This window comes from Nansenia antarctica, assembly GCF_963989245.1.
Source record: "Nansenia antarctica genome assembly, chromosome: 10".
Taxonomy (NCBI): domain Eukaryota; kingdom Metazoa; phylum Chordata; class Actinopteri; order Argentiniformes; family Microstomatidae; genus Nansenia; species Nansenia antarctica.
This window is the reverse complement of record NC_137680.1, coordinates 22109388-22167275: the sequence shown is the minus strand read 5'-3', so window position 1 is coordinate 22167275 and position 57888 is coordinate 22109388. Positions and strand designations below refer to the sequence as shown.

Below are 57888 nucleotides of genomic sequence, written 5' to 3'. Positions count from 1 at the left end.
CGGTAGATTGAAGCGAGATACTGCCAGATGTGGCACTCTCCCAATCAGCCACTCCTGATCAAAGGCTTTCCTCACACTTCCATCACGTTCGCTACTTGTGGTCTTGCCTCCCTCATAAATACACTTCAACATTCACACTCTGATGTGCACAATCACAAACACACAAACTGTACTAACACACACAGGTGCTCTCTCTTACATACACACATACACACACACACACACACACACACAGTCAAAAAGGGGTGTAATTTATTTATAGCATCCGCACGCTCTCACCAAAGTGTTACCATCAGTTCAATGGTGCAATCTGTAACTGCCCTGTGGCCATGGGGCAAAATGCACCAACAATTAATGCTCAAACCCAAAAACCTGGAAAAGAGGTTTTTGCAGTATACTTGCTGACATCCCCCTGCCCAGCCCCCTCCGTTCAATACATTTTGTTGTTCTTATTGGTGTTGTTTATTTTCGTACCAAAAGTTGAGACTACGGATTGAACCTTTTCAAATTCCTGTTTCGAGTCCAAACAGACAGACAGGTGTATGGGTAGTGTATCTAGAAACTATCAGTTACCTCTGGGCTCCACTGGCCTCACCACTCAATACCCTGACATCAGAGACCAGCACCGTACCACGCACGCAACCGTTGTTATGGAATGTGGATCGACACAATAGAACGGAAGAGAGTGGAATGGAATATAATGCTTTACTCTGTTGAGGGTTTTTTGATTGCGTCCAACAGGATTGTCTGGTTTATGTAAAATAGACTTAGAAGAACGACTACTTTCCATTTGATGAGCAAAGGGATTTCTTCATGAGTTATTGGGAAAGTGAAGACTTGCCCCGATGGTCTTCACTTACGTATAACTGTTCATAGCAGAATCTAAGTGATCAAAATGAATATTTTACTAATTTAAATGTTCTTGTCTTCTATGCTTCCCATGTCTCCTCCTACAGAATATTTTAAAGAAATGGATGTGATTTGCTGGAAATTAAAGGATGGATGGATGGATGGATGGATGGACTAACCGTAGGACAAACCATAGCATCAATTACATATCAGCCCACTCCCAATAATTGAAAGAAAGTACATCTTTGGGTTGTGTTGCTAGTGCAGGAATGTTGGCCGCCAGTGTGGCTAGAAGTTAGCTTTGTGTTCATCAGGGCCCAGAGGGTTGGTATTCGTTGGTGCCAATTTTCCACAATTAGTCACATAGACATTGGAGATAATCAATGACCAGGTCGTTAATGGGATCAATAAACTGCACAGAGCCCCTCAGGATAGTGACAATGTCAACCCTGTCACTGACTTTGTTGTGTGTCTCCCCCCCCCCAGGTCACGGTCGAGGATGAGAACCTTCTGTCCCACCTCACACGCGACCGCGCGAAGATCCCTCACACCCGCCGACTCCCGACGCGGGGCCACCTCATGGCTGTGGTAGGTAACTGCTGTCATTACTCCCTAGAAGATGATGGGTACATTGTGGCCATGAAGGGATGCATGTGGGTCAGCAACAATCCTCAAATAGGCTGCGGCATTCAAGCGTTGATTGATTGGTATTAACGGGCCCCAAAGTGTGCCAAGAAAATATCCCCCCACACCATCTGAATGAATGAGAAGGTGTACAGGTGTTTGGTGAGTGTATCTGGAAACCAAGGTCTGATTACCACCACAGTGTGGATCAGTTCCAACTCAGTAGATCAAGGAATGAAATGGAATTAAATTCATGATTCGGGTAGGGTCCATTAGTTTCTCAAGGGCTGAATTTCAATGCATGTCTTGCTTGTAAATAAAACATGAACCCCCCCATCCTTATCGTTACTGCTATCAGTTGTCGTCACGATCGATCGATCTTCGCCGTGGCTATCAACGAGTAGATTTTTCTTTCTCTCTGTGGCTATTACTTTAGCGCGTGTCTCTATCTCGGCGTATGCACTGTCTAACACACTTTCGGGGTTTCTCTCCGTCCAGGCGTCCACATCGACCTCGGACGGCATGCTGACCCTCGACCTCATCCAAGAGGAGGACGCCTCCGCCCCCGACGGCCAGGACAAGAGCTTCCGCTTCGACCTGGACAGACCGGCGCGTCTCCCGACCCCCGACTGCCCCAGATCCAAAACGGACGGCGCCCTCTCCGCTACCGCCGCCACTACCGGCAAGGCTTCCGTGAAGTCCCAGAGCCTGCCTCGCGAGACGGCCGTGGTCTGGGACGAGAAGCAGCACCAACAGCAGCAGCAGCAGCAGGGACACGCCCACAACACCCCGCAGGCCGGAAAGCGCCTCACGCCGGCTGAGAAGAGCCGCTGCGCCTCCATGGACGAGATCCTCTCGCACCCCCCGGAGACGACAGGGATGACCCCCCCCGGACGACTCCCTCGCTCCCCGGCCTCAGCCCCCCCGCCCGGCCACCACCTGGCTCATCAGCCCATCAGCCGGCTGCAGGACCTCATCTCCCAGAAGCTGGAGAGGACTCAGGAGCTGTTGACGGAAGTGCGGGTGGCGGCTCCGGCGGCAGCGGTCCCGAGCGGCCCGGAGGACTCCTCCGGAGAGAAGGGAAAGGCGGGGAAGGCGAAGGACTCCTCGCCGAACGGCTCCAAGGGGTCGGAAGCGGCGGGGGCGCGGGCCGAGGCAGAGAGGCTGCTCCGGGAGGCGGCGTGGGCGTGGGGGCAGGCCAAGGAGGTCCTGGAGGAGGTGAAGGAGCTGCGGGCGCTGTACCGCCAGCTGGACTCGCCGTCGCCCGTGGACGACGCGGCCTCTTCCCTCTCGCCCTCCCTCACGCCCGGCCCCCGCGGCGGCCAGCAGACTCAGCACAGGAAGAGCATGATGTGACGAACCGGCGTGAAGAAAGAAAAAACACGCAAAGCCACAATATTGTAAAATATGTTTTTTTTTCTCCCCCTTCTATGAATCTGACCGATTTAATAACATTTTGTTGCCCCCCCCCCCCCCAACGTTCCCTGAAGGTTGGGTCACTGCGTGCGAGGGTAACGGGGAAGAACCGGCCAAATGTCCCTATACGGTTGGTCACTATGGTTGACCGCTGTGACCAGTATGCTTTCTTGTAGGTTCGGGGGGACAATGGTAAAGGGTTATCCAGCTAGCTTCTCTGCAACTTAATCGACTGCTATCTTAGCAGCCTTTGGGTGCTTGCAGTGTTGGTGTTTTGTGGGCACAATCTGGACGTTTCGCATCTGGTTTTCACAGTGATGCCGTAGGTAAGGCAGGAAGGGTTCAGATGGCTCGTAAGGGAGAGAGGGAAAGGTGTCCTGGTCACGGATAGACGATGGGGATGGTGAATGCCAATACGAACCGTGCTAGTGTAACGTGACATAACAAGTTGGCTGCCTTTAGGAGCTGACGCCCCTCTACATCGTCCTTGGTGGGTCGAGGATTACTCCGTCCAGAGATGAGGCTGGAAATGGAACTGGGTTGCCACCACCACCCTTCCTGTCCCCGCCCCCCCCCCCCCCCCCCCCCCCAAACCGACCTCTCTCATGGTTGTAATGTGAATTGTTTTCTAACACTGGGAACACTAGAAAGTGTTCCCACTAGCTACTTCATACTTACAGCAGTACCAACAGTACTCCACAGCTCCTCTAGTAGAGAAAGAGGAAGTAGTACACGTCTGTTCTCGTCTCTAAAACAGAAAAACAGACTCTGGGTCGTAGTTATAGTGTAGAAGTAGGACCAGGAGTTTGGTCAGGAAAAAACTGCTGTTTTCAGTCGAATACAGAATACACAAGGGTGGTGGTTGGACCAGTTATGGTCACGTGTGTAAGCCATTTACTATATGGTTGTTTGTTCTTGTTGTTTTACTTTGTGCCAGGTTGAGAGGAGGAACAAAAACACAGAGAGAGAGGAAACCATTTAGCACCCAGCCAACGGCCGCTCCAGCCAAGTCTATTTATGACACTCTGACTCTCTCAGAAGCAAGATGGCTTCCGTTGATGAGTGAGAAAACATGTAACGAAGATCAGACGCAGATGCTGAGAGGAACTTCTTGGAAGTGATTTGCTTAAATGAGTGACAATAACAGAATTGCACTATAACAGAACGCTGTAAAAATGAGAAGGTGAAACTGGCAAGTGAAAAGTGCAGATGCCTGTTTGGCTTTTAACTGGAGACATGTTTGTTTAGACAATCTACTGTGTCCTGGTTCATATAAGGGCTCTTCAGTTCCTTCCATTTTCAAATCTAAGGTTATGGTGGGGGCAATTTGTGTCAATTGTGCTATTGTGAATGCATCCCTCATGTGGCTGTAAGTTAACCTGATAATGGTAACACTGAGTGTTGCCCTCTGGATGAACTCTCCCATTATCCTAACCGTGATGTGGAAAAACGCTAAGCTTTATCCTACTCCCCTATTTTATCATACAGGGTTCTTGAGAGAAAGCGGAGCTATGCAACATGTATACTGTAACCTTAACGACAGGGAAATACTTGAGGAGCAAGCAATAGCCAATGGATGGTCTCGCCAGTTGTCGTCTCCCCCCCAAGCCCCCCCCCCCCCACACACACACACACACACACCTTTTTTACAGTCAGCTACGTGAAGTAACGTACTGTGATAATGGTTCACTCTGGACCGTCAGACTTTACAAAAAACAGTGTTATAATTTTGTTGTGATTTATTGTCTTTTTTATTGATATGAAATGCTTTTGTAGAAGGATTAAAGGTATACTTTGAAAAACTAAATATGCAGGGGTTTCTTCCAACTTTCCCAATCAAATGTTTTTGGAACATTGCACCTGTATTTCACCCTAACGGACGTACAAACAATGAGGTAAGTTAAAAGGAGAGAGAGAGACAACAGAGAAGCAAAGGCCTTCCCTAGGAAAAAGTAAAGCTTAGTCAGCCATTAATGACATTGTTTACTTTAGTAGAATTGCCCTGTAACCTTTTAGTTTTTACCATGGCTGAAGTACGATCTCCTAAGGTTGAAACTAAAAACAAATTGATTGGGATCTTTTGTTTCTCTTTTCTTTTCTTTTTCCGAAGCTGTAAATACTTTGAGCATCTCTACTCATCTCAAATGGTCATGTCCCTGGTATTTTTGTTTTCCGATGGCTCTGCTTTTCTGTTGAAGCAACTGAGTCTTTCAATGGTGTTCTTTGTTAACATAGCGTATTGTGGTTCAAGGAGACGTAACAGTATGTCATACATTGCTGTGTGGTGAGATATTGCACTTCTTGGGGACAATAGTTTCCTTATAGGCGCTACAGGATGAAAAACTGCTGATATTTTTACATCACAGCATTGGAGATGACTCTGCATCCTGACGCCCCCATCTTGTTTCAGTAGCAGTGATTAAGCTTTACTGCTGAGTTCCCAAATTCCTGAAAAGTTTGGTTTATGACATGACAGAGAATCTGAAATGGCTTTACATTGAAGTTCATCACCTCCAAGCTCTCTCACTACTTGAGACACAACCGCTTGTGCATTATAACAATCAGCCTCATTCAACAACTGTTGTTTTGCGTTGAATATGCAATGTTTGCTTTTTTGAGAAAAGAACGTTAACAATCATAACCGAAAATTGTAATGAACATGAATTTGTACGTCATGACTGAATGCTGTCGCCTTTGGTGTACAGTATTTTTCAATGGCAGCAATAATAGCATCCTGAAGCTATGCCAAAGATAACATTGCAGTACAAGCAACAAAACAATACATGTTAAAATACATTGATTATCATGTAAAATTGACACCCATTCTTCATAATTTAATCCAAAAACAATAACCCTAATCAATGTAGCCATTGGATTAGGCATTGTAATACCTTCTAGGATGTAGCCATACTGTGGAAGGTCTAATATCGATGGCCACAACACAATCTGATCAGTCATTGTGAAATTGTAATCTAGACTGAATATTTTGCTTAAATTAAATGTGAAATGTTTTTGTGTATTGTATTTTTTCCTTGTCATATTTTCTGTTCTCCCTTCCGATTTTTAAACAGTAGCTACCGTAGCCTTACATTTAAAAAAATAAAAAAAAAGATTCATGGAAAGTTACTCAGCAACTCTGAGGATTGTTCCTAGCTGATTACAACAATCTACATGTGTGTAAATGATGGATGAGAAGAAGATTGTACCATAGAATACAGTAGGAGATTACGGATGGTAGGTGGATTACTGGATGTGAATGGAGAACAAGTTCTTGTACTCTGACTCAGAGGTTGAGATCCTGACTGCTCAGGGTTTCATTTGAATAAATGTGCTTAACAAAATAAACCTCGTGGTCTCTTCATGTGAAGCGTGAAACCAATATGTAAACAAATGTGCCATTACTTGCACAGGGCAGTTATATATAATAATAATTTTTTAAAAGGCTAATCATTGTCTATGCATATAATAATAAAAACGTTTATTTGTATAGCGTGTTTCCTGCAAACGTTGCAGCTATACTGTATATACTGTATACATAATCATCTTTCCAAGAATCCTCCTAGAGAACCACCAGAGTCTCCCTGTCTGTAATCTGGAGGCCCTCAGAGATGGTGACACTGGAGAAGACAGAGTCTCAGAGTGAGTCTGGACTCTCAGACCTCCAGCAGGGCAGAGGCCCCTCCCTGCCGCCTGCCTGCCAGGCCTCAGCTCATTAAACACATGAGAGAGATCCCCTCCCCTCTGTTCTGATCAGGCCTGTCTGTCAGAGTCCTGCTCCAGATGTTCACATTTTGTCCCGACAGCACAGAAGAAGAAGAGGAGATTGCTTGCTCATGCACGTGTGTGTGCATGCGTGCGTGTGTGTGTGTGTGCATGCATGTGTGTGTGTGTTTGTTTGTTTGTGAGTACATTCTACATGACTGCAACCATACAAGCTAAACCTCCATATTACACATTGTCTGCATTGGTGAGTGTGTGTAACTTACATTGTAACACCTGGAAACATGAGGAGGAGAGGAACTGAGTGTCCTCAATGTGTTTGTTACAGACCCATTTGATAACACTGAGGCTCTGCCAACACACACGCACGCGCACACACACACACACACACGCAAACACACGCACGCACACACACACACACACACACACACACACACACACACGTCTTGTGAAGAAAATGGACAGGGAGAGTTAATAGCTCTGGTGTAGTTCCTGACTACTCTCTGGTTAGTCACAGACTGTGTTTAGAAATCTCAGCGCCTGAGGCCATCACACACATATATAACTGACACAGACAAGCGCCAACGTGGAACATTCACCTCAATCGACTCATGCAGGAATAAGGATTATGTGTAAACCTAGGCCGGAAAGCTGACAATTGGTTTAAGAGCCCATGGCATAAACCTATCCTATGCTTTTAAGCCTGTGTAGGGTAAGTGTACACTTGAGGGGAAAGTATGGAGTATTGGGATACATGACAAATCTCGAACCCCGACACATCTGATAGATCTGAAGGATTGGATAGGAGTTAACTTGATGACGATGACCCTGCCTATCAAAGGCAAGGTGGAGCTACTAGCATCTTGATTATGCCTATCCAGTCTTTTAATATCTACACAGGTCTATCACAGTGCATGATGGAGTTGGCACTGATATTGTGCCAGGCATAGACAGAGCTGTTGCCATGGAAACCATGCAAAGCTAGTCTGTTTTGCATGCCTGGGATGTGTTTGCATTTTAACTAGGGAGAGTTCACAAGGTGTTTTGCCTTAGAAATGGATGCCAATGTCATCTTAGCCAACACTGCACACAACAAAGGACGGCTTCTAATAAGACAATGTATCTGTTTTCCACTAACCATTCTTTAACCAGGCAAGTCAATAGAGTCTGGCCAAGAGGCAAGCAGAGTGGAACAACAGACATAGAAAACATGGACAACACCTGAGCTGGCATACAGGAGTATAGCGACATGATCACTTACACAGTTAAACATGACAAGCTCAAGAGTCTGTAACCATGTCTATGGTTAAGTCCAGGAAGTAGAGACAGGAAACAGACAGAGACACATGGACCTGTCTGGACCACCACACCTGAGAGGGTTGGTGTGAGTGACAACACTCTGGAATTTGTCCACCAGACTAAAACATCCCTACGATATGTGTTCGTAGCACAGCATGTGCTTTTTTTCAAACATATTGCAATGGTCCTATTTCTGTGCTAGTAGATCTTTTAATATTAGATTTTAGTTTTGATCTTTTTACAGGAATTTCCTCATGGACAGTATAGTAAAGAAGACAGCATTGTTCCCTACATTATGCCATTTATTTAAATTGTATTTTATGCATCTGAAATAATCCAAGAATGACCAAATACACATATCTGTTGTGAGACTTTTACTGAAAATTATGAATTGTTAAATAGAGTGGTCCCTAACCCTAACCCCATGTGATCATTTACATGGGACTTAACTAAGGAACTCAGGGGGACTTAACTCCTGTTTAAAACATGGATTAAAAGCTTAATTTTAATGTTACACCATCATTAGTTTATAGACAACACTTGTGTGAACAGTATGCACTTCCATTTCTTCCAGTCTTAAACACTGTATGTCAATTGTCCACATTTGTCCCCAGGCTCACCTATCTACTTTGCATGTTGTTTTGCCTAGCAGCTAGCCCCTAGCTATATTCAAATTAATTACATTTCACATTGGTTTGTTAAGCTCCATTTGAGTACAACTTAACTCATATACAAAACAATAGTAATTTACATTTACTTTACAAGACCATATAAAGCCTTTAGAAGTCAAGCATTGTATGTGACTATAGTTTGCTAACAACTCCATAAGGTAAAGAAAATGATTATGAAAATTAAAGGCGTAGTAGGACTGAGTACGACTTATGCTACTCAGTCAAAATGCAAGCAATGTTTTTTAATCTATAGACTTTTACACATGAGAAATTCTACTCATAATACAGAAATTAGGATTAAGTGTTTTCTAGTTGATAAATTGCAACACAAAAGGGATACATTCTTCGCAGGTCGAAGTTCATAGTTAATCATGTTGTGGCCAATTGTTACAGTGTTAACAAGCAACTCACATCTTCATCACTGTAGAGAGGCAGTGTTCATTGGGGGTGTTTGGGTGACGGGGGATGGAGAGAGATGGAGAGAGATGGAGAGAGATGGAGCCAGCAGTAGTTAGGGGTTGGTGTCCAGGGGGAGGGGCCTCAGGGCTGTTGGTGTCCAGGGGGAGGGGCCTCAGTGTTGGTGTCCAGGGGGAGGAGTCTCAGGGCTGTTGATGTCCAGGGGGAGGGGGAGGAGCCTCAGAGCTGTTGGTATCCAGGGGGGAGGAGCCTCAGAGCTGTTGGTGTCCAGGGGGAGGAGTCTCAGGGCTGTTGGTGTCCAGGGGGAGGAGTCTCAGGGCTGTTGGTGTCCAGGGGGAGGGGGAGGAGTCTCAGGGCTGTTGGTGTCCAGGGGGAGGGGCCTCAGGGCTGTTGGTGTCCAGGGGGAGGAGCCTCAGAGCTGTTGGTATCCAGAGGGAGGGGCCTCAGGGCTGTTGGTGTCCAGGGGGAGGGGCCTCAGGGCTGTTGGTGTCCAGGGGGAGGGGGAGGAGCCTCAGAGCTGTTGGCGTCCAGGGGGAGGAGCCTCAGAGCTGTTGGCGTCCAGGGGGAGGGGCCTCAGGGCTTTTGGTGTCCAGGGGGAGGGGCCTCAGGGCTGTCAGGCTGCTGTCCCACCTGACTGTGTTCCTTACGGGGGAGTGGACGCATTCAGGGCTCAGGGACATGGAGCAGCGGGAGGGGGGGGTGACAGACAGCAGTCTGTAAGAGACCCGCTTTTGGGTCCACCCCCCACCACATCCACAAACACACACACACACACACGCATGTGTGTGCGCACAGACACACACCTCCTGCGATGAATCACCCCCATCTCCCTCCTCTCTGTGTTTCTGAGCCAGCAGATGACAGCAGTCGGGCTGCTCCATGCCTTATATGGAGGACCTGGGGCTTCTTAAAGGAAGGGTTTCCACATGCAGCCCTCAACCAAGGCTTCTGTTGTGGAACATCTGCCTCTCTACCCCCCCCACACCCCTCTCCACACTGTTGATACAACTTTCTTTATATATCGTCTTCCTATTTTAGGGCCATAAAGGTAACGGGCAGATTAATCTAATTTCCAAATTAAGATTAAAATTAATGTTTGGTATTGGTCAAAAATCCTACATGCAATAACTGCCTGAAGTCTGCGACTCATCGACCTTACCAGATGCTGGGTGTATTCTCTGCACACATCTTAAATTGTTGATGGTTTTGAGGTCTTTTTGAGTAAAATCTTATTGTCAGGAAGTTAAATGTTGGATTTAATGGAATGGAACTTTAAACTTGTTAGCCCTGAAAGCCTCTGCAGTTGCTATGGCAGTATGTTTAGGGTCATTGTCTTACTGTGTGATGTGGCGCCATCCAATGAATTTGGAGGCATTTGCTCGAACTCCAGCAGACAAGATGTTTCTGTACTCCAGCAGACAAGATGTTTCTGTACTCCAGCAGACAAGATGTTTCTGTACTCCAGCAGACAAGATGTTTCTGTACTCCAGCAGACAAGATGTTTCTGTACTTCACAGTACATTCTGCAGCTGACGGTCAGCAGTTACGTCATCCATTAAGACAAGTTAGCCAGCTATACACGCCAAAGCTGTTTCAACTGGAACAAAATGTGTCTTCTGGCTGCCTCATAAGTCCACTTAGGATAGTAAGTAAGGTTAACTTCATCTAAAGTCTATTCAACTTCATAATGTAATTGTGCTGGCTCAGATAACACATTGAATCAAAACAACAGTAAATAGTTCTACCAAGTATCCTCTGCTATATTCTATAGTAATATGTATTTATGTTAAACCATTTTCATTTTTTCTAAGAGTATATAATACTATATATAGAATATATACATTATTCTATAAGGCTGGACCTAAAATTATTAAATGGGGAAGAACCATGGAAGTAGAGGGCTGGATCCAGAGACTTACACACTTCATACGGGTGCCGGTTCAACCACCCTAACAAAACAACATAAGCGTAGGCGTAATACAGTTAGAATCAAACCAGAACCAACTTCACAGGTACATTAGAAAGCACAGAAATTCACAATTACCCATGTTGTGGATATAATTGATTCTTAATAGATTTAGTAGAACTTACAAAGCACAAAGAGCTTAGATCAATAGTCTCCAAAGAGGCCTTTTATTAAGCCAAGTTACATGAGCGCAGAGAGAAATGAGCAGACCAATAAGCAAGAAGCAATAGCCCAAAAGCAAGAAGCAAGCCCCCAACGATGGGTGCGACTCATATTTATAGAACTGTCCTTGGTCATGAGGTCACCATTCTTGGGAACCAATCATATACAAATGTGTGATTACACAAGTTATGGGCCCTGTCCATAGTCAGAATTATTCACTGCGCCACAGATCTTGGCCCATCCCTTACAGGAAGGAAAAGGGCCTTCCTTGAGCTTCGCCACTACTGTAGAGACTTACATTTCTCAGTATAACATGATATAAAACCACAACACCCACAATGCCCTTGCAACAGACGGGCACTTATTTGCTAGGGAATTGTGGGGAATTGTGAATTTCTGTTATTTGTGGTGCCTTATCTCACTAACCAATATCCTTGTGATGTTAGTTCTTATTTAATTCTCCTGGGATGATGGAGACGTACAAATTGCGGGAATAACTTGAATTATTATATTATTATTGACATGAATCATATTCTTGTTATCAATATAAATGTATAAATTAATTGGGCAAAATCAGTCATTCAGTTCACTTGTCAACATTTACTGAGCAATTGACTCAACGAAAACTCTAACATGCATTATTGTTGAGTTAATTAGAACATGATTTAAGATAACTAAACAGCAAAAAATATGTTTTACAGTCTACAACTACAACAACAACTAAGCCAAAGTTATTCACTATCAGGAGTTGAGTTGACAAGTAACCTCATTTCCAGCCTTTGGGCAGAGCGAGACTTGAAGGGCTGGTAAAGACAGACTCGTCTCTGTGAATTCTCTGTCACTTGTCTACTCAACTCCTGATAGTAAATTACTTTGGCTGTGTTAACAACTCCAACCCTGTTTACATTTCATCAATTCATTTCATTCAGCCTTGCTATAGCCTCAGAAAATGCCAATGACTACACACAGAGCAGAACCAATTCTTTATCTTGCAGAGTAGAACCCTGTACTGCCTTGTTGTATCAGAATATGTTGCATCACCAGTTTTGAACAGGGGTGTTTATGGATAGAGCCTGTGAAAAATCATGACTCTAACAATGCTGCCACACAGGGAGCCATTCGCTCTGTTTTATGCTCTTGTCGCTGAAGGCTGACAATGGTTAGCGTAGGACTGTCTGGGTGCTTTTCAATTATGCAAACATACACTATATCATAGACATCGGATCTGTCAATGTTGTCAGGTGCAACAGGAAGCTCCACTTGACTGTGGCCCTTTCTCAATTGTTAGAAACTTGATTCCTTTCGTCCCCTCCTCTGTCCTCCACTTGCTTCTTCTCTAAAGGTATTGGAGGAGATTATGTAAGAGGAGGAACCTATATCTTCTCCTCCAATGATTATATTAGAGGAGGAACCTAGATCTTCTCCTCCAATGCAAGTGGAGGATGGGAGCGAAGACGAAGGAATCAAGTTTCTAACAAGTGAGAAAGGGCCATTGTCTGGAGGAATACAGAAGTGAAGGGAGGAAGAGAAGGAGAGAGAGAAAGAAAGAGAGAATACTGTAGGAAAATAAGAGGGAGAGAGGGGTTAGAGAGAGAGAAGCAACAGGCATCAGGTTGTTTTCATTGGCAGACTCTGTCAGGTGGAATAGAGCAGAATAAACTATTGTTTGTCTTGCACATAAACAAAAATTACATCTGTGTACAGCACATACAAAGAAACAAGGCACCGTACACACATTTTAAGGCACACGTTTAGGCTACATAGCACACTCACTCACCTACAGAACGTGTGAGAGAGTGATTGAGAGATGTTAATGCTGTAAACAAGGCTGGGAGTGAGATAGAATGGTTTATCTTTAATCAGAGTCAGCGTCGATGGCCAGATCAATAATACACTGTCCACTGCATTTACATACAGTGCCCGGCGTAAGTAATGGGACGGTGAGGCATTTGTTCTTCTTTTGGCTCTATACTCCATACGTTTGGATTTCTGACAATTACTATGAGGTTGATGTATAGATTCTCAGCTTTTATTTGATGGTATTTGTAGACATGTTAGTTTCACCATTTTGAAAAGACAACTCTTCTTATACATACAGTACCAGTCAAAAGTTTGGACACACCTTCTCATTCAATGGTTTTTCTTTATTTATATATTATGTTCTACATTGTAGATTAATACTGAAGACATCAAAACTATGAAAGAAGACATAAGGAATGATGTTACTTAAAAAAGTGTTAAACTAACCAGAATATGTTTTATATTCAAAGTAGCCACCTTTTGCTTTTCTAGTGGTTTTCTCTCACGTATTCTAGAGAAGAAAATGCTGGGCGGTGTTCACAGTTTCCTTTTCCACTGACACATACACACACACACACACACACACACACACACACACACACACACACACACACACACACACACACACACACACACACACACTAAGCTGATTGAGTGAATGCCAAGAGTGTGCAAAGCTGAAGGTGGCTAAAATATAAAACATACTCTGGTTTGTTTACTACAAAATTCCATATGTGTTCTGATGTCTTCAGTATTCATCTATAATGTAGAAAATAATACAAAAATAAATAAAACCATTGAATGAGAAGTTGTGTAGAAACGTTTGACTGGTTCTGTTAGTTCCCCTATTTCAGGGACAGGTGTGTTCTGTCACATCATCTGTAACAGTCATAAGAGAGCTGTTCATGTCTATTATACAACAGTTAGTTCCGACCAAGTAATTTGATTGGACAAGAGGCATCCCAGAGCTGTTAATGTCTAGTATTGATTCTAGACTTTGGATTTGCCTTTGAAGTTTGCTATTGATGACTCTCAACATGAGGACCAAAGAGACATCAATGGAATGCCATTATGAGGCTGAAATATCCCCAAATATCAAGCAGAAACATATAACAGGTAAAACCTTAGACTTACCAAAAACAACTTGGAGCATCATTGAAAAGAAAGAAAGCACTGGTGAACCGAGGAAGACTTCCACAGTGGGTGACCATAACTCCTCACCATAATTAAGAAAAACTCCAAAACAACTGTCCTACAGATGTGTCAGAGACTACCATCCACAGTATCCATCATCAGCCGAACTACAGACGCTTCACTGCATTACGGTAGTGTCTATGGTCACATAAAGTTTTGTAAAAGGTAAGGTTTTAGACCAATGCTACATTATTCACATAGCTAGTGCTGTAAATGTTTTGTCACAAAGTCTGAGGACTTCTTCAATGGTAATAGGGTTAAGTGGAAGCCCTGCCACACCCTTACATTGCATACAGGAAGTTCATGTTTTGTTTATAAATATGAATAATTGGATTTATTGTACTATTACAACTATTCAGTATTTTATGTTATTCACTATTTTGCTATCCCAATTTGACAGATGCTTTCAATGAAAATGAGTTTTGCTCATCAGTGCTATCAGTTTTGAGTTTTTGTTAAGTGAAAATTGAGCAAATAACTGAAATTAGCATAAAACGAAACAAAAACATTTATTGACCATAACCAAAGTGTCTGTTTATTATACTTTAAATTCAATGTATATCATAAATATCTGAATGTGCCCAACCTGCATGCAGCCAGTACACATGATCCCCTTCATCACTTCAAACAATCTGCAATCATTCAGTGTCATCCATCCTTTCATCCTTTCATTCCATGTCATCCATCCTTTCATCCTTTCATTCCATGTCATCCATCCTTTCATCCTTTCATTCAGTCATTCAGGGTCATCCATCCTTTCATTCAGTGTCATCCATCCGTTCATTCAGTCATTCAGTGTCATCCATCCTTTCATTCAGTCATTCAGTGTCATCCATCCTTTCATCCAGTCATTCAGTGTCATCCATCCTTTCATTCAGGGTCATCCATCCTTTCCATGAGTAATAACGCCCTTCCTAGCCTCCCTCCTCCAGCGTAGCCCTAAATGGGGTGCTTTGTGTCCCTTCACTGCGGCAGGCCTGTGTGGCCTCAAAGCAGGGGGCATGACGTCCACACAGACGGGTAGGAGGGTGCTGTGGGACCACCCTGATTATAGGGGGGCATTGAAGTCATCTTGGTGGTCACGCGGGTCATGTGGTTCTCTGGCCTGTGGGGCTGTCTGTTACAGTGGAACCACTATTCAGATCACTGATGTCTCAGTGTGGATGGGGCTACATGGCTGGGGTGGGGGCCGGGGTGGGGGGCGGAAGGCAGCAGATGTTACAGACAAACTTGACAGCCGTTTTTTGTGTGTGTGTGACTCTGGAAAGCATTCAAAGGCGGGGTGAGTTCCCTGATGATGATTCCCTCAGCTGGAGTGTGTGTGTGTGTGTGTGTGTGTGTGTGTGTGTGTGTGTGTGCGTATGTGCTGGTGATTTGGGGGAGGGGGGTCTCTCATCTTTTTTACGAGGGGAGTCTTTAAGCTGAGCAGCGCTGTGTGTCACTCTGCCAGCCTCACTTCTACACTCTCGGGTGCTGGCTCAGGTGGGGGGTTGTTCCCATTGACCTGCCTTTGTTGTGCTGAGGTGGATGGACAGGATGTGAAGTGGCATTGAGACGGATCAGAGCCACGCTATTAAAGAGGTCCATGGGATGATAGCAGCAGTGATAGTTGTGCAGTGATAGTATTACACAATCAAGTTGTTCATGCTTTTACCCTTTGAAACCCCTTTGGACGACTGCAACCAGACTACATCTGGATTTATGCTGTCAGGACTGTAGAGTCACTCCCTATTTACCACCGTAGACTGAAGACCTCCATCTCTTCAGACTACACCTTAACTGTCCCTCCTGAAGAACCATCTCTTCAGGCTACACCTTAACTGTCCCTCCTGAAACCTCTCCGTCCCCTCTACCCCCCATGTATAGTTTCTCTCCTATCCCTAACCCTATATATATATATATATATACAGTATATAAAGAATAATACAAATAAAACGTAATTCCTTCCTCTAGCATTTTTAACTGCCAATGGCCTCTGGCCCGAACAGATTACTTTTTCTTGCGATGACTGTGTGATAGATGATTCACTTACTTAGACATGTATGTATTTGTTGTAAGTTGCTTTGGATAAAGGTGTCTGCTGAATGCCAAACCTGTACATTTATCAAAACACAAACATGTTTTGGGGAATGCCACGTCCTGTCTATGCTCTAAACCCGAGACATGTTATTATGTGTATGCTTCAGTCCTCTGGAGTTAGTGATGTAATTCAAATTCATCACATCATTGGAATATCAAACCAGTAAATCGAGACCCATTACCAAAACAAAACAGCAAATTTCCTAAACAATTGTTACAAGACTCAAAAGTCTTAGAAAAAAATGAGACCTTCTTTTGTCATATTGCCTGTCATATTACATAATTGTCTGTCTGTTGTCATGAAATGAGACCAATAATGTCAAAGGGAGATAAGACTGCTGAGCTTGCATTACATATTATACAGTCTTCAGCACCGCCAAGTGGTTAAAATAGGAACTACTGAACGTATCAAATGCCTTGGCTCCGAGTCCCCACCGGTTGCAGCTCAAACAATGAGTTGGGATAGCGGCTGTTCTGTTGTTAGAACACAATTCCTTACACTTATCACTTTATTATTTCTTACTATATTACGTATTACTACTGTAGTTTATTATTGTGATCTGTATCTTGATCTTGCAATGTTAATGTTGAGGAACCAAAGCCAAATAATTTTACTCTTGTATACTACTCGTACATTAGGATGTAATAAGAGATTCTGATTCTCTGATTCTGACCCTAACCCAATATCTAACGAGAACCTCGATCTTCTGCTCCAGAAAGTGAAAGGCAGAAGCCTCAAGGAATCAGGCTTCTAACAATTGAGAAACAGCCTCTGTCTCAGTTTTAGGTAGGTTTCTCTTCTAATCTTCATCTGCAATAATCTCAAAACACAGGATAGGTGAAGGGAATATGGAGGTTGTTCAATGAGAAACTGCTCTTTCACCTTTCCATTTCTTTCTGATAAATGAAGATGAACAGGATGAGAGCGACTTAAGGCTATTGAGATACACCCATAGGTGATGTCGTAGGATTGAGGAGTTGAAGCATATGTGACATGGTTTGGTGAAAACGTCTGCATGTCTGGCAATGTAATTTCTCCAGATTATGAAAGGGTAGATTGTAAGCTTTCAAATGATGTGTCATACATTGAAATCTGAAACAAGTTGAAGTCATGCATAATGAATGTTGATGTTGAGAAATCCGCCCTCAAAGTATTCACAGCCTTTTTTCACAGGTATGAATGAATGAATGAATGGTCTTTATTGTCATTGCTATAGTACAGGTACCAAACAACGACATTTGGGAGGGGTGGCTCCCCTGGTGCTAGGAAAGAAAAAAACAAGAAAAAAAACAAGAAGGGAAAGGAGCTGGTTTACATAAATAAAGGCTATGTACACTATCCACTATACTATACTATACTGTACATATAAAACACTGTGCTGTACTCTATGCTATGCTATACCTATTCTAACATTTCCTATTTCTCTGCAACCTTATGTACCCTAGGGTTGTCATATTGCACATAGTGTTATTGCACATTCATTTAAAGTGTCGCAGTTTGCAGGCTTGAAATGTACACATTTGTGCCTCAGCACTACACCTGATTTTTCAATCCAGCAGCTGCCATCAATCCGTCCAGACTGTCCAGGGCCCAGAACCTAGGTCTTTGCTGTGTTCAGGGCCTGGATGGCCCTGGGGTAGAAGCTGAGCTTCAGTCTGTTTGTCCTTGCGGCCATGGTCCTGTACCGCCTGTTCGAGGGCAGCCGGGCAAAGTGTTCGTACCCAGGGTGGGATGGGTCTCTGGAGATCTTGGAGGCCTTCCTGAGGCAGCGTGTGTTGTACAGCTCTTCCAGAGAGGGGAGGGGGGCGCCGGTGATCTTCTGGGCTGTTCTCACGACTCTCTGTAGCGCATTTCTCTCTGCGGCTGTGCAGCTGGAGAACCAGTTGCAGATGCAGTAGGTGAGGATGCTCTCCACTGCGCAGCGGTAGAAGGCCACCAGTATCTCCTGCTTGTTGTGGTCCTTCCTGAGGACTCTCAGGAAGAAGAGCCGCTGTTGTGCCTTCTTGATGATGGCTTCTGTGTTGTTCTTCCAGGACAGGTCATCCTGTATGTGCACCCCCAGGAATCGGAGGGTTGAGACTCTCTCCACGCTCTCTCCGTCGATGAGCAGGGGCTGGATCTCAGATTTTTTCCTCCTGAAGTCCACGATGATTTCCTGGGTCTTTGACTGGTTCAGCAGCAGGTTGTTAACCTTGCACAGCTTGCTCAGCTGCTCTACCTCATCCCTGTACGCCGCCTCGTCCCCCCCCGAGATGCAGCCCACCACGGTGGTGTCGTCTGCAAACTTTACGATGGAGTTGCTGGGGTGGACGGGGGTGAAGTCGTAGGTGTAGAGGTTGTAGAGGATGGGGCTTAGCACGCAGCCCTGGGGGGACCCAGTGCTGAGTCTGAGGGCTGTGGAGGTGTGGGAGCCCACCCGCACCCTCTGGGGGCGGTCGGACAGGAAGTCCTTGATCCATGCACATATAGAGTGTGATAGTCCCAGGTCTAGTAGTTTGGTCACTAGCCTGTCTGGAAGGATGATGTTGAAGGCAGAGCTGAAGTCCACAAAGAGCAGTCTCGCGTAGCTGTTTCCCCTCTCCAGGTGGGATAGAGTGGAGTGGAGAGTCGTCGCGATGGCGTCCTCTGTGGACCTGTGGGCTCTGTAGGCGAACTGGTATGGATCCAGGTTGGGCGGGAGGCGTGTGACTATGTGGGCCCGGACTAGTTTCTCGAAGCACTTCATGATGATTGGTGTGAGTGCCACCGGGCGGTAGTCGTTTAGGCAGCTCACCGTGCTTTTCTTCGGGACTGGGATGATAGTTGAGGTTTTCAGGCAGGGTGGGATGGTGGCCTGGGACAGGGACTGGTTGAAGATGTTGGTGAAAACCCCGGCCAGCTGGTCGGCGCAGTCCCTCAGCACCCGTCCCAGGACGCCATCCGGCCCTGAGGCTTTCCTGGGGTCCACCGCCTTCAGCACGCGTCTCACTTCATGCTCTGTGAGGGTGAGGCTGCTGAGAGCTGGAGAGAGTGGTGTTTGTGTTGTGGTTACCTCCGTTCACCCCTCGTCGAACCGGGCGTAGAAGGAGTTCAGCTTTTCCGCCAGCAGGGGGTCGTCCTCTGCGGCTGTGAGCCTGTTGGCTCTGAAGTTTGTCATGTGCTGAACCCCCTGCCACACCCGCCTGGAGTCGTTGCTCAGGAAGCATTCCTCAATCTTCTCTCTGTGGTCTGCCTTGGCCTCCCGGATGCCGCGCTTTAGATTAGCCCTGGTGGTGCTGTACAGCAGTGTGCCCTTCCCTGCGAAGGCGATGTCCCTCTCATTGATCAGTTTTTGGACCTTCCCAGTCATCCATGGCTTCGTGTTGGGGTAGACCCGGACCCGTTTGTCCACGGTGACTGAGTTGGTGCAGTTCACTATGTGGTTCAGAACCGACGACGTGAACTGTTCCAGGTCCTCATGCTCATATTCCTGCCATGAGGTGTCATTCAGGCAGATCTGCAGTGGAGCGGACCCTGCTGGCCAGGTTCTGACAGTCTTAGTGGTGATGGGAGCACTTTTCCTCATGGTAGTGTAGGCTGGGATCAGGAGGATTGACACATGGTCAGACATGCCTAGATGAGCTAGCGGTCTAGCCTTGTAAGCAAGCTTGATGTTGGTGTATACCTTATCCAGTGTTTTTTCTCCTCTTGTTGCACATTTAACATGCTGATAGAACTTGGGTAGTACTACCTTCAGGTCAGCATGATTAAAGTCTCCGGCGATTATATGGACGGCCTGTGGGTCCGCGCTTTGTTCACCACTGATGACGTCATATAGCCGCGCCAATGCTAAGCTACCATCCGCGTAGGTAGGTAGGTAGGTAGGTAGGTAATGGGTGGGATTAGCTGGTTAACTCCACCCCAACCACTCCCTCAAGACAATCACTCCCCCATTACACTACCTGTCATTATCTACCTGTCATCTGTCAGTGGGGTTGTCAGCCCAGGAAACAAACTTGCAGGGCTGACATGTTTAAATTGCTAAATTATAATAATAATAATTCAAGATTCATGATTTGTTATTGCCATGTGTGCATACAATTGAGCATAATAGAATGGTAAGAAAAGAATAACGTTGTCTTTATTTTACCAGGCGAGACAATTAAGAACAACATTCTTATGTACAATGCCGGCCTGCCTCATAAGGGGAAAAGGGAGAAGGGCTGAAAGATAAAACATGTTAAAAACAAACAAGCACTTAAAACCACAATTAAATCGACAATTAAATGAGATGCCACAAAACAACAATAAGCATTAAACACATGCATGTAACACAAACAATACAACAAAAGCACTAACAGACATCAAGAATAGAACACAACAGTAAGCACAAAATGCAGACAGGCAACACAAGACAATACAATACAACAAAACGCACTGGGACACAGCCAAGCAAACACAACAATACAGCAATAAGCACTGATACACAGTCAGGAAAAAGACAATAATACAACAATAAGCGCTGGGACACGACCAATCAACACAGCGATACAACATGGACACTAAGACAGCCAGTAAACAAACCAATACAACAATACACACTGAGACACAGTCAAGCAAACATAAATACGATACAACAGTAACCACTGAGACACAGCCACCAAATACAACAACAACAATAAGCACTTACGAAACAGGCCAACAAACATTAGAAAACAGCATTAACATTAACACAGAAAAGCTTAAAAGCAGAGAATGAGCAGACATGAGCGTATGGGGGCATAAAAACAAGTGCAGGTGCACAGAGGGGGTGTGTAATGGGAGTGATACAAGTGCTGCCCTACAGAGAAGAGAAGCATGTGCAGGAATCAGTGAGGGTGTCTGAAATAGTGAGTCTGAAGGCAGAGAGGGAGATGAGTTTGTCCAGTTTGAGGGTTTTTTGCAGAGCATTCCAGTCATAGGGGGCAGCAAACTGGAATGATGCACGGCCAAGGGAAGTGGTGGATTTTGACATTTTTAGTTGGATGTGGAGTGAGGATCGGGTGTTGCGAGTGACAGGCAGAGGGTGAAGCAGGAGACACAGATAGGGGGGTGATAGGTGGAGGAGGGTTTTGTAGATGAGGGTGAGCCAGTGCAAGTGACGGCGGGTGTGAAGGGAGGGCCAGTTGACCAGGGAGTAAAGAGTGCAGTGGTGGGTACTGTAGGGGGCGTTAGTGGCGAACCGGATGGCGGAGTGATAGTGTGTCGAGCGTGGAGAGTGTACCTTTGCATGCAGACCTGTAGATTGTGTCGCCGTAGTCGAGCATGGGGAGAATGGTCATTTGAATGAGGGTGAGTTTAGCAGAAGAAGTGAAGGAGTGACGGTTTCTATAGAGAAAGCTAAGTTTGGCCTTAATCTTGGTCTGTAGTTTTGAGATGTGGTGTGAGAAAGATAGTGAGCTGTCTAACCAAATTCCCAGGTATTTATACACCGTGACCTGCTCCAGGATAGCTCCCTCACAGGTGGTAATGATGGGGGCTGGGGGGGGTGTGGTGCCTTTACGGTTGAACCACATGACCTTGGTCTTGGAAGTGTTAAGGGACAGTTTGAGGTGGGTGAAGGCCTGTTGGATCTGGAGGAAGCTATCCTGGAGACTTGTTAGTACAGTGTCAGGGGAGGGACCAGTGGCATAGAGAATAGTGTCGTCAGCATATGTGAATAAGTGAATGAGTGAATTTCCAGCAGCCAGGGGGATATTGTTGATGTATATAGAGAACAGAGTGGGACCAAGTATGGAACCTTGAGGGACACCCTTGGTGACTGGGAGGGGGTGAGAGAGAAGGTTTTCAAACCTCACACGTTGCACCCGGTGAGAGAGGAAGTGGGAAAACCAGGTTAGTGAGTGGTTAGTAACCCTGATGCTGCTCAGTCTGTTCAGTAGAGTGGGATGGTCAACGGTGTCAAAAGTCTTTGCCAAATCAATAAATATTGCCACACAGTGCTGCTTAGCATCCAACGCAGAAGTGATGTCGTTGAGTACCTTTAGGGTTGCTGGAACACAACCGTACCCTGCGCGAAAGCCAGACTGCACCCCAGAAAGTAAGTTATATACCGGTACATGCAGATGAGTAGTGAGTTGTTTGTTGATACGTTTCTCAAATAACTTGGCAGTTATTGACAGGACAGGATGGAAATGGGCCTATAACAATTTGGGTCAGCCTTCTCACCACCTTTAAACAGTGGGAGCACAATCGCTTCTTTCCACTCGGCAGGTAAACTGGCTGAATGAAGGAGAGGTTCAACAGGTCTGTTAGGGGGGCTGCGATGATGGGGGCGGCGGTTTTAATAAAGAACGCCGCCAGCTCGTCTGACCCGGCAGCTTTTTTGGGGTCCAGAGAGGTCAGTTCCTTAAGGACCTCACCTACTGAGACAGGCCTGAGGGAAAAACTGTGAGCGTGGGGGTGGGGGCTAGGAGGGCAAACAGGGCTGGAGGGTGAGTGTAGCAGGGGAGTGGGGCTTGGAGGCAAAGGGCTCGTTGGAATAGGAGAGGGGTTAGGAGGACCTAAAACAAGACCAGACTTTGTAAAGTGACGGTTAAAAATGTCAGCCATCAGACTTTTATCTGTGACTACAAGGTTGTCTACTTTAAGTGACACAGGCAGGGACGAAGGTTTGTTCTCCAGTTCTCACACACACACCATAACTTGTGTACGCAGAACTGCCAAGTCTCACGCTTTGGCCGTGAGACTCACGCATTTCAACCAGTTCTCACGCTCTCACGCCGCACCTCTATTTCTCACGGCGAGAAATAACAATTGTTTTACGGGACTTTTATTTTTGAAATTCCTTGAAAGAAAGCTACCGGACATGAGTTTCGTGGCATCTTTCTGCACGCGCGTTAACTTGAGTCTGCAATCGAAGCGGCAGGCGAGCGCTGATGGAAGAACCTGTGTTCACGCGAGCTGCAGGAACAAGCAGTGTTGCCAGATTGGGGTACTTTTGGTCACACTAGACGGGTGGATTTGGCAGCTTTTAGACTGGTTGGGCTGGACATTGTCAATTCCGTCTGGCAACCGTGGTAGCAAAATATGTGCATATGTTATGGTACATGTGGGAATACTGTACATGTGGGAAAACTAGGGTTGGTGCTACGTTGACTTGGTACATGCTGGCATGTCTAACCCTAATCCTATCCCTAACCCTAACCCTAACCTTAACCCTAACACCCTAGCACCTAACCCTAACCCTAGTTTTCCCACATGTACCGTAACACATACATTACAACATCGTATCTGGTAGTCTAACGTTCGTGGAATAGCCTCCAGGGCTGCCAAGTTTCACCAAAAGTTTGGAGTGAGATTTTTTGGGCGGTGGAGCGACCCAAAACTGTGCACATTTTGGCAGTGGCGTCCCCTCTCTCCCACCCAATTATTTGTGCTAGTTTCCTGCAATTTTACATGTTGTTCATAATAAACCAGCACAAGAAATGAAAATAATTAACATTTTATAAAACAAGACAAAAATTCTGGAAAAAAAAACAAGACAAAAATTCTGACAATATATCATATTTATGAAATCTTAATAAACAAATACAGTAGCCTACAGAGTAAAAGAAAATTGGGCCCATCAACAGGACTCAGCCCCTTGGTCAGCAGCAGAAAGACCCTTGGTCATCATCTTATATACACTGAGTTCCAAATTATTATGCAAATGATATTTTTCTCAGATTTTCCTAAATAGTCGATGCAAATTACAATCAGTATAATTTTCAAGTCATCAACCGTTAGAGTATAATTCAAATTTTATTGAACAAACCTCCCAATGATAACAGTATTTTTTTTTTAAATAAAAAACTCAAAATGCACTGTTCCAAATTATTATGCACAACAGAGTTTCAAAACATTTTATAGGTTGTAAAGAACTAAAAATTGTAATTTGATGAATTTAGGGTTAGGAGGTCATATTAGGAGGTCATATTTACTGAAATCAAAAGCTATTTCAAACAAAAACATCTTAACAGGTCAAGTTACATGTTAACATAGGACCCCTTCTTTGATATCACCTTCACAATTCTTGCATCCATTGAACTTGTGAGTTTTTGGACAGTTTCTGCTTGAATTTCTTTGCAGGATGCCAGAATAGCCTCCCAGAGCTGCTGTTTTGATGTGAACTGCCTCCCACCCTCATATATATTTTGCTTGAGGATGCTCCAAAGGTTCTCAATAGGGTTGAGGTCAGGGGAAGATGGGGGCCACACCATGAGTTTCTCTCCTTTTATGCCTATAGCAGCCAATGACACAGAGGTATTCTTTGCAGCATGACAGTGGGCTCAGAAATACATGAAGACTACTGCATTTACTAATGACTTACGCCAAATTGGTGCAACCCAGTCCAGTAGGCTACCAGATACGATGTTGTAATGTATGCACATATTTTGCTACCACGGTTGCCAGACGGAATTGACAATGTCCAGCCCAACCGGTCTAAAAGCTGCCGAATCCACCCGTCCAGTGTGACCAAAAGTAGCCTAATCTGGCAACACTGCTTGCTACGTTCTTGCAGCTCGCGTGAACACAGGTTCTTCCATCAGCGCTCGCCTGCCGCTTCGATTGCAGACTCAAGTTAAGGCTCGTGCAGAAAGATGCCACGAAACTCATGTTCGGTAGCTTTCTTTCAAGGAATTTAAAAAATAAAAGTCCCGTAAAACAATTGTTATTTCTCGCCGTGAGAAATACAGGTGCGGCGTGAGAGCGTGAGAACTGGTTGAAATGCGTGAGTCTCACAGCGATTGCGTGAGACTTGGCAGCTCTGGTTATGATCGAGTGGGATCGCTTCAATTTTCGTCCAAGGACTTGTTTGGTTCGATTGCAAGGTTTCACAATTCCCGACATGAGGACCTTTTCATGAAACGGTGTCACATATAGTTCCATTGAGGAAAGTTGTTCCCCCCAATCTGCCTTCATTCACAGTAGCTGGGTAGGTTTAACATGGTCCTAACTGTGCAACTTACACCCATCCAGTCCTCTCAGATCTGAGAAGAAGAGAGAACCAGAGTAGATTGGAGGGAACGACGTTCTGGAATGGAACCCGGCCCAGGTGGACTACATCGCAGTCGCCGACCTATCCCACACCGGCTGGATGTAGTAGTAATCTGACTTCCTGTCTGCACAGACGACAACGATGTGACATGCAACCATTGGCTGTTGCCCACTCAGAAGGTCTACCTGGAATGCACCCCAAGACTCGGCTGTGACCATCATCATTGTTTTTATCGCTTGTTTTAAAAGAAAAAACATTAAGGTGGCGGGAAAAATACTACCGGTACATGTATTCCATATATTTCAGTACAGTATCTGAAGAACATCCCCAGACAGCTGTTCTTTTTGTTTTCTTCCAAAACAAAGATCTAGTCTAGACAGCAGCATTACCTCACTCGTAATTCAATAATATCACAGATGTTGGTTCACAGAATTCAATTATCTTTTTTTTATTATTATTTAAAAACACTTTTCAGAAATGACAGCACAAACGCAAACACTACTTTCTCAACAGCAGAGGACAAAAAAAGTAAAACCATATTGAGTCTGAATCTTTACATCCTGACCGGTGCTATGTATTTAAAAAAACAAAACAAAAACAGCAATATTGCAAGTTTAAAAAGACAAAAAAGCCAATACTACATCGAAAAGAAAGATGAAACAAGATCTATTTACATATTGTCATACAAAACAAGTTTAAAATTCTTGCTTAGTAAAACCATAACACAAACCCAAATGAAAAAACCCTGCAAAACAACATTGGATTTGACAGAAGGTGTAGTTAGAACTGAGTTGGATTCAGGAGAGATTTGATGATGACCAACTGTTTTTCCAGATATGGTCAGAACCTTCTGAGAGATCAGGACCACCTGAGCATGTCCACAAACTGGTCCAAAATAAACTCAGCGTAGCCTTCAAATTAATGTCTTCAAACCCCCTGGGGGTTTAACTTGAGGAGTAAAAGATACCTGAAAACTACAAAACTCATCTGAGCCACAGGACAATACTTATAGAAAATAATCTGCTGGATTTGATGGCGTAATAAAAAGTGAATCAATGACAACATGATTGGGAAAAACGGTATTGCAACCTATGTCCTAAAACACAAGTACTGGGATAGAAAACTGCAACCCCTAACAAGACGACACAGATACATGGTTGCAGATTTGAAAGACATCGGAAAAGAGGGCAACCAGAAATTATGCCATCTGCCCTGATCACTGTTAACTGTTGGCCACTCGTCTACAAATAAACCTTACTACAAGCCAACCACACATGAACGGGGATTTTCTCTCGACAGCTAAGGTCAAAGGGCATCACAAGGGTGGAGTCTAGGGTCTACACTTTCACCTAGCTTGACGGGTGCTTTTACAATAGGTATTTTTAAAGGGTGGACATGGTATAGGAAACATCACCATGTCCGGCACACTTGTAAAAGGGTCAAACTTGCCACTACATGCAACCAGAACATTGAGCCAAGTGTTAATAATCACCGAAATGGACATAAAGAGACACTCACATCCACACTTCCGTCGTACATTTTGGAACGACCTGAAGACAAAAACCTCGCTATCCTTTTGTGCATGTAACATGTACAAACAATTTTTATTCTACAGTGATATCTATCATATACAATGAAGAAAATAAAAAATAGACTTTCCAAAATAATTTCCCGTTTCTGTTGTTCTATAGCTTAGTTCTGGATCCCCTACTCTGTGGTAGGGTGGTGGAGAAGGAGGAGGAGGAGGAGGGCTAGTCATCATCTTCACACTGTGGTAGGGTGATGGCGGAGGAGGAGGAGGGCTAGTCATCATCTTCGTCGTCATCATCATCTCCCTCGTCCTCTGGGTCCCTCTTTCTCTTCTCTCCCTGGACTGCTGCTCCATCCTCATCTGTGGCAGACACATTCATGTACATTTAAGACAATCAAATGAAAGACAGACAGTATAATCAGCATTGTGAACATTTTCGTTGTTGATCCTTGGTTCTGGTTGGCTCTGTTAAGGCTCATGTGACACACAGGTTTGTTTGGAAACTGAGCGGTGGTGGGTCATGGCAGGTAAAACTACCACTGAGCAGGCCCAAATTAACACAGTGTGGTGCCCTAGGGCCAGGCTCCCCACAAATATTTTTTTCTGTAGTGTGTGATTACAGGCAATAATAATATGAAGGCTATAATACCAGAGAAGAGTAGCAAGAAAACACTTGAGTGTCTCAATACATCAAAAGTGGAAAATATTTACCTCCATCCTCCTCTTCCTCTTCAACATAGTCATCATCGTCTTCCTCATCCTGGGTCAAAAGAGTGGATGTCAATCAAGAGTACACACTGGAAACAGTGCGAGAGATGCACAACAAACATGCATTGACAGGTAAACTATGGCTGTATTTGAAATAGCCTCCTCTAGTGAAGACTCATGCGTTCATTATCACAAGTTAACACGTCCAATAAGACAATGGAACTCCATTTTGGGTTAAAAAAATAAATACAAATATAAACAGTAGCAGTCAAACGTTTGGACACACCTTCTCATTCATGGTTTTCTTAATTTGTTTTATTATTTTCTACATTGTAGATTAATACTGAAGACTTCAAAACTATGGAAGAACACATATGGAATTTATAGTAATTAAGTGTTAAACAAACTAGGGCTGCCACGATTAGTCGACTAGTCGCGACGACGTCGATTACCAAAATCGTCGCCGACATATTTGGTAATCGACGTCGTCGCATGTTTTTTTGGAGCTGAAATAAGCGTTTTTTTTTATTTTATTTTTTTCTAGCACCAGGGGAGCCCCCCCTCCCAAATGTCGTTGTTTGGTACCTGTACTATATCAATGACAATAAAGACCATTCATTTCATTCGATAAGCATTCGTTTTTCTTCCCTGAAGCTGCCACTGGCTAGCGTCTCCCAGTGTCTTTGATGTACGCGCAGTGTCGGTCATCCGTGGCACACGTGACTTCCCCGGAAAAACAAACAGAGAAATGTCTTCCTGTCCTCGTACCTCTAAAGTGTGGGAGCATTTCAACCACAACGTTGAAAAAAAGAATGTAAAATGTAAAATTTGCAAAGCTGAACTCGCTTATCATGGCAGCACGTCTATGATGCGCGAGCATCTAAAAAGGAAGCACGTTGTGGCAGATGACGAGGAAGACGATGGCTCGTCTCGGTAAGCTAGTTAGCTTGTTATTGGCTAACGATATCGTTACGTTAAAAGCCTTCTTACATTATTTTACGTTATGTGCTGTAACGTTGTCATCAAAGCGATACTTATCAAATAGCTAAAAATGTTGTCTTAACGTTACAGTGCTAAGAAGGCGCGTTCTACTATGAGATGAGTGAAGCAAAGCAAAACTTTTGTACTCTGTACAAGTATTTATTTTTGTTTTTGTATTCTTTTGGTTGCCTAGTGCCTAGCCTACCTCATTTTACTCAGCAGTTTGCACCCTCTACTACTCTTTACATTACATTACATGCAAGTGATGCCAGAAATAAATCTGCAAAGTTCATTAAAATATCTATTTTTGAGTGAACAATCATTTTAATTGTCTTTATTTTTAGTTAGCACATGCCTACAACAACAACTAACAACTTCAAGCTAAATTTAGAAGCTGATTTAGAAGATGATAGCTAAATAAGAGCGATTGAGTAATTGTGCGATAAGCTGTAATTTATGATCCGATTAGTCGACTAATCGTTAAAATAATCGGTGACTAGTCGACTATGAAAATAATCGTTTGTGGCAGCCCTAAAACAAACCAGAATATGTTTTATATTTTAGATTCTGCAAAGTAGCCACCTTTAGCTTTGATGACAGCTTAGCACACTCTTGGCATTCTCTCAATCAGCTTGGTGTGTGTGTGTCAATGAAAAAGAAAACTGAACACTGCCCAGCATTCTCTTCTCTAGAATATGTGGGAGAAAACCAATAAAAAGCAAAAGGTGGCTACTTTGAAGAATCTAAAATCTAAAACCTATTCTGGTTAGTTTAACACTTTTTTGTTTACTACATAGTTCCAAATGTGTTATTTCATAGTTTTGATGTCTTGAGTATTAATCTGCAATGTAGAAAAGAATGAAAAATAAAAAAACATTGAATGTGAAGGTGTCCAAACTTTTGACTGGTACAATTTTGAGGTTCCACAGAAACATTAAAAGATTAAGCGTCCAATGGAAGAAATCTGCATTACATGCTTTTCATCTGAGAGTTGAAGAGTCTCCTAATCTGCACTCCTAATACTTCTAGAGAATCTACACTCCTAATGATACTTCTAGAGAAACTACACTCCTAATATTTCTGGAGAAACCGCACTCCTAATACTTCTAGAGCAGCGGTTCCAAACCTATGGGCCGCGGCCCTCTGGTGGTCCGCAAGAGTACTGCAAGTGGGCCGCCAAATCATGGGCAACATTTTTTTTTATTGACATTTTTTGTTACAAAAACGTTTTAATTTTAAAAAGATAAAAAATCTTGGATTGAACAGTCTTGATCGTATTGTGTGTGGTGTGTGCCGATATTTCCATCCGAAAAGAAGAAGTCAGCTCGCTTCTTGATACTACATTCCATCCCCGTTACAATCGGACTCGCGAACAGGGTTGCCAGATGGGATCGACATTTTCCACCCTAACCACAGTCTAAAACCGCTAATTCCACCAAAAAAACCAGAGCCCATCTGGCAACCCTAGTCGGGAGTTGCCCACACACATAAGGATGTTTGGTTGTAAATATTGAACACGTACAACATTTACGATCTTGGTATTTGATCACCTGCTATATAAAACACCGCCGCTTGGCTTTAATGGTTTAACTGCTATTTATTTTTTAGCCACGCTCCCTCTAGTTTTGGTGAAATGACGTTGTTGTTTTGAGCGCTCGTGCACGCAAAAACATTTTTTTACGCATCTGTAAAATGCCTGAGTGGGCCGCGAATACTGTAGATTTGTAAAGTGGGCCGTGAGTCCAAAAAGGTTGGGAACCGCTGTTCTAGAGAAACTGCACTCCTAATACTTCTAGAGAAACTGCACTCTTAATATTTCTAGAGAATCTACGCTCCTATTGATACTACTAGAGAAACTACACTCCTAATGATACTACTAGAGAAACTACGCTCCTAATGATACTACTAGAGAAACTACACTCCTAATGATACTACTAGAGAAACTACACTCTTAATGATACTTCTAGAAGCTGGGCAAAGTGATGGAGGGCTCATTACCTGGATCCCTTCCTTCATCAGATAGGACAGACCGACCTCTTCACCCTCAGAACCCTCCTCATCATCGTCGTCATCATCATCATCCTCGTCGTCGTCATCCCCATCTCCTGTGGGGCCGGCTGCGTTTTCGTCATCATCTGTGGACAAGAATCACAGGACAGTTGTTTTACCACAATACTTGTGTAGAGGGGATGACTTTTGATTTATTTGTACACGGTCGCAAAAAGGTCTCCAAGGCAATACGTTTGATTATGCGGGCAAAAAACCTTGATTATGCAATGAAATATGCAGGGAGTTTATATTTAATATAAATATAAACTGGACACATTGGTAATATATATGGTTACTTTCTCGCCTGAAAACATTAAAACTTCATAATGTTAACACTTGTAGAGCCAAAATTACAGCTTTTAGCCAATGGAGGTTTAAAATGGAGGATTTAAAATCCCCCTGCCGGCCGGTGCAAAATGCAGAAGTTTATTTTATTGCAGTGAATATGCCCCATTTCTTGCATTATATGACCTTGCATAATCATGCGCCATTTAGCTAATTATGTATTGAATTATGCGATCACGTTCTTCTGGAATTATTGTTTATTGTGGTGAATATGCACCATTTGTTCCATTATGTGACCTTGCATAATCATGCACCATTTAGTTGATCATGCATTGAATTATGCAATCGCAGAATCAAGTTTTTCTGGAGGGACTGAATGATGCAAACATTTGTAATTAAAAGCGAATCTTCGGTAATAAATAGTAGAGTTAACTAATCACTGCAACTTTCTCACCAGTGTACTTGTTTTTGCCTTGCCCAAAAACAACCCAAAGGCCTTTAGAGTACGTGGCCCGAATAGGTGGAAGCAAAACATGGCAGCTGGTAAAAGCGGGAACAAGTCGGCAACCAATCAAAATGTTCAGACCTTTATTCTGAAAATAAATACATTTCACTGTAAATACATTTCAACGTTATTGGAGATCAATGACACACTCGCTGGTCAAGCCAAAACATTGCAATGTAATGGATTGTAAGTAGTAATCCCTACTACTAACCTAGTTAGTGTAGAGTAGTGGGGATTACTCACCGAAACCATTGCATTGCAATGTTTTGGCTTGACTCGCGAGTGTGTCATTGATTTTCAAATTTAAAATGTATTCAAATTTTTATGAATAAAAGTCTGAACATTTGGTTGGTTGCCGACTTGTTCCCGCTTTCACCAACTGCTGTCACATATGGTTTGGGTTTACCGTGCCTTATAAAGGTCATTATTTATTTGATTGGTTCAAATAACCCACGTCCTTGTATTAAATAAAAATGTGAAGGTTGTGTTTGGATTCTCTATTGATTAAAAAAAAAATCATTTCTGCATTTGGTGAAATGGAAGTGTGACTGCAGGCATAAGGAGCTCTCTCTACCTACCACCTTACAATGAGGACACACACGCACCTTTTGCAGAAGTATTTTGGGTAGTTTCGCCCCACAATGTAAATGTAAAAATGCATTGCTCCAATAAATAAATGACACTTGTTGCTATTAGTGGCTTGGTTGAATGAATCATGTGTTTACTAACCCCTAAAATGTAAATGAGCACTCTGGACAGCAGTGTTGGGCCAGTGGAGGGGATTACGTAGTATACAGAGCCAACGTTTTGTTCTGAAATGGCGTGCGTGTGCCGCGTGCTCAGAGACACTGTGGAAGATTACAGCAGCCAGAGAAAGGAAGGCTCTAAAGCAGAGGAAACAAACGCACTCACTGGCACCGCTTCTCCAGATAGGATGGCGGGATCACATTACTCATGTGGGAGAGGAGAAGAGTTGTTTTTGTGTGGAGCAAACTGCTCCAGTTAGGGCAGGGGTCGGCAACCTGCGGCTCTTTTGCCTATCTTCAGTGGCTCCCTGTAGCTTTGACCACAAATGATATGGAAATTAACAACAGTTATTTATTTTTTACATTTTCACTTATCATTGTTGTAAGTGATTCTTACATTCTCCAATTGTAAAAATGTGTAGCATATACACCGAATTAAACAAATGTGTTCATATTTTGTCAACTAAAGCCGGGTACACACATAAAGATAATCTGGCCGATTTTGGGCCGATTTCCCCCCTTCCGACCAAAGACAGAAAATGCCCGATTATCGGATGGCTCTAAAGATTATCCTATAAGATTATCCTGTGGTGTGAGGTGTGTTAAGAGTCAATCTCTCCCGACAATCTGCTCTGAAAATTGTCGGGGCCGACAATCGTTAATGTCAAACGTGTTCAATACTAACGACCAAAAATCCTTGTGTGGGGGCAACTCCCGACAACTTCCGAGCAGGGTTGCCAGATGGGCTCGTTTTTTTGGGTGGAATTAGCGGTTTTAGGCTGTGGTTAGGATGGAAAATGTCAATCCCATCTGGCAACCCTGCTCGCGAGTCCGACTGTGACGTGGATGGAATGTAGCCAATCAAGAAGCGAGCTGACTTCTTCTTTTCGTTCTTCGGCACTTTATTTGCCCTGTCGCACATGGTTGTCTCGTACAGGTCAGTCAGGGTACTATGTTAGATAATAATAATAATAATAATAATAATAATAATAACTTTATTTGTATAGCGCTTTTCCTGCAAACGTTGCAGCTCAAAGTGCTTTAATCATTATATCATCTTAATTTAATTATTTTGTCATTTAAAGGCAATATTAAAAGGATGGGTTCACGCGAGATTTCTGGCGTGGGGAACGAGACTCTAGAGAGTCTGGAGTCTACTCGTAACGATAATCTTTATGTCTGTGGGGTGCTGAAATGGGAAAATCGGTGCACACCACACACACAATACGATCATGGCTGTTCAATCCAATATTTTTTATCTTCATGTGTGGGGTCTGTCTCAGATAAAAAATCTGTTAAGATTTTGAAAATCCTCATGTGTGTACCTTAGCTTAAAATAGGCGTCAAGGCATAATTATGTTAATTAACTACCCGGCGCCTTTTCTTCCTATTTTTGTAGAACGTCAATAGTGCTAATAGCCAGCGATGCTTATTAATAGCTAATAATCTTGAGTCTCTCTAGTTATGGATTCCAAATCCCAAAAAAGAAAGGGATGAAAAAAGAGAATTTAATAGTGCTTGGCCAGAGATATACTTGATCTGCGGCGAGAAATTAGCTAACAACAAAACCGTTGTACCGTATTTTCCAGACTATAAGTCACACTTTTTTTCATAGTTTGGCTGGTCCTGCGACTTACAGTCAGGTGCAACTTGTATATCAAAATATATATAATTTCATACTGACTGACATGAACCAAGGAGTAAACATTGCCTTCTACAGCCGCGAGAGGGCGCTCTGGGCTTGTGACAACTATATGCTGCTCCTGTACCACTGAAGAAATTATGCGGGTGTTCTCACTAGAACATTTGCTTCACTTGAAACAGAGTTTAGGGTAGGGATGGACGGTTTTTCGGTTAAACCGAAAACCGCGGTTTATAAAAATAGAAACGGTTTTTTATCAAAACCGTCTGAAACCGTTTTTTTTTTTTTTTTTTTTTTTTTTTTTTTTTAGAAGAATAAAATAGAATAAGAATAAAACTGGAACATGTCACATGTTTGTCGTGTGTGAAAATAACAATGATACAGTCTGAATCTGCCGCGCAATGAGTGAGAGGTTTGGTCAGTTGTGAAGAATAACTGAGGATTAATATCTAATTGGGATTATATTTAAGGGTAACGAATCACTCTATGGGAAAGATAGTTGCCTTCAGTTATTGGTAGATAGGAAAGGTTTTTTACAATTACTCGCTTACATTTAATAAGATCATTTTCGCTGCTCTCTGTAAAGCGCATTGGGTCACTTTTGTGAGAAATGCGCTATAGAAATAAAATGTGATTTGATTTGATATCAATCAATCAATCAAACTTTATTTATGTTCTATAGCACAAATCATGCACTGAATGTAACTCCAAGTGCAGTATTTACTAAACCACAATATAATAAAACAAGAGCTATACGGATCAAGAGTGTTTGTGCACAGCGCCACTGTGTGTGAAGGCGCTACTGAAAGTGATGACAGAACGCATGTCTCAGAAGATACGCGGTCACTTAGTGACGCAAAGGTAGTTCTGTATTTATCTCTATCTGTATTAGTACATTTATTTTGAAAGCTCTATTTTGACAGCTCTACCATGGGCACTTTTATTTTGATGGGGCATTCTTTGTTGATTGACTTACGACAGTTCAGGACGAGTCAGTCTCGCGGCATGTGGTTTTTATGAAAAGCTTTAAGTATGTTCACTGCATAATTCTAAGTCTAATATTTCAGTGATTATTGAGCAGTATTCAAATATTTTAATACATTGAGCAGCAGCTGAAACTTTGTCTAAGAACCAAGATATTGAGAAAGCAGTTCATTCAATGAAGACGTTGTTCCAAGAGATGATCTTCCGTGCAGGCGTGCACCCTGGATCAGCGGAGCTGGTGTGTTAAGTGTTCATGTGTTTTCATGTATGGTGTAGCTTACAAAAGTCTGCCTTTCCACTTATATTTGTGAAACTAAGTAGCCTAAATGTGTTGCGACTGTGCTTACGGTGTTTTAATGGTGTTCGACATGAGTGTATTGTAACAGTAGGGCTCAATTATTTGAAATTGGCGCTCTTTTCAAATTTTTTTTTTTTTTTTTTTTTTTTACTGTATTTTTCGGTTAACCGGAAAACCGCGGTTTTACTCTCTGACGGTTTTTCGGTTTCAATAATTGGAAACCGTCCATCCCTAGTTTAGGATAAAAAAATCTTTGCTCTGCGTCGCTTGGAGCGGTGAGAACGCGCATTCGAAGTCGCTCCCGCAGCAAAGAACCAACGGATGCTCCGCTTGAAAAGGGTGGTTTCGCTCCGGTTACAAACACGTCTGTTGCTTCGATTGCGTATGTTACTTCGTTTACATGAAGGGCTGTGAGAACGCAAATCAGAGAAATAATTTATGCAACAATGTTGAACTCATCCACTTGCTCCGGGTCTCGATTCGGACTTTCATGTGAGAACATGACCTAACTGAAACATTAACGGGAGCTTGGTGAACTTGCTTACCGGTAACTTGCTTGTTGGTTGGACTCGCTGGCTTGTTATGTTCATTTAGCCTATTCAGCCTCCCAGGTATGTTCTTTATGCTATTGTGTAGCTGAATAACTGTTCATGTGTTATGTTAACATACACCTATTCAGCCTGTTGGTCTGTGTTCTATTGTGTAGTTGAATAACTTGCCTTTCCAGATTAAATGTCTGTTCTTGGTCTTGGATTTTGTGAAATACATTTCTAAATAAATGCGACTTATAGTCCAGTGCGATTTATATATGTTTTTTTCCTCTTTGTGACACATTTTTTGACTGATGCGACTTATACTCCGGAGCGACCTATAGTCCGGAAAATACGGTACTAATAATTAGGGATGTCCTGATCCGATATTGATATCGCTGCGATATTGGTCCTGAATGCTGGATCGCAGATCGCACCAGAAAGAAAATAGGCAGCGATCTGGGGCTCGCGATCTGGCGTGTCACTCACATGATGACAGTAGTGGTCAGTGGTCACATGCATGAGAGTTGGCTAGTAGCTACCTGTGTGTAATGAGTCTGACAATGTCATGATGCCAGCTGGTGAAATCATAAACCATTTGCTCAAGTAATTTTTCGGTTATTTACATAGTCTGAAACTACAGATGGTAAGCTTTCAAATGATGCGTCATACATTGAAATCGAAAGAAAATTCAAGACGACACAAGTATTTGAATGTTGGTGCACCGAATGGGAATGCGACAGGAGAAAAGTGACTGACCAAACCACAACAACAAACGCTGCTAACAGCTAGCGGCTAACAGTGGTACATCGCTAGGAACGTCTAACTGTGTTTTTATAACATCACAGCATGCTGAGAGAACATGGACATGCTAAAAACACATAACTACGCATAATTAGATGAACACACAGTTCTTGCTTTTGAACACAAGCTAAAACGAAAGTATGTTTACATGTCATTATCACTTACTGGTAGCCTGCGGCAAACGAGAACAGTTAATCCAATCAACAGATTATAAGTATTTAGTGATCGTTAAACTGTTTTTTATTATATGGACTGGGTACTTTATAACTTCAAGTTGCCTGTTATGAAAAAAACCGAAAACTAGATATTGTTGACACCCCTTCGATTCTGCGACTGGTTTCTGGTCTCACCAGCGGGCGTCACTAGGCTACACTTTTAAAAGGGTCCTATAATTGATTTGCCATTTGTAAGAGAAGATAAATAGAATAAAAACGCACTACAACTACAAATCAGACAGTAAAGGTCTTTGCACACCAATGCGTGCGTTTTCGTATGCGTATTTTTTAATCCGTCACCCGAAAAAAAACGTTACGCACCGAGACCTTGCACACCGATCCGATGCGTTTTTTTAGAGTCCATTGCGTTTTTTTACGTTGCGAACTTTCAGGGTCTGTTGACACTCCTACTCTCCTCTCCTCTCCTAACCCTTTCGCAATACGCAACATGGAGTCTTCAAGCAGTGAGGATGATTTTGTGCTCCTCTCACTTCTTGAAAATAGGAAAAGGAAATATTGGATCCACCCCATCCTCAGAACTCGTCGGCAGCAAGGGGAGTTTCACCTGCTAATAAAAGATCTGAGGAATTATCCAGATCGTTTCCAGGTTTACCTCAGGATGTCGGTGGTCCAGTTTGATTCACTGCTAGCAATACTGGAACCACACATCATAAAGAAGGCCACCAATTACCGCGAACCAATTGATCCAGAACAGCGGCTGGCAGTATGTCTAAGGTATGCCCACGCACACACACACACACACACACACACACACACACACACACACACACACACACACACGCACACACCATACCTGTCAACATTGGGATTTGAAAATAAGGGATTTTTTCCGAAAATAAGGGATATCCCCCGCACGCCCCTGGGCCGGTAATTGGTGGCCTTCTTTATGATGTGTGGTTCCAGTATTGCTAGCAGCGAATCAAAATGGACCACCCTGGACATCCTGAGGTAAACCTGGAAACGATCTGGATAATTCCTCAGATCTTTTATTAGCAGGTGAAGATCTCGCTATACACTCACACACACACACACACACACACACACATACGTAAAAGAGTTGAATCCAAATTGTACGCACTATAAATATGCACATCAAAATATGAGAGAGCCTACATTGTACATACTGTATAATAGGCTACATATAATATAGCCTACCTGGACTTATCCACTGTATCATCTAATTTAACTCTTTGACTGCCAGCCATGTTCAGAGCGGAGAGCTCCACACTGCCAGACTTTTGGGGCATTTTCGCTGAACTTTGAAGACCCACCAAATATTGACTTTTTCGGACTACATAAACATTGAACATATCTACCAAAACTTTAGACTCTCTTCTTTCATCAGAAAAAGAAAGTTTGTTTCTAGCCTCTTTGAGTGTTTAGAAATCGGCCGTAGAACATAGGGTGGTTTCAGCAAAAACACCTGATTTTGACCAATAAACAGAGAAAACGAGCTTTTTCTGCAGAACTTTTTTTTTTTTTTTTTCTGCACTTTTTCTGTATCATCCGACTCTGAACTGTTTGAAGAGTCGCGCGATGGCCGCAATGCTCCGCGCCGCAAGCGAATTTGCGAAACCTAGGATGGTAGGGGAAGGCAGGGCAATACCGCTACCTGATTGGTTGGCGAAGCACTCGTGATGAGCCCCCTCATTGGCTGGCGAGTCTACCATCTAATTAGCCACACTCCTTGCTATAAGCTAGCAATATTGGGCTAACGTAAACGCTACGGCATGGCTAGGCAGCCATGAAAATTAAGTGGTGTCATATTTGTGGAAAGCAGGATGACTTGGGGATACCGGAGCATCTTGAGGTTAGGCTTAGTTTGGACGGTTAAGTTTAGGCACAGGTATCGAATGGTTAGGGTTAGGTGTCCGTTGTGTTGATCGGATCTAGCCTCTACCCATATCAACAGCCATTTTACAGTCCAAATAGAGGTGTAACTGATCAAATGAACTATGGTCCAGACGGTTTATTTAGTGGGTGTATGTCTGTTCCAGCCATTTCAGTGAGCCAGCATGTGGGCCCTGCCCCACTCAAATTTTAAAGGGGACCTATTATGCAAAATGCCGCCCAGTGATCAGTGCCCGTCTGCCCCCAAGTGGTGTCTTCCGACGAGCCACAGCTGTAGGCTGGACTCCAATCTGCGTGCTTGTTTGCAAGCCTTTTCTTGGTCTCATTTTGATACGCTTGGCTGCAGCACCCCTTGTCTTACCGAAAGTGGACAGCGCTGAGATCAGCCCACTGTCTGTAGTGATCTTTTCGTAAGAAGAGACGAGCGATTGGATGGGGGCTTGGAACGTGTCATCCCGTCTCAGCTTGTCCATCAGTCCGTCAAACATCATTTTGAGGCGATCTCCGAGATGCTGTCTTTGATTGGCTGACGCTTCTCCAGGTGCAGGGGCTTCTCCAGGTGCAGGGGCTTCTCCAGGTGCAGGGGCTTCTCCAGGTGCAGGGCCAGTTTGCTCTCGGGTGCCTATTTCGCAAGAATACACAGTGTTAATATCAGTATGTTAATGCAAGCATGGTGTTTTATGCATTTTTCCAATAGGTACACATATGTATGTGATAGTCCCAGGTCTAGTAGTTTGGTCACTAGCCTGTCTGGAAGTATGGTGTTGAAGGCGGAGCTGAAGTCCACAAAGAGCAGTCTCGCGTAGCTGTTTCCCCTCTCCAGGTGGGATAGAGTGGCGTGGAGAGTCGTCGCGATGGCGTCCTCTGTGGACCTGTGGGCTCTGTAGGCGAACTGGTATGGATCCAGGTTGGGCGGGAGGCGTGTGAGTATGTGGGCCCGGACTAGTTTCTCGAAGCACTTCATGATGATTGGTGTGAGTGCCACCGGGCGGTAGTCGTTTAGGCAGCTCACCGTGCTTTTCTTCGGGACTGGGATGATAGTTGAGGTTTTCAGGCAGGGTGGGATGGTGGCCTGGGACAGGGACTGGTTGAAGATGTTGGTGAAAACCCCGGCCAGCTGGTCGGCGCAGTCCCTCAGCACCCGTCCCAGGACGCCATCCGGCCCTGAGGCTTTCCTGGGGTCCATCGCCTTCAGCACGCGTCTCACTTCATGCTCTGTGAGGGTGAGGCTGCTGAGAGCTGGAGAGAGTGGTGTTTGTGTTGTGGTTACCTCCGTTCGCCCCTCGTCGAACCGGGCGTAGAAGGAGTTCAGCTTTTCCGCCAGCAGGGGGTCGTCCTCTGCGGCTGTGAGCCTGTTGGCTCTGAAGTTTGTCATGTGCTGAACCCCCTGCCACATCCGCCTGGAGTCGTTGCTCAGGAAGCATTCCTCAATCTTCTCTCTGTGGTCTGCCTTGGCCTCTTTGATGCCGCTCTTTAGGTTAGCCCTGGTGGTGCTGTACAGCGGTGTGCCCTTCCCTGCGAAGAAGGCGTTGTCCCTCTCGTTGATCAGTTTTTGGACCTTCCGGGTAGACCCGGACCCGTTTGTCCACGGTGACTGAGTTGGTGCAGTTCACTATGTGGTTCAGAACCGACGACGTGAACTGTTCCAGGTCCTCATGCTCATATTCCTGCCATGAGGTGTCATTTAGGCAGATCTGCAGTGGAGCGGACCCTTCTGGCCAGGTTCTGACAGTCTTAGTGGTGATGGGAGCACTTTTCCTCATGGTAGTGTATGCTGGGATCAGGAGGATTGACACATGGTCAGACATGCCTAGATGAGCTAGCGGTCTAGCCTTGTAAGCACGTTTGATGTTGGTATATACCTTATCCAGTGTTTTTTCTCCTCTTGTTGCACATTTAACATGCTGATAGAACTTGGGTAGTACTGCCTTCAGGTCGACATGATTGAAGTCTCCTGCTATAATGTGAACTGCCTGTGGATCTACGCTTTGTTGACCACTGATGACGTCATATAGCCGCGCCAATGCTAAGCTACCGTCTGCATTCGGTGCAATGTAAACGCTTGTAATATACACTGCATTGAATTCCCTCAGTAGGTAAGTGGGTCGGCATTTAACAGTCAAGTATTCCAGGTTTGGGGAACAGTGGCTACTTACAGTTTTCGTGTTTAAGCACCAGCTATCCTTCGTAGATATAATGAGGCCGCCTCCGCGAGTCTTACCGCTAAGCAGCGTGCGGTCCGCGCGGTGTAGGGTCCGTCCTTCCAGGCTAATCGCGGAGTCCAGGATAGTTTCATTTAGCCAGGTTTCAGTGAGAATAATCACACAGCTATCTCCCACGATGTAATTTTTGACAACCTGTAGTCTCAATTCCTCCATCTTATTAGTCAGGGACCTGACGTTGGATAGGAATATACTCGGCAAAGCTGGCTTGTCCGGGCTCCGTCTCAGCCTGGCTAACAGGCCTCCCCTGCAGCCCCGTCGTTGCTTGCGGTCCTTATGCCGACGTTTGCGCTTTAGTGTTGGGAGAACGTAGTATTGTTCACCCGGCGACCGAGCAATGTCGAATGGGATTCCCTGCTGTTCCAAGAATTCCGTTGTTACAGTCCTCTCATTTTGCGCACCAACTTCTAGTAAGTCTAGTCTGCTGTAGGTACTATTTACACAACCGTTCCCTATAAGTACTAAAATAAAAATGTACATACAAATGCACTTAAAAACACTAAAGAACACCAGTGTTGAAGCCACTCCAGCCGCTGCGTCTATGCGCGCCGCCATCTTGCTGTTTTTTTTGGGCATTCATACCTAACTAGCTAGCTACCCAGAACACAATCACTAGTCTACGAATGAATGAATGAATCTTTTATTTCGAACATGATTTAAAAAAAAAAAAAAAAAAAAAAAACGAATAATGACCACTAGTCTAATCTTTCGTAATCAATACATACCATTCCCGATTCCAGTCTGCTCTCCAATACTCTGCCATATTCTGTCTTTATACTCTGAATCTTTGTAATCACGACTATGTTTTTCGTAAAGAGCTTTGTGCTCTGACACAAGTAGGATTAGCTTCTCGGAGGCCATCACTTTCTCTTATTTTAGCTCTTATCTAGTCTCACTTTACTTTACCTCAGTGGTGTCTCTCACTGTTTACCGCAGTGTACATTCGTACGGTGGCCAGAGTTGGCCAGAGTAAAAAAAAAACTACTCTCAAAACGCTTTTGACGGACGCGAAAAACGCAGAAAATCGAACCTGTTCCGATTTTTTGGGGACGGACGAATATTACGGATTCGGTGTGCAAGCGTGGTTGACACAACATGAGTTCTATATTATTATTTTTTCGGCCGTAAAAAACGCATTGGTGTGCAAGGGCCTTAACTCTTTTTTCTACAATGCTGAATGCTGCTGCTTAAATAGTTTTAACTTTAAACCAGTTGGTCACTGAGTACTGTTTTTGTTGCTTGAATAAAGGCTGGCAGTCTTTAATAGCCAACTGTTGTTGTGGACTATACTGGGGAAGTATTTGTTATTATTCAGGAGTAAAACAATAAATACAAATATCGGATTGATATCGGTATCGCAGATACCTGAAGCCCAGGTATCGGTAGTGAAAAAATGGGATCGGGACATCCCTACTAATAATGAAAGACATTTCCAGAACAAGCACACTGCATCTGCTGAAAAGTATCCAGCTGGGGATGAGAAAAAGAGCGTTCAGCATTCTATTGACTGCGATGACTCAAGCGACGTGAATGATATTTGAGCAGACAGCGCTACTATGCAGGTGTGTGAACACTGATGGAAGAAATCATTTTGTTGATACAGCTGAAAGATGGGGGGAGGACATTTGTGAGGCTGTTGTGAACTGTTTAAAAGCCAATGAAATAAACACCAGACATGGGCCGTGGGTCGTAGCCATTAGCCACCAGAATACACAAAATTGCATCTACTCTGGGGGAGAACCCCCAGACCCCCTTTACACTATCCTACTGTTTCACTTTTGTAAAGCACAATACTTTTGCATTCGGTTGTACGCATATGTGCTAAGCAAATAAATGTGCCAGGCCTAAAACATTTTAATTAATGCTCATTTACACTTACTAGTAATGTTGATAGGCTAATTTAGACTTAATAGGCTGTGTTATCTTCATTATAAGATTCAAATATGTTTTGTGGCTCCAGACAGATTTTTATTTATGTTTTGCTCTTTTAATAGTAAAGGTTGCAGACCCCTGAGTTAGGGCAACATTTGAGTAAAATTTACAAAGATAGTGAGCTATAATTTCCATGGACGGAATCACAGAATTCAGACATAAAATCTAGCCAGTTAGCATTGTTAGCAACGTAAAGACTCGTCATATGTAAATACAAACAGCTTTTCAACACTTAATTCAAAATTGAATTATATTTGAATTATAATTAACAGAATACTATGTTGATTACTTTTATAAATGTAACAGGCCATTAGATGTAGCTTCTGCATGTGCAGTAAAATATTTCAATATATATCAAATGCAAGGTACTATTTGCCTTTGCACACATGCAGGAAGTGACTTCAAATTGTAGCCCAATCTGAGGAGTGACACCTGCTTCTGGACAACGGCCAAGTCTTCTCTATAAAAACCAGCTGCATGCATCATCCTGGCATCTGTGTGGCTTAGTAAGGTCTGTGTGGCTAAAACCGAAGGCAGCGTTGGCCCTCTGCATTTTACACAGATGATTGGTTGACAGCAGGTGGGAGTCACTGCCCTGCTCCACCAGAGCACAAACAGCATGAACGACTATGCACCAACATCCACGCAGTTATCTCTGCTGATGTCAGACCGACCACTTTTCAGGTTCAAACACCGTAGCGCCTCATTGGTTCCCGCCCAGCCTCCTCCTGGTCTTACCGTCGCACGCCTCCGAGTCCGGCACCTCGTTGTCCTCCTGGTCGTACCCGTCCAGGTAGGTGACCTGGGGCAGCAGCTCAAACAGGCTCTCGCGGTACTCCTCCAGGGTGGAGACCTCACAGCTGTACAGGTCCAGACTCTTCAGGTTCTTCAAGTTTTGCTGCAACGATGAGGGAGGATTGTTTTAGAATGATCAAATGCCCTGATCAAAATCAGTCACCAGAAACAGGTCGACTCTACTTCGCATACTACAGCCATGAGCTGGAATCTCAAAATAACTTCAATGTATTTATATTTGTTCCTCTCATGAGATCACCGGTGCAGGACAGCAGCTGCACATTCAGAAGCGTGTCACAGAAGGGCAGTCAAATAAGCTGAGTCAGACTGCCACGACACTTCCGGTGGCCCAAAGTCATTTTCATTGGAATACAGGTTTCACTATAATATAATGCACATTCTGTATATTGCACGTCTCTTGATATAGTTCAGTAACTTCTAACCAAGTCAGAGTGCGACCAGGGATTAGTTCCTACTGGCCCGTAGACTACTTCCAAGGAACCATCCGACTAAAAGTGGGAAAATCGTGAACTATCCTTATATTTCTTATGATAAGTCTCACAATGCAATATGAATAGGTGAATTACATCTGTATGCATTTTAACTGAAAGCTTAAGTAAAGTGTTACTGCGATGGACTCACAATTCTGGACAAATAGACAGTGAGTCTCAACAATATTTTGTCCAGAGTTACTAAGTATATTTCTGTTAACAGAACGCAGTGTTTCCTCCAGGAATTTTTACAATGGTGGCGGGTAGTGCTGACCGCGCACGCGCGCTCAAAACAACGACGTAATTTCAGCCAAAACTCGAGGATGGCCCAAAAAAATAAAATGTTTTCCTGTACTTCTCCCGTGTGTCTCTTATTGTCTGTGTCTGCATGTTTTTCCAGCATGTAATTCCGTTGTCAATAAAAACAAAAACACTGATCTGACGTTTTTTTTCACAACGTTATTACTTGTCACTTTAAGCCCAGGAGGGAGTTAGCGATTAGCGATGTTTAGCTTAGCTTAGTTTAACAGAAGTATCTTCACTTTTAACATGACTTCCCGTGGTCGTAGAGGGCTGGTCGACGGCTTAAAATGACCGTGTAGACCTGTAGACCTTATCCAGCTATAGTCTTGTGTTTCTACCCCGGGCATAGCCGGTGTTATTCACGGACAAACACTCCTGTTAGAGTGGTTCTAGTACACTGGACATAGGTAACACATAGAGAGGCTTCTCCTCTCTCTCTCCATCCTACACTACACTACACTACGCATCCTATACTACACTACACTACGCTAGCTCGCGGTGTTCGGGTGACAGCCAGGGCGCGTTCGTAAATACGCTCTGGAAATCTGATCAGCACTCACGGAATGCCTCTTGTCCAATCAAATGACTTGGTCCCTTTATGACGTTGAACCCAGTGTGCGCTCCGGGGCTCTCAGAGCGAATTTACGAACGCAGCCTCAAGTTCAATACTCGCGACACACACGGACTGGTCCAGTTTCAGCGCTTGTGGGTGTGTCTAGCGCTGTGAAGGTCTGAAAAGCGGCCTAAATTTTTTTTTTTTTTGGGGTTGAGAAATCTGAATGGTGGCGGAGGAAATTCCATCGTGGCGGTCCGCCACGATGAAATGCATGTAGAGGAAACACTGGAACGGCTACCAGAGCCTCCACAAGTACCGAGTATAATTCTATTAATAGGCCCGCTACCAGGGCCTCCACAAGTACTGTATGGTTCTTTTATGGCGCTTTTCCACTACAGGGCCAGCCCGGGTCAGCCCTGTTCCATTTGTTGGCCCGGGTCAGCACTGCACGGCACGGCACGGTTCTTTAGCTACCCTTCACGAGCAGGAACTACAGGGCTGAAAGGTACTTTTTTGCCAGGCTGCGTGTGACGTGTGACGCTGCACACCGTTGATTGGTCAATGGAAATCGTCATCCCATGTTCATAGATTTCTTCGCTAACCGCCATCTTTAAATACCACAACAGATTTCGCTCTCGGAAAATGTCACTTACTGTTTCTGTAATAACTTATTAATAAAGATTAGAAACATTATGCTAACCATTGTATTATCTTAGTTTAATGTAATTTCAATGCATTACAGAACTTTTATTTACCTTTTATTGGTACAACAAGCATAACAAATAAATCGCTATTATGGCGATGTCCTGTGCCTATGCTGTTCCTCAGTCCAGCGGCAGTCAAATGCCGGTAGATTCGCGTCTTGCTCCCTTTAACACATGTCGGCGTTTCCCTGGTTGCGAGATCTAAACTACTAGAACTGAAAGCGGCAGGTAACAGGCACGCAACATCCACATGCTGTATATATAAATAAATATATTTGACTACCAGCAAGACACCAGCGCACTCGTATCTATAACCATCGCAGAGATTGTATGAGCCCCGCGTCAGTCAGCCTTTCCGTAGAAATACATCGCTCCGTTATATATCTAACGTTATATGTTTTAAGGCTGATCTGTGCATGATAGTGCTGCATTACGTATGTTGATCTATTTATATCGATCTATTCTTGCCTATTCCTTATTACCAGTGGAAAGGGGGAAGGCTAAAACACTTTGAATGGAATAGATAGGACTTTCCGTTCAATGGAGGAAACATGATACTCGCGAGTTCATCTCGATTTTCCCCCCGTTGATGTATTGAACAATCTAAGCAATCTAATCAGAGCAGTTGTTATTATGTAATGATGGATGTGCCATTTTTGATGGAGAGCAGTGAACGGATGACTGGATGTGAGCATGTATTTGACTAATGCCGATAGATTCGCGTCTTGCTCCGAAACCGGAGCTGTAGGCGCAGACAGGATTTTACAGCGTTCCTTCAAACTACCGTAATTCATGAACTATATGCCCAATCTAAAAAATTCTAACAGTTTCTGAAAGCAGAGAAGTTGCACTTTTTTGGGGGGAATAGTTGAACTGTAGGCTTATTACGGTAGTTCACCAACAAAAAAAAGCAGTGCTCAATGTGTCAGGAGAAATAAAAATAGAATTGTGTCGGCATTTCCCTGGTTGCGAGATCTAAACTAGTCTACTAGAACTGAAAGCGGCAAGTAACAGGCACTTAACGTTACATGTTGTAAGGCTGATCTGTGCACGATAGTGCTGCATTTTGACATAATTCTTATCGCATTCTTATGACACGTAACTCCTCCTACAGTCCCGGGTCGCTCAGTATAATGGAGAAGCGTTTCTGAAAGTACGGCACGGCTCGGATACAAATGCGGCCCGGTTCGGGTCGGTAGTGGAAAAGCGCCATTAGTAGGTCCAGTACCAGAGCCTCCATCGTGCTGAGCTCCTTGATCTTGTTGCCGCTCAGGTTGAGGTACGTCAGGTTGGGACACTTCTCTGCCAGCGCGTCCAGACCTCCGCAGATGCTGTTATCACTGATCTCCAGCTGGGGGGAGAAGCAGAAAGACGTCATTTACATATCTGCTAGTATAAGACATCATTTACATATCTGCAGGAGCAGTGCTAGTAGTGTACGCTTGTCCAATGTGTTGCATGGTTTTAAGGATGTCTCACATTATGTACACAAGGTGGCAGTATCACTGGGCATCATGGGTGTCACACACACACACACACACACACACACACACACACACACACACACAGGTGACTAGGAAACAGGCGGCCAGAGGTACAGAGGCACAACTGAGACCAAGTTGTCACCATCCCCACCAAAGGATTGATGGACCACCATGAACGGTAAATTTGTTTTTGTGTTATATTGCGTCAATAAATGGGTGATTCCGCTATTCACCCAAAGAAAGATTTGGAGCAGAAAGCCAGTTTGTTGGGTGCACATCATGCAGACGATCAGCCTGCAAGCCAGTGTGGCTAAGAAACCTTTTGAATAGCCACTAAAGAATCTTTATAGATGTATGAGGGTGCATAGCTGCATGTCAAAACCACTATGGCCAGATGAAGTAGGCAACCTACTTTCGGTTCGTTATGAGACGTATGGCAGGACAAATTAGACTACGGCGGCCCGCCACAGTCTCGTCTATGGGAAACACTGACTGTAATATGAACTGATACTGTATGTAATTTCAAGTTTAATTTAGTGTTAAAGGAGCAGGATGTACATGTTCTGCTTTGCTGCTCTCCTCGCCACACTGAACTGCTCTCCTCGCCACACTGAACTGTTCTCCTAGCCACACTGAACTGCTCTCCTAGCCACACTGAACTGCTCTCCTAGCCACACTGAACTGCTCTCCTAGCTACACTGAACTGCTCTCCTAGCCACACTGAACTGCTCTCCCACTGAACTGAAAATGTGGCCAAAATGCCATGTTTTTTTTCCAGTAATCGACCTTAGCCCTCAAGATGCCTTAGAGAATATTGCATATACTCACAGTCTAGGCCATGCAACCATCAATGCATTTAGTGCACACCCTTTGAAACCCCTCTAAACCAGCGGAGGTGCTCACCTTGCGTAGTTTGGGCAGGGAGGGCAGCTTGGCCAGGGAGGTGAGGCCCACATTCACCATGCTGAGCAGCTCCAGCTCCTTGTAGTCGTCTGACAGCCCCTCCACCTCTCCATCGCTGGACCGGCAATTGTCTACCACAAGCTCAGCCACCTGAGGACCAACGTGTTATATTAATATGAAGAATGATGACTAATTATAGAGAGAAATAATCTGTCCGTAAACATAACAATAGACTTCAACCTAAGTGTGTAAACTTCCGACTTTATCTGTGTATATGTAGACAGACACACAATTCTATTACATTTCATAGAAGGACGCATTAACTGACCATCAATGAGATCAAAATGAGAAATGTAACCTATTTGAAGCTATATGTATATTGCTTATTTGAAGCAGTATTTACAATTACACTGTTTACAAACAATGGAGTAACGTTTTATTTGACTATGCTTATATTGTCGGCTCTCGTGGGGTAAGACAGTTGAACTACGGTAAGCTTGTGAGGCATTTAGAAGTTATATTCTCCCAGAATCAATGGGTAGGGCTAAACACGGATGTACCAATTACAGATGGCCCATTTAAGCAATTCAGAAGGTAATCACGGGGTACAGTTCATTAACTGAAAATAGCTGAGTGGCTTTAAGCATGTTGAAGAATATTACAAATATATTTAATTTCACCATCAGATGATCATCACAGTGCCGCGTAAAGACAACGTCCCACTTTCTGAGGGAAGGGCCTGGTTGGCTGCTGTGGCTAAAGTGACGCCTGATTGGCTGCTGTGGCTAAAGTGACGCCTGGTTGGCTGCTGTGGCTAAAGTGACGCCTGATTGGCTGCTGTGGCTACAGTGACGCCTGATTGGCTGCTGTGGCTACAGTGACGCCTGATTGGCTGCTGTGGCTACAGTGACGCCTGATTGGCTGCTGTGGCTACAGTGACGCCTGATTGGCTGCTGTGGCTACAGTGACGCCTGATTGGCTGCTGTGGCTACAGTGACGCCTGATTGGCTGCTGTGGCTACAGTGACGCCTGATTGGCTGCTGTGGCTACAGTGAGGCGGGATCTCCGGGGTGGCAGCGCTGTGGTCGCTGGCTACAGAGTGATGTAGATCTACTGCTGGCTCGCTATGTCGTAGCATAACATCGTTGGATGAACAGTGTGTAGAGTCTCGATCTATTCTCTATACCACAGTATAGAAACCACCGATCAACGCATTTAACTTTCAAATGATCGATTTAGAATGTCTAGAATGCCAAAAAAGAATCGACTTCTTGGGTGAAATGAACTACAGGGCGGCAATAAAGTAGCAACAACTGAAGACTAGTGACCGCCGAGGCTGGCTAGTTTATTATTGATAACCTCAGGAGACATCTCAGTTGAATACTCGTCGCTACACCCAGCTTGTTGTAGGACACTGCCACCAACACTACACATGCGTAAAAGTAATCACTGATACATTGACTGATAACTTCTTTTGAGCGGACAGGCAAGCAGCAAGTCCAGGAATAATGAATGACAGGCTAAACAGATACTACTCTACACTACTAGCATGTTAGCCAGAGAGTTCATCCTCAATCAACACATCGCCATGACGTGGGCAGGGAAGACTGGTTCACTAACCCACCCACAGTGGTGCTATATGAAGACTTAACTCCATTACTGGGTCACTAACATGGAGACTAACTCCATTACTGGGTCACTAACATGAAGCTAGCGAGCTACGATGTCTTTGCGCCGCAAGTGTTCTCCATTATATCATTATTATCCCTGTTCAGTCAAGAAAGGGTCAGTTTCTATCGCTTCTACATTCAGGTGACCACCCATGTTAGCCTGCTGGCTGGCCGTACAAGCATCGTCATTTCGCATCCATGGTCAAGTCTGCATCCTTCACGAAATGCCTTTAGAAATTAATAAATAAACACGTAATTGTAATATACCTCGGCCGCAGTCCTGTTCCTCAACTCTAAGCTGATCCTCTTCTTCATCTCCATGTTCAGGACAAAAGAACGTACAGAAATCTAGGAAAAATAGAGGAAAACTTAAAATAAAAAGCAGAAAACCCAGACGGCCTCTCACACCAAGCTTGTTCTGTCAATGGCTACTGGGCGATAACTAAACCTCCATGTTACCCTCGTACCCAACCCCCTTGGTAGGACACCGCCCCCTGCACATGAATATTTACTCTTTCTACATTCAAGTACTTCATTGGTCAGGTATTGCGCCATTCAACAAAGTCCGCCCTAATCAACATACTATGCCTACGTAGTCGTTGCTATTGGTCAGGATTGCGCGGCTATTAAAGACAGGTCATCCAATGAGGTGGGTCATACCCCACTTTTAAACTTAGCGTGCACCCCCTCTTTGTTCTCATTGGCGCCATTATCAAGGCTCGACTGTTGAGATAAGGCAACCCTCATGTTTACTTCATTTTCTGCTGGGATTAGTTATCTGGCATGATATTACATTAAACATTAACTGCATTGGGTTACAATTAATCACAGACAAATTATAACAAGGATAAATGTGTGTGTGTGTGTGTGTGTGTGTGTGTGTGTGTGTGTGTGTGTGTGTGTGTGTGTGTGTGTGTGTGTGTGTGTGTGTGTGTGTGTGTGTGTGTGTGTGTGTGTGTGTGTGTGGTGGGGGGGGGAGGATTTATTCTAGTCTTGGCAGGTTGAAGTTGATTCCTCAGTCGCCAATAGAATAGTCACAATATTTCATGACTCATGCCTCACAGGAACATTTAGAGTACGGTAGGTATCAGATTAGGCCTAGTGTCAGTATAAATAGTAGATAAGGCCTAGTGACAGTATAGGCAGCAGACTAGGTTGTACTGTTAACCCGGACTGTGGACCCGTACACAAATTGGTGTTGGGAGAATTTCTCACTTAAACTCAGTCAATGGTCCCTAAACATGAAAAATCAGAGGTGCTTGTCCGCCACTCTGCCACGAATGACGCTAAGGCCAAATCAAATATGGATGATGAAAATCTAACTTTTTTGTTTACACGTGTAATCTCTATTTCGACTGATTGTGGTGCGTGGAATTCATTTCAGATAATGTTGTGACCATTCGGGGTGATTTTGACCTTGAAAGGTCATGATTGATGATGAATAATATTCATTGAAAAGTGCTGAATTAGCTATTTTCTCAAATCTGGTGTCACTGACCTTTCCATGCCTATTTCACATTTTGGTTTCAAAATGACAGGAAACGCTAACAAAACTCCATATCAGTCACTCGAAACACATCATGGTCATTATTCCAAATGTTATGCTGGTGTCTTGTGAAATATGCAGCGTGATACTATACCATAGCTTAGACCCAGGGGCATTGATCTATCTTGGTGAGTCAAATTTAACGTGATAATTATTCACAGATAAAAAGATGATGTACTTTGTCTTAGTTCCTCATGTGTTTTGTCCCAGGATGGCCTGATGCAGCTCCTTGACGACATGTTTGGCCAGGACTTGGACTGGTACAGCTCTCAGGAGTTCCTGGTCCCTGAGCTCTCCAGCCTCCTGGAACAGCACCTACAGGACCTCATGGACAGCATGTCTCACTGAAGGACCACTCCCACATTTATATACACACACACACACACACACACACACACTCACATGTCTTGCCCTGCATTGTCCCCTTTAAGCACTTTTACACTACATTACAATAACTATTTTGTTATTTGCACTAACATTACCCGTCTCCTCCTTTTACTCTTTCTCTGTCTCTTTCTCTCATTCACAGGACGTCCACATAGCTGCTGACTGCATCAAGAGCCCCCCCCCTCCATCTCTCCCAATCAAGGACACCCCCACCCGCCATGTCTCTTTCAATGCATTTAATAAACCACTATTAGCTAGAGTATTTCCAACTTATATACTGACTCTTTGTTTTCTTTTAGTTGTATCTTATGTATAAAACGTTATATTATTTTGAAATGAATAGGGGGTACTATTCACCATTGTCTGTGGGTAAAGAAGGTAGAAAGTGCCATTAGGTGCCATTTAGCCACTAAACTAACTAGATGTCATAGCATACTGTAGATGGAGAGGCATCATTAGCTTGTGGTGGTAGGCCTTCTGTAATCACCTCTGTATTTGTCCTGTAGTATTAGAGATCATCACTAGGTGTCAGGCAACACAATGTTGTAATGTAGGCTACTAACCAGAGACTCCGTCAACCTTGACCAACGGATTGTTTAATGTATTTAGGCCTACTTCCAAATCAGATCATGAAATAGAAGGATACGTCTGAAAAAGTTTCCAATGATCCAAATATTTACCAATAACAATCAGAATGTTCAGTCTTAGATTAATTTGGCCTCCAGGCACCAGATCCAAGGAGAGCTGGGAGTAGTTTACAGAAATCTGAGAAACACACACACACACACACACACACACACACACACGCATCATAAAGTCACAAATATACAATTTAGGCAGTGTACAGCTGTAAATGCAGTTGTTGTCTATGAACATTGCTATTCGTGTGTGTACAAACAAACCCTCAAAACTAGCGCCCATGTCGTTACACAAAAGAGCAAACAGTCAGTGTTTCAGGGGACGCTTTAATGAAATTGACGACCCGAATAACGTCCTGTAATACCTGATGACCTGAGGTTCATCATCCATCTGCTTTGCAACATACACCTCGCGGTGGAGCGTGCAGCGCGTGGCAACTGCATTGGGGGCCTTCTGCTTGATGAATGCTGTGTGAGTGCTCTATTTGCCCGTGATGGATGCTGCCTCGTCAGAATACACCCCTACACAATAACACAACCATACCAGTCAAGTCCGTTTGACTGGCTGAGCTGCTGCCTCCAGTCTGCTCGCTGCCTTCTGTCTGCTTGTCTGAGGTCTTTCTTTTCCAAAACGTGTCCATTAATAACTAACTAACTCAACTTTAACTAACTAACTAAATTTCACGGCCACAGAAAAGAAGCTAGCGAGCACAAGCATCAGTTGTAGGCTGACAGTTAGTTCAACATAACATTTTGACTGACAGGCAGACGGTTGCGATTGAAAGAAGGGCATGAAGGGATTTATATTTTTTCATATATAAATATTTGTATATCTAATTTATATATATTTTTAAACCAGCACAATAATCATATGTGTTTTTTTAAAGATATTTTATTTCTTTTTGGGGGGTCATTTTACATTTTCCTCTCCCTTCCAATTGGCCCCCCTGGCGGCCCCCACTTTGAAAACCCCTAACCCACCGTATGTGAGCAGTAAAATGACTAAACTGAGGTGCCAAATTAAATACACTACTAAACACGAACATTACAACCAATTATTCATCTTCCTGACTAGTTACAGTATGTCAGAGTTTAGTTGACATGTAAAAAGCACCATAAATAAAAGCAAGGCTTAAAAGGTATGTCAAGACAAAACAATTTCAACTACCCTCAGGAAAGAAGAAACAGTCTCCCACAACCACACACACACACACAAAAACAATTTCCCTCAGTTGATGGTTTGTTTTAGTCCCCTCGTAGAGGCACCTGGACCTCAGTCGTTTACACCCTACGACCTCTGCCCTCACATCCCGTTTCTCACAGCTTTTATGGGCCCTCTCGGTTAGATAGTGGGGACCAAACCACTCATGGTTTACTGGTGGAACATGCAGCTTTGTCAACAGATTTATACCCTGAAAATAGGAATGTTCAATGTGTATTTTTAATGTGAGAACTGGGGATAACCTTCAGGTGCATTAACAACTCTCCATCTTAGATTGTCTATGGTGTTGGCCGCGCAATGTCTGTGGTTCAGACCTGAAGACGTTGTTCGCCATCAGAGCTAGCAGCTAGCCTTTAGCAGAGGGTTACTGTCAACATTTGTGGGCACTGTTCATTGTTTGATTCCCTGCCAGTTATACAATTGTTCATAGCGCTCAATTCAATAGAATGAATTGGGGTGAGACATTGCACACAACCTTTTACCATTTCAAGTAAAACAGAAAAAGCGAAGCAAGACTTCGTAGGTTTCAGAATATGCCAGCTGGAGCAAGTGTGCACATACGATGATCAGACAAACATGCACTGTCTTGTGTCTTGGGCTTAGGGTCCATAGTAGAAAACACAAATATGTTCCATAGATTCTTTAGAAAGAGCTCTGTTTTCAAATGCTCCATTTTATTTATTTTTTGTTTTAAAAGTAGGTATTCTGAAAATGAATACCCACATCACAGTGTGCACAGACCTGCCACTGAGCAGAGAAGGTGAGGTCGTCTCTGGAGAAACATTTCCCACGTCAACGAGGTCAGAGAGTGAGCTTGGCTCCTATAAGCAGTACCGGTACTCAAGTTGAGGGGGGATGAGGGGGGATGGCAATAAATAACGGTCAAAATCATCCCCCTTCTAAAATTGCCATCCCCCCTTTCCATCCCTTGTAATTTGATCAATGAACGTGTATTACTGCTATTTCAACGCTTAGTTTTGCGCATATTGAGTAAAATACTGCGGGCGAGGGGGCACGCACACATGCAATGACATTTTTACCAAGTCACTGACACTGAAGTCACTGACGCTGTGGGGATGCTAAAATTGTCCCCATATGATCAAATCCACCATCCCCCCTGATTTTCTTTTACAACTAGAGTACTGAGTATAAGAGTATGGAAAGTGAGGCAAGATACAAGAATTCCACTTAAAGGGGACAGTTGTTCCCTTTTCCCCCCCACTTTATTTCTCACTTGTAGACACACTTGTTCTCACGCAGAGCTTGTTGGCTTTCAAAACGTCAGAATCCCCAAAAGTCCCGACCTTAGGTGTTATTCAAGCTGACCCTGACATGGGAACTTTGTCCAAGAAAAATACCTGCACCTACTAAATCTTAACACAACTCAATTCTACAGGCATTATAGTACACTTGCATGAGTTCCCCTGAGAGGCAACCGGCTGCTCAGTCTCCTCTGAATCTTATCATGTGAGATAAAGCTACAGAGGAGAGTGTGTTTGTTTGAGCACGGTGACTGTAATGTATCAATATACGCCCCATGTAATTGTATACCTTCCGCGTTGGTTATCTCTCTCCTTCATCATTATACACTGCAGACTTGAGTCAGTGAGTATAGTTTTAGCTTGAGTCTGGCTGGAGTGCCAAATGGACAGGATTTGCACTTTTGGGCCTATTCCAGTGGTTTCATCGCACCATGCAAACTCAATCAAGCACAGACATGTATTTGTTTCAAGAGTCTCTCCTACATGTAAATCTCACACAGTCAAACTCCCCAATAAGGGTGAGCGGCTAACCCTGGTGAATCGGGGTCTGGGGGGGCAGGTATCCATCCGCTTACCTGCGCCACAGATTCTATTTTCGAATCATTGAGGTGCTTGGATTGGTGGGGAGTTTAACTGGAATTGTCCCTTGAGGCGCGTAAGTAAATATTGCTAATACTGGATACAGCGAATGAAGCGAGAGGCATGCTGACACATTCTGATTCTGAAACTGAACAAAGCAAATGACGGTATTCAAAACATCTTCAGCTAACTCCACGTCGTCATTCAGTGCATTGCTTGCTGCAGGTGGACTTGTAGAGTACACTTGGGAGAATAGGAGAGTAAGAGGTTAGGGGGAGACTATGAAAAAAATGCCTCAATGACAATGCCTTCAATGACACCGCACATGTACACTCTTTCTCACAGACACACATGCACACACACACGCGCATATGATTTCATACTACTGTATCTACCCACTCCACTATTGTTGTTGTGGTCTGCTGCTACCTCTACCTTATGTTATTGTTTTATTATTACTACATTGTTGCACTGTTGAGGAGCTAGCTTGCCCAAAGTATTTCATTCATATGTGTGACGTCTGACCATGTCCTCTCATTCTTTCATGGGTGTACTGATATGAAAAGAAAAAACTTTTGTTCAAAGTTTAGTTGCAAGATCACCATTAATTTTGTCTTTCACAATGAAGCGGGCATTAGACCGAAGATGCTTAAAAGGTTAGCTTTGACGTATACTACAGTTGTGCAGACATGAAGCAAAAACATGTTGAACTGGCCTACTGTCATCCCTAAAACAACCATGGCTTTGTTGTCTAGATTAGAGCCCTATTCGCACGCGACTAGTATTATCTGGTGACCTCTGTGATTTAGAAATCCCCCCCCAACATTTGTGTTTTGTGTGTTGCATTCGGACGGGATAAGTGATACGGGATTAAGAACACTGGATCTATGATGTCATCTAGAATTCATCTATGATGTCATATAGAATGCATCTATGATGTCATATAGAATGCATCTATGATGTCATATAGAAAGCATCTATGATGTCATATAGAATTCATCTATGATGTCATATAGAATGCATCTATGATGTCATATAGAATGCATCTATGATGTCATATAGAATTAATCTATGATGTCATATAGGATGCATCTATGATGTCATATCGAATGCATCTATGATGTCATATAGAATGCATCTATGATGTCATATAGAATTCATCTATGATGTCATATAGAATGCATCTGTGATGTCATATAGAATGCATCTATGATGTCATATAGAATGCATCTATGATGTCATATAGAATGCATCTATGATGTCATATAGAATGCATCTATGATGTCATATAGAATTCATTTATGATGTCATATAGAATGCATCTATGATGTCATATAGAATGCATCTATGATGTCATATAGAATGCATCTATGATGTCATATAGAATGCATCTATGATGTCATATAGAATTAATCTATGATGTCATATAGAATGCATCTATGATGTCATATAGAATGCATCTATGATGTCATATAGAATTAATCTATGATGTCATATAGAATGCATCTATGATGTCATATAGAATGCATCTATGATGTCATATAGAATGCATCTATGATGTCATATAGAATTCATCTATGATGTCATATAGAATGCATCTGTGATGTCATATAGAATGCATCTATGATGTCATATAGAATGCATCTATGATGTCATATAGAATGCATATATGATGTCATATAGAATTCATCTATGATGTCATATAGAATTAATCTATGATGTCATATAGAATGCATCTATGATGTCATATAGAATGCATCTATGATGTCATATATAATTAATCTATGATGTCATATAGAATGCATCTATGATGTCATATAGAATGCATCTATGATGTCATATAGAATGCATCTATGATGTCATATAGAATTCATCTATGATGTCATATAGAATGCATCTGTGATGTCATATAGAATGCATCTATGATGTCATATAGAATGCATCTATGATGTCATATAGAATGCATCTATGATGTCATATAGAATTCATCTATGATGTCATATAGAATGCATCTGTGATGTCATATAGAATTCATCTATGATGTCATATAGAATGCATCTATGATGTCTGTGTTTTACTGGAATTTACGGACATTCCCTCGGTTATTTTGCCATGGCTCTGTGTAACATCCGCTTCATGAACAACAAGTGCAACAGGCGTTGTTTAGTTCTCTAACACGCGGCAAAAAAAGGGGTGGAGAAAACAAACTCATCCCAAATTACCAACATGGTCGATGATTCGCTCGGGATTAAGAACACAGACGATCTCCCTAATTATTACAAATGACCAGAGGTCACCAGATAATACGAATCCTGTGCAAATAGGGCTTAGGGGAAAACATAGGCTGTCCAGGGTAGATTCCACAACCTGACTGTGTGAAGGCAGTGTTATTAGTGTCTGTCAAGCCCCAGAGTGACATGCTCGTCTAAGTCCTGCGACTTCTGCTCTCAGTCCTATAGCGTTGACACTGTCTAGGTAAGCCAGCTACAATGTTTAGTTGTTTGTTCAGTTTTTAGTTCAAAGTAGAGGTGGTAAACTATACAGAGGTGGCTATATACACATCAAAATGTATGTATGTATGGGACATAATCCCATGGCAATCATGTGCCAAATCAGCCTTGTTGCTGTCCAAGTCTTGTGTCCTTAACTTACCTGTGATGCCGGTTACAGGATAAATGGCTGACTTGGTTTACAGAAAATAATCAATCTCACCCCTCAGTGTCACCCTTCACCATTCATGTTCAAGGATTGCTGACAGATCTTTATCACAACAGTAAAGAAAAGAAAAGACAGAGGAGAGAAAAGACAGAGGTAAAGACAGCAGAAATTAAACATCCGTTAAAGGTAACTTTGGCTTGATGAACAGTTT

The 57888-nt window shown here is 43.5% G+C and overlaps 2 protein-coding genes across 2 annotated transcripts in view; one reads left to right on the top strand and one right to left on the bottom strand.

The window, feature by feature from the left end:
* The window catches only part of plekho1b (pleckstrin homology domain containing, family O member 1b), a gene marked incomplete at both ends in the record, with an annotated part of 27893 nt that extends 25064 nt beyond the window's left edge, over positions 1-2829 (top strand). The window contains 2 exons of the mRNA XM_080541082.1: positions 1336-1437; positions 1972-2829. Coding sequence (XP_080397208.1) covers positions 1336-1437; positions 1972-2829 — 960 coding nt within the window. The remainder of the gene's footprint in view (positions 1-1335; positions 1438-1971) is intronic.
* Positions 2830-25691: 22862 nt separating this feature from the next.
* On the bottom strand, positions 25692-49785 carry LOC308166123 (acidic leucine-rich nuclear phosphoprotein 32 family member E-like). Its single transcript, XM_080540380.1, has 7 exons — positions 49653-49785; positions 47716-47865; positions 46557-46679; positions 43218-43377; positions 30394-30530; positions 27418-27466; positions 25692-27066 (listed from the first exon to the last, which is right to left on the bottom strand). Exons 1-7 carry the CDS (start codon positions 49704-49706, stop codon positions 26978-26980), a joined length of 762 nt encoding a protein of 253 aa, XP_080396506.1. The 5' UTR covers positions 49707-49785; the 3' UTR covers positions 25692-26977.
* Positions 49786-57888: the final 8103 nt, after the last annotated feature.

Bases quoted from the DNA above. Each gene is read 5' to 3' on its own strand.
- LOC308166123 (XM_080540380.1), bottom strand. From the start codon at position 49,706: ATGGAGATGAAGAAGAGGATCAGCTTAGAGTTGAGGAACAGGACTGCG. The intron at 46,680-47,715 runs GTGAGCACCTCC...TTCTCCCCCCAG, and splicing joins CCCTGCCCAAACTACGCAAG to CTGGAGATCAGTGATAACAG. The intron at 27,467-30,393 runs GTAATGAGCCCT...CTTTTGACCCAG, and splicing joins TGATGAAGGAAGGGATCCAG to GATGAGGAAGACGATGATGA.